Here is a 51,119-nt window from a genome sequence, read left to right as displayed (position 1 = left end):
ACTCCTTGTTTCTGAAAAGTCAGTGAGGTGTTAACCTCTGACTTACCCCTGAGTTCCCAGACTCAACATTTGTTGCAACTTGTCTGAACCACTTCACTACATCACACACCTGATTGCTGCATTGTGGAATAGTCTAAGCTACAACCCTTTGGCTCTGTTTTCTAAGACAGTGTGTTGTCTTAGTAAATTCATTGTCATACTGACATTCGTTGCACTCAGTTTGCTAAAACTCAAGAGCAAACTTAGAAATCTCCTCCTCAAACCTACAAGTCACCATACATATCTTGGCTTATCACACCAACAACAGAAGCAATACTACTCAACGATTGCTGCAAACTCTTCTACTACATCTGTTTATGCTACATACATCACGGCATATCATTTGGACACTCATTGAACAAGTTATTAAGAAAATCTTCTCCTTAAGGGGGTGGGCCAATACTACCACATGGCATATCTCTACCGACTAGAGGCCTAGGAACATGAACGATAGCTCTAGAAGCTTCTACAACCCTCTATGATTCATTACACGTCATCGCTCCTTAGTTACCCACAAGATTGGTTAAGTTATGACATAATTTATCTATAGGTACTCTGACCTTGGACCTCCTTTTCACTTCCTATAGGCTAGGAACCCAAGAGATGGTTCTATGGGATTCTCTTACGTTCACTACATGATTAGCAAGCTAGTTGTGGGTCGCACTTGATTTCTAATACATTTACCAAGCCTGGTTAGTCATGGAAAGTCATGGAAAATGAGAGAACTACACTCCTTTGGCATAAATAGGATTGCCCTTTCCTTAAGAAAGGGCAAGCAGACAATACAGTAAATCGATTATCACATACTTCCACGTCTTTTACAAGCTTCCAAGCATTCATCTTGTTACTCCTTGTTTCTGAAAAGTCAGTGAGGTGTTAACCTCTGACTTACCCCTGAGTTCCCAGACTCAACATTTGTTGCAACTTGTCTGAACCACTTCACTACATCACACACCTGATTGCTGCGTTGTGGAATAGTCTAAGCTACAACCCTTTGGCTCTGTTTCCTAAGACAGTGTGTTGTCTTAGTAAAATCATCCCTTCCTTGGGTGGCTAGATTCTCACATCTGGTGCACCCACCATTACACTAAAGAGAGAAGAAGAAGAAGAAGGAAGGAAGGTGAGGCTATTCCTCATAACATACAGTTGTCTGCTTAGCGGTTGTAACCTTGGTGGCTAAGGCTACACCCATAATCCCCATAACAACTGTAATAACCGTAATAACCGTAATAACCGTAACAACCATAACAACCGTAACAAGCTGTGAGCTGTAATCGTAACACTACCCCCCCCCTAGTAAGATTGATCTCCTGATCAAGAGTAAGATCATTGTGGCTTCTGTGGGTATTTTCGGTGGAAAGCTTGTGTGAGTTCAGGTGCATTGTTGAAGTTTGTAGCAGAATACCAAGTGTTGTCTAGTGGGTGGTTCTTTCATGCTGCCATATAGAACAGCTTCTTCAATAGGAGTTTAGAATCTAGGATTTCTTCAACTTCCCATTCAAGTTCATCTTCTATAATGATTGGCAGGGGTGTTTCATGGTGCTGGCCTTGTAAAGCATCATCTGAGTCAAGTCATAAGAGGTTGCTATGAAACACAGGGTGTATCTTCATGCTTGGTGGTAGCTGGAGTCGGTATGCCCAATTCGCTCAAGGATTTGAAACGGACCAACTTGCTTATGGTCAAGTTTCTTTGAGGGTCGTTGGGTTTTGATATTCCGAGTAGAAAGCCAGACTCGGTCTCCTATCTTATATCTTGGTGCTGGCTTCCTGTTTTGATTTGCAAAGTGCTCCATTCGGGTTTGTGAGAGGGCGATCTGGTCTTGTAGGAATTCCCAAATATCTTTCATGTTTTGAGCTATGTCCTTATGTTCTTGAAGGGCAGTTTGTAACGTGCTATCTTCTATATCAAAGCTCATTCTTGGATCGAAACCCTTGTTTGCAAAAAATGGGCTAACTTTTGTTGAGTCTGATGGAAGGGCATTTGCTGTGAATTCAGCCACGCAAAGATATTCAACCAAGTTGTCTTGGAGATAGTTGACATGAGCCTGTAAATATCGCTCGAGTTCTGCATTAAACCTCTCAGTTTGCCCGTCCGTTTCTGGGTGGAAGGCTGTAGACAATTTGATTGTAACTTTCCAAACTTTGCAGAGGATTTTCCACACTACAGCTACAAACTGGGGCCCTCTGTCTGAGATGATGAAATTTGGTAAACCATGGTGTTTCCATACATGCTGGAGTAGTAGCCTCGCTGTAGCTTCTGCTGTAGTGCCTTCTTTACCTGCAAAGCATGGGATAAAATGGCGCTCTTTTGTAAGTCGGCATGCTACTACAAGGATAGAATTGTTTCCTTCACATAATGGTAATCCTGTAATAAAATCGAGTGATATGTCCTTCCATGGTTGGCTTCCAATTGGGATTGGTTGTAGGAGTCCATTGTATGCGTCCCGGGTTGGTTTTGATCTCTTGCAGGTATGGCAATTCCTCACATATTGAGTGATAGTCTTGTCCATCCGGGGCCAGTAGTACTGTCTCTTAATGATTCGAATCAGCTTCCCAATTCCAGGGTGTCCCATTGCTGGCTGGTCGTGAACCTCATGAGCAGTTTAACTCGGATGTCTTCTGGGATCCAAACTCGATTTTGGTAGAGTAGGAGTCCATTTCTCTCTTCGCAATGTGCTAAGGCTATATTTGGGCTATCTCGCTCGTTGTTCTGTAGTCTTCAGATTGTATCCTTGCATAATTCATCCTGGAGCTGCACAGCTTGAATCTGGTCATGGATGCTTTGATCTTGTGGTAGGATTGGTGCAAGTTGAGCATCTTGTGCCTGCCCTTGACTTTTGAGTTCTAGCTGCTGTGCGAGATCCAGATGGAGTCTCTCAAGGGGTAATAGGGTTTTAAGCTGTTGTTTTTGACGGTCATCTTCTTCATTCCCTTCTGGTCTATCTCCTGGTCTTCGAGTTAACGCATTTGCTTTTCCGTTCTGCTTGCCAGGTCAATATATGATTTGGAAATTGTATCGAGAGAGGAATTCTGCCCATCGAGCTTGCCGCCTAGTAAGCTTTTTTGTGCTCATGAAATATTCAAGACTCTTGTGGTCTGACAAAACTTGTACTGGCATTGCTGTGCCCTCAACTTCTGGTCTCCATGCTTTGAAGCATCTAATGATGGCCAGTAGCTCCTTGTCATAGATCTCTTAATTGCACTCAGCAGGTGTCATTTTCTTTGAGAAGAAGGCAATGGGGTGTAGTACTCCTTGGCCGTCCTTCTGTGATAGAACTCCCGAGGATATATAGTCTGAGGCGTCTGCTTCCACATACGCTGTTTTGTCCCAGTCAAAGTGTTGTAGCACGGGTGCTTCTGTAACAGTCTTCTTAATCAACTCAAAGGCTGCCTGGCAGGCTTGGTTCCATTCGAATATTTGACCTTTCTTTGTGAGATTTACCAGTTTCATAATAGTAGAGTAGCTTCTTATAAACCGCCGGTAGAACACTCAGAACCCAATGAAGGCTTGTGTATCTAGGAGCGATCTTGGTACTTTCCATTCAAGTATAGTTTGGACTTTTGCAGGGTCCATTCTCATGCCGTAGATTCCAATGATAAGCCCTAGGAATTTTGTTTCTTGGACATAGAATTCACATTTTGCAATGTCTGCTTGTAGTCCAGCTTCGCGGAGCTTCTGTAAAACCATTTTCACGTGCTGGGTATGCTCAGATCGATGCGCACTTATTACGGCTACAGTAACGTGACATCATGGTTACAGGACCAGGGCCTAGTAACGTGATGTGTGAGTCACAGGGGGCAAGCGGGGTAGGCTGCCATGTGACGGGGCTAATGGATAGTTGCAGAAACTAGTGGATATTGGATAGTTGAGCTATCCACGAACTATCCTGAGTATCTAGCTATCCGCCAACTATCCAGATTACCCATGAGGCACGACGCCACTATATAAGTAGATAGTATTTCCTTAGATAGGAGCTTCGTGCTCAACTCAATATAGTATTCTTTACAATACTGTAACATGTTACTTGGAAAGCCTTTGTGTCTAATCCCCTGCCTCCTCTGTCAAGTCAACCTTACGCAAGAAACCTCTGTGTCTTCTATCATTTAGAAGTCAGCGTTACAATATTACTCTCAGAAACTGGCTATTCTAATAGCCAGCTTGCTCTATGGTGGTTACAGCACTTCATACAGCTTACTGCTCCACACGACGCGGAAAATCCTAAGGTTCTGTTACGATTATAGCTTACAGCTTGTTACAGTTGTTACAGTTGTTATGGTTGTTATGGTTGTTTACGGTTGTTACAGTTGTTACAGGTGCAGCCTTACCACCAAGGCTACAACCGCTAAGCGGACAACTGTATATTACGAGGAATAGCCTCACCTTCCTTCCTTCTTCTTCTTCTTCTCTCTTTAGATTCAATCTAGCTTATTATTCTCCAGACTGGCTTCTTGACCTCCATGACCATCGTAACAGGTTCTACTGCTTGATTCTCATGTGAGCCATACAAGCCCTGAGTTTATCATTACAGCAGCAAAGAATCACATTATCTTATACACGTTTCCCAGCCACCTTACACACGTTTTATAGCCATTAGACGTGGGAATATTCCAGCCTTACAAGCATTGGCATAGTGTTACGACGGAACAAGAAGGCTGGCCAACTACAGGACAGGAAGGAGGGAGGTCGCATGAGACCGGCCCTGGTACCTGGAGGGGCAGCGGGGAATAGTAGTTCCGAAAGTATCACGTGACGGACTCGCAGGATGATGAGAAGAGTCCTAAGAGTCCAGGACTCCGAGGACTCGAGTGAGTTCCCAGGAGTCCACTAGGCACGTGATGGACTCGCAGGATGATGAGAAGAGTCCTAAGAGTCCAGGACTCCGAGGACTCGAGTGAGTTCCCAAGAGTCCACTAGGCACGACGCCACTATATAAGTAGATAGTATTTCCTTAGATAGGAGCTTCGTGCTCAACTCAATACAGTATTTGTTATATACTAGTAACGTGTTACTTGAAGCCTTTGTGTCTGATCCCCTGCCTCCTCTGATAAGTAAACCTTTACGCAAGAGAACCTCTGTGCCTTCTATCGTTTAGAAGTCAGCGTTACACTTTGAGCACCACTTCTACGAGGTACCGGCTTACACACAAAGCAACATGTCTGTCGTCAGTTCGAAGGGGAAAACCCCCACCACGCCAACTTCGTCTCAGAGGTCTAAGCCTGAGAATGAAGAAATGCCCGATGCACCCACCGTCAACGAACTCAAGGAAACTCTACGCGTCAAGTTGCCCGACACTTACTCCGGCAACCGAAAGGAACTTGAGGTGTTTTTGCTACAGGTCGAACTGTACCAGCACTTCAATGACGAGAAGTTTCCCACCCAGGAGAGCTATGCCCTGTGGACTGCATCCTACCTTAGGGGGGAAGCCCTGCGATGGATCGAACCATTCCTCAAGGACTATTTCAAATATGAAAGTACCAATGGAAGCATGACAACTACGCAGACTATGTTTGGCAGCTGGAATGGATTCTGTAAGGAAATCCGACGCATGTTCGGAGACATCGATGAGATTAAGACCGCAGAAGACCATCTGTTTGCACTTAAGCAGACTGGCAGCGCCCTCACATACTCCACAGAATTCCAGAGATACGGCAATCAGACAGGATGGGACGCCAGCGCACTCATCAGCCACTACCGACGTGGGCTGAAGAGCCATATACGTATGGAACTTGCCCGTTTGGAACAACAACCAACGGACATGGTAGCGCTAATCGAACATACGGTCCGAATCGACAATCGACTATACGAATTCCAGAAGGAACGTCGGACCTATGACAAGCCCAAGAAAAGTTACCCCTACCGGGGAAACGAGGGCAGACGACGGGATCAACACCCGCGAGACAACCGTTGGTCGGACCCAATGGAACTCGATGCCACGTTCAAACCTGGACGACCCCGTGACCCTAAGAAAGACAGACAATTCAAGGAACGACTCTGTTTTAACTGCGACAAGCCAGGCCACATGGCCCGAGACTGCAGACAGCCAAAGAAAGGGAACGGCGGACGCAAAGTCGGCAAACAACTCAATGCCACCTGGACAGGACAGTTGAACGCAACGTTTGTGAGCAAACAGGACTGGGGAATAAACGGCGAAAGCACCCCAGAAGACGAGAGCTCAGATGAAGGGTCGGAGGCGGAATCGTTCACCGTCTCGGAACAGGAGACCTTCGATGAACTCGCACCTACGGAACCAATGAGTCCACGGTGCAAGAGCGTAGTAAGACGCATGGCAAAACACGCCCACGCGAAGATTAGGGCCGAACGAGACAAGCCCAATGGCCAGAGGAGAATCCCCATGCTTAAAGACCTCTACGGGAACCTGTTACAGGAACTTCCGTTAAAGTGCAAGGTGGACGACTGCAAGGATGACCTCTGGAGATACTACGACCAACTAACGAATACCCGCAGGCTGCTTGGCACGTCCCAAGATGTAGCTAAGTTGGAAGCCCAAGAAGCGGAAGAACTGGAGAAGGATGTCGAGCATATGGCTAAACTGAAGTATATGAAAAGCGTCGAACTTTACTACCAGGACCGCAGGAGAGCCCTGAAGAAGTACGACGAGAAAGCCAGAGATATGCTCCGACGGGAAAATGCGAGACCCACTCCACGCATCGAAAGGAGAGCCATGGAGCAACTAGACACGTTCTCCACGCCTCCGAGGGAAGATAGTGCATGGGTGAGAGGACAGCGGGAACTATCAACGACAGACGCAACAGAGACTGATCATCCCTGGCACACGTATGTCTACTGGGAGTATTGCAGCGAAGATGATTGCAAGCTCCACTGGAAAAAGAAACACCAGAATCAGTTGTTTCCCCGATCCTCGCCCAGGATACACTTCAGAGACGCAGAGCAAGTTCACGCCCTCAGGCGAAGCCAGTCTGAAGGAGACTTGCCTATCAAAAGCGAACAGGTATACAAGAAATACCCACATCTGCTAGACGAAGCAGAAGAGCGAGGGAAACGATCTCCCCAAGGACCACCATTGGAAGCGGATGAATACTATCCTTCCTCGGACGAGTCAAAAAACTAGGAGTCCTCGACGGTAGGCCACCGGCGAGCGACACGAAGAGGCCTAGTACAGACCAGCTATGCGCCACGACGGGCAGCATGCAACTATATGTGGTCGCTAAGATACAACAGCGACACCTCCGAGCAATGATTGACTCAGGAGCGACGGGCAACTTTATGACAAAGAAAGTAGCAGACACGCAAGGTTTCAAGACGCAATTGAAAACCGAACCATACCCGTTAATGGTCGTAGATGGAGAGCCCATCTCGACTAATGAAGGAATGGTGACCCACGAAACGGTCCCATTGGAAATGGTCATGCTACACGGGCACAAGGAAACGATTCAGTTTGACATCGTGCACATGGACAACCATGCGTGCATCCTTGGTGTGCCATGGCTCAAGAAACACAACCCCCAGATCGACTGGTGGAACGAGAAAGTTGTGATGAGCCAGTGCGCGTGTGAACAACGGACGGACACGCGACAACGGGAGAAACCCTCCCAGGGCCGGAAGGAGTTATGTGCAACCTCCGAGCTCGATGACCTAGCCCAGGCATCCTCACCGACGAGTATACCGGTGGAGTACAAGGAATACGAGCGATTATTCCAGGAAGGCCCTAAGAACGAGGCGCTTCCTAAGCACCAACCATGGGATCACGAGATACCTTTGGAGAAAGACAAGAGTCCACCGTTCGGACCAATATATCAGCTATCGGAAAAGGAGCTGAAGGTACTTAAGGAGTACATCGATGATAACCTAGCGAAAGGATTCATCAGACCATCCACATCACCAGCAGGAAGTCCGGTGCTTTTCGTACCAAAGAAAGATGGCTCCCTACGGTTATGTGTGGACTATCGAGCGTTGAACAACATCACAATCAAGGACAGGTATGCCCTGCCGTTAATCAACGAACTACACGATAGATTTCAAGGAGCAAAGATCTTCAGTAAGCTAGATCTGCGAGGAGCATACAACCTGATCCGAATCAAGGCTGGGGAAGAGTGGAAAACAGCATTCCGCACCCGCTATGGCCTATTCGAGTATCAAGTCATGCCCTTTGGGCTAACAAACGCACCCGCATCTATGCAACGACTGATGAATGATGCTTTGCACGAATACTTAGACATCTTTACCATTGTCTACCTAGACAATGTCCTGGTGTATTCAGCAACCAAGGAGGAGCATGTCAAGCATGTCAAACTCGTCCTGAAGAAACTAAAGGAGTACAGCTTACTCCTCAAACCAGAGAAGTGCGAGTTCCATAAAAACCAAGTCGAATTCTTGGGTTACATTATTGGAACGCACGGCATCAAGATGGACCAAGCAAAAGTAACGGCAGTGTTGGAATGGCCAACACCGACCACGGTCAAGGAAGTGCAAGCCTTCCTAGGCTTCGCCAACTTCTACCGGAGATTCATCTCGGGATATTCCAAGGTAGCTCAACCACTCACGGAGCTTACCAGAAAGGATCTCGAATTCAAATGGACGGACAAGGCAGAGGCTGCTTTCCAGGAACTTAAGACGAAGTTCACGGAAGCACCTATCCTTGCTACATTTGACCCTGCAAAGAAGATCATCCTCGAAACGGACTCTTCTGACTTCGCCATTGGAGCATGTCTGAATCAACCAGACGAGAACGGTAAGTTCAAACCAATCGCGTACTACTCTAGGAAACTGTCACCCGCGGAACTCAATTACGACATCCACGACAAGGAGCTACTGGCTATTGTCGTTGCCTTTGAGCAGTGGCGAGTATATCTTGAGGGATCCACCTACCCTGTGCAGGTATGGACGGATCACAAGAACCTCATATATTTCACCACGACCAAGGTTTTAAACCGCAGACAAGTCCGCTGGGCAGAAACCCTCGCAGCCTACAACTTCACGATAACCTATCGCAAGGGCTCCGAGAATGCAAGAGCAGACGCTCTCAGCAGACGGACCGACTACGCCGGCCCAAAGGAAGAAAGACCTAGAGCAATTCTGAAGAAAACAGATGCAGGAATACAGTACAACGAGTTACTAGCGACGATCTCAGTCATCGAAGATACAGAACTCGAGGAAAGACTCAAGAAAGCTTACGCAACAGACGAATGCGCCAAGCGAGTCTTGTCCAAAGTCGAAGGCGACTTCACCATCGACGAACAAGGATTGATTCGATACAAAGGGTTAGTGTATGTCCCAAGTCAAATGAGACGCCCGCTGGTGCAAGAACAACACTCGTTACCAGCACACGGTCATCAGGGAGTAACACGAACCTTCGAACGAATCACCCGACACTACTACTTCCCAGGTATGAGGAAGCAGGTAGAGACAGTGGTAAGAGAGTGCGACATTTGCAGCAAGTCAAAATCCAATAGGCATCTGCCATACGGACAACTCAAGTCGACACCAGTACCAAAAGGAGCGTGGAAATCAATAGCTTTGGACTTCATCGTCAAGCTTCCACCCTCCAAGGACCCGTTAACAGGAATAGAATACGACTCTATCCTCGTCATCACGGAAAGACTCACGAAATATGGGAAGTTTATACCATATCTAGAAGCTAGCGACGCCGAGGCGCTCGCATATACCTTCATTCGAGTCATATTAGCCGATCATGGGATGCCAGAAGAAATCATCTCAGATAGAGACAAGCTCTTTACTTCGAAATTCTGGAAATCATTGATGGCGCTACTGGGAACAAATCATAAGCTATCAACAGCTTTTCATCCCCAGACAGACGGCCAAACAGAAAGATTAAATCAGACCCTTGAACAGTACCTGCGAAGCTATGTCAATCATCAACAGGATAACTGGGTTCAGATCTTACCCATCGCACAGTTTGCATATAACAGCGCGATGACAGAAGCAACGAAAGTCTCACCGTTCTTTGCCAATTACGGCTACCAGCCAGAAGCATATAGGCAACCAAGACCGGATGAATCACGAGCTGAACAAGCCCTGATCGTGGTGGAACAACTGAAATCGTTCCACGAACAACTTGCGACGGACATCCAATTCTTAAATGAACGATCCGCCGCATACGCAAACAAGAAGCGCAGTATGGAACCTGCCTTCAAGGAGGGGGATAAAGTATACCTACTCCGGAAACATATCAAAACGAAACGACCAAGCACAAAGTTGGACTTCAAGAAATTGGGACCATTCAAAATATTGAACAAAGTCAGCTCTGTTAATTACAGACTGCAGCTACCCAGGAAGTCTAGACTACACCCGGTATTTCATGTCTCACTACTGGAACCAGCAAGAGGAAATACCCCAATTGCGACCGACACTGAACTCCAACCCGAGAATGAGATAATCGAATATGAGGTCGAAGCGATCCTAGACAGAAGGTTAGTAGGACGTCGAGAAGAGTTTTTGATAAAATGGGAAAATTACGAACCTACGGATAATTCGTGGGAACCAACAAGGAACATCAGCAAAGAACTGCTGGAGGAATATCGACGCCGCCATCCGCCAGCCATTGATCCCAAGATGCAGGGGAGTAGGCCAGTAGATCGGAGGAAGCGGGGGTCCCGGTCACAGACGAGGAGGCAGCGCTAACTGCCTGTTCCTCGGCCTCAACAGCATCACGCTTCTCAGCAGCCACACGTTCGGCCTCCTCTGCCGCATCAAGCTCGTCGAGGGTTTTCAAACCTCGCCGGAGCATATCTTTACCACGGGTTCGGATGAGGCGTTTCTGCTTCCGCAGACGAAGTAACTTCGAAAGGGTTTCTTCCTCTTCGCGATCCAGGCGATCCTCCTCCCGTTCGAGCTTCACCCAGTCGGGATGCTCAGGACCCATACAGTCACATTTTTCTTTCAAGTTGCGACGAACGCACTCGGCGCACCGCCGTGAATCATTTGGAGACGACACGCAAGTAATGTTTCGCCTCACGCAGTTCGAGCAAGAATCCATTTCGGGTAGTTCGTATCCGTGGTTCTTTATTCGACGGACAAGATCGTTGCGTTCCTGGAGTTTGCGGGCAGTGTCAGTAGGCATGTTGCATGTTGAAGGACTCGCTGAGGAGCAGCAGAGTCCCGGGGACATGGACGTACTTATAGGATTCGAGACGAATGCCCAGGGGAAGGGAGCGAGTGTTACGACGGAACAAGAAGGCTGGCCAACTACAGGACAGGAAGGAGGGAGGTCGCATGAGACCGGCCCTGGTACCTGGAGGGGCAGCGGGGAATAGTAGTTCCGAAAGTATCACGTGACGGACTCGCAGGATGATGAGAAGAGTCCTAAGAGTCCAGGACTCCGAGGACTCGAGTGAGTTCCCAGGAGTCCACTAGGCACGTGATGGACTCGCAGGATGATGAGAAGAGTCCTAAGAGTCCAGGACTCCGAGGACTCGAGTGAGTTCCCAAGAGTCCACTAGGCACGACGCCACTATATAAGTAGATAGTATTTCCTTAGATAGGAGCTTCGTGCTCAACTCAATACAGTATTTGTTATATACTAGTAACGTGTTACTTGAAGCCTTTGTGTCTGATCCCCTGCCTCCTCTGATAAGTAAACCTTTACGCAAGAGAACCTCTGTGCCTTCTATCGTTTAGAAGTCAGTGTTACACATAGGCAGGCTGTGCTCTGTGCTATACAGGAAGTGGACATTTCCTACAATCTACCCCTATTTATGAGGGATCTCCCATGAATGCGGGAGCTTACCTTTAAGGAGTCTACCATACAATCAGTGTTCCGGAAAGCTGGTATGTGGCCTATAAGCTGTGATATAGCTATTGAGAAGCTACGTACGTACTCAGAGCCTATGCCTACAGGGCCTATAGAGCCTATAGAGCCTACAACACCTACCCTGCCACAGCCTATTACGCCTATTCCGTCTACTACAAGGCCTACAGCGGTGGAAGAAGCGGGTTCCAGAGGCCTTTAGTAGCCCCTCACGCCAGAGCTACAGTAACTGGCTTACTGGGGCAGCCCGGGTTCTGGCCACCGGCCAGCTCCAGGAGCTCGACCTACAGGCTGTTCGGCAGCAGGTCAAGAACTCCAAGAAGAAGCGGGGGGGCCGGGCCCAACTCCAGCGTGGAGGTGAGCTCCGGGCTTCTGAAGCCTATGATCTTTAGGCCCAGAAAGCTGAGCTTGAGGCCCAGAAGCTCGCTGCTAAAGAAGCCCGGAGGCAGAGCCAGGCTACAAACCGAGCCCGGAAGCAGCTCAAACGAGCGGAAATTGAAGCCCGAAAACAGGAGCGCCTCCGGAAGAAGAGCTTGGCTCAGCTTACTCAATCAGACCTCCCAATTCCTCCGGAGCTAGAAGACCCAATTACTGACCCAGAAGCTGATTCTAGGTCAGAATATGAGAGTGCGAGTGAGGGTGGGCATGGGAGTGCGTGGGAGTGGGAATGAAAAAGTGATAATTTCATAGAATTGAATTTTTAAGTACTTTTACATACAAATTACTATGTGGGGGTACTTATGGTCGCAATTTTGAGTGGTCGCACATTGCTTCCTCTTGCTTCGAGTGGTCGCACTTTGCTTCCACCCACGATTACACGTATATTCCTTTATTTTAAGCTTTAAAGCAATTAACGTGCATGTATAACGAAAGTGCCAAACAAGCGAAAGTGCCAAAATCATGCGGTGACCAACCCCCCCAACTAAATGTTAAATTCCTCCACAACAAAACATGCGCCATAAAAATGATGAAAGCAAATTAGTGCTAGCTATCCAAGCTATGCAAAGCGACCCAAATTTGCGCCTTCGAGTTGCAGCTAGGATCTATTCCGTAGACCACCGCAAGCTACGTCACCGTTTACAAGGCGTACCTTCACGACGCGATATCCAAGCCAACTTACGGAAATTAAGTAACCTAGAGGAATCAGTTCTTGTTCAGTATATACTTGACTTAGCTGCTAAAGGGTTCCCTCCTCAGTTGTCTATTGTTGAAGATATGGCAAATCGACTACTTGCAACACGCGACGCGCCACGCGTCGGGTCACGTTGGGCTTCAAACTTTGTTAAGTGCCATGTAGAGCTCCGGACACGCTTCCAGCGAAAATACGACTACCAGAGGGCTAAGTGCAAAGATCCAGAAGTCATTCGTGGCTGGTTTGAGCTTGTATGGAACACAATTCTAAAGTATGGCATCAACAATGCAGATATCTACAACTTTGATGAGACTGGGTTTATGATGGGCGTCATCTCAAGCGCAACGGTAGTAACGAGCTCAGATGGGCGGGCAAAGGCAAAAAAGGTGCAGCCTGGCAATCGGGAATGGGTGTAACGCTGACTTCTAAATGATAGAAGACACAGAGGTTCTCTTGCGTAAAGGTTTACTTATCAGAGGAGGCAGGGGATCAGACACAAAGGCTTCAAGTAACACGTTACTAGTATATAACAAATACTGTATTGAGTTGAGCACGAAGCTCCTATCTAAGGAAATACTATCTACTTATATAGTGGCGTCGTGCCTAGTGGACTCCTGGGAACTCACTCGAGTCCTCGGAGTCCTGGACTCTTAGGATTCTCCTCATCATCCTGCGAGTCCGTCACGTGATACTTTCGGAACTACTATTCCCCGCTGCCCCTCCAGGTACCAGGGCCGGTCTCATGCGACCTCCCTCCTTCCTGTCCTGTAGTTGGCCAGCCTTCTTGTTCCGTCGTAACAATGGGTTACAGTAATCCAAGGCGTTAGTTCTCAAGGTTGGGCAGTGCCGCCATTTGTCATTGTGGCAGGTAAAAACCACCTTGCATCTTGGTATGAGAATAGCGGATTTCCAGCAGATTGGGTAATCACTGTTACTGCAAATGGCTGGACTACAAACGAGAGAGGTATGGATTGGATTCAGCATTTTGAGAAGCACACAAGGCCCCGGAGTGTTGGTGGTTATCGCTTGTTAGACCTTGATGGTCATGAGAGCCACCACTCAGACAAGTTTGAGGAGTACTGCAAAGAACACAACATTATTACGCTTTGTATGCCTGCTCACTCTTCCCATATACTCCAACCACTTGATGTTGGCTGTTTTGGCCCATTAAAGAGAGCTTACGGTCGGCAAATTGAAGATATGATGCGGGCTCATATTATTCACATTACTAAGGATGACTTCTTTCCTGCCTTCCACGCTGCATTTAACATTGCAATGACAGAAAGCAATATTCAGGGAGGGTTCCGAGGTGCTGGGCTTCTTCCATTTAGCCCTGAGAGTGTAATATCTACACTTGACCTTAGATTTAAGACGCCAACACCTCCAACCTCTCGCCCAAACACCGCTCAACCATGGGTTTCTCAGACACCAAATAACCCAACTGAAGCTGTATCACAGTCTACTTTCATTAAAAACTGAATTGCGCATCATCAAAATAGCTCTCCAACCTAAATCTATGCAGCTGTTGACCAGTTTACAAAGGGTGCATCGCAAATAATGCATCAATTAGCATTGTTAAAAGCAGAGAACCAAAACCTGCGACAGGCAAATGAAGTGCTAAGCAAGTGCTGGAGAGCTAAAAAAACACGACTACAGCAAGGAGGATCACTTAGTCAACAGGTAGCACAGGAGCTACAGGACGAGAGGGACGTTGTGCACAAGTAGAGCAAGAAATAAGGGCAAGTAGTGGTCGGAAGCCAAGGGAAGAAACCCATGCACGTCGCTGTGGCAAGTGTGGTGAGACTGGACACAATGCGTGCACCTGTCAGATTGTAATAGACAGGTCTGAGGAAGAGGACTCCGAGTAGTTTTAATTAATTTATATTGTTGTGGTGGATTTATCGCAATTCTTATGGGGTAGTCGCGATATTTTGGCACTTTCGCTTGTTTGGCACTTTCGTTATACATTGCACGTTAATATTTTGTATAAAAAACACCGAAATATAAATATTTACGGAACTATTATTCTTATTGCGGCGGATATTATAACTTCAATTTTTCTCATTTTAAGTACCTTTACATACATAGTTCGGTGCAGAGTGACATTTTTGCGTTACGTCACCCTTTGCGTTACGCCACGACTTCCGTTAACGGTGGGCTCTAAATACCCCGAAGGCTGTGAACCTTTCGTGACTCGGGTCCGAATGATGAGGATGGCGGGGAAAAGGATTGGCAGAATCATGAAGTGCAACGAAGAGCCCGTAATATTATCAATTAAAGGATTCTTGTTGGAGAGATGAAATAGTTAGATTGGGATTTATACTGTATATGTATAGTTCCCCATGATAGTTCTCATCAATTAATTCCCATCCGCTTCAAAACGTCGAGTCCACCATACCGTCTTTGGACTAGCCTGGATTCAACAAGTCCACCATCCCCCAACGAACGGATAATTCAAATCAGGTATGGCGGACGAAGGCGGAGAGCGATTTCTGACCCTTTGATTGGTTGACGCGGGTGCATCCTCTACGTATTTCGAACAGTGGGACATTTTGCCCGCGCCCCATGCCTTTTTGGTCCAGCTCCCTCCCCGAATAAACCGCAAAGGCCTCCTCCCTTCATATCTCCAGCGTCCACCATTCTCACAAGAAACATCATCTTCGCTCTCATCACCCTAAAGCTCTGCTCTCTCTTCACCCCGCAGATCCTCCTTCTTCTTTTGATATTCGATTGTTATTTCTATACGAATTCTTAATACCCCGAAGCCCCGCAAGACCGCTCTTCTATCTTCTCCATCCAATTTCCACGCCCAAACCTTTTATTATCCCTAAAGAGCCCGAAAAAACATCCCTACGGTTCTCCCTCAACCGTATACCAATACACGACGATAGCATCGAACAAATTGGCAGCCGCAACAGACTAAGCTCGTGTAAATAAGCCGGTTCGATATAATGTCCGTCCAGGCAAAGGCGGCTGACACTGTCGCCAACGGCGTCAAGGCCCACACCAATGGCACTGTGCCGCTTGTCAACTGCTCGACACCGTCCTACGCATCGAGACACAAGCTTGCAGACCACTTCATTGGCGGTAACAAGCTGGAGAATGCGGCGCCCGGCGCAGTGAAAGACTTTGTGGCGGCTTGTGACGGCCACACCGTGATCACGAACGTACGTGTCAACAAACCGCCAGAAAGGGAGATGGAGCCAAGCTAACTTTACTGTGCAGGTACTGATTGCGAACAATGGAATTGCAGCCGTCAAGGAGATCAGATCCGTCCGGAAATGGGCGTACGAGACCTTCGGCGACGAGAGGGCGATTCAGTTCACTGTCATGGCGACACCCGAAGATTTGCAGGCCAACGCAGACTACATCCGAATGGCAGATCAATATGTGGAGGTGCCAGGAGGCACAAATAATAACAACTATGCCAACGTAGAGTTGATTGTCGACGTGGCCGAGAGAATGAATGTTCATGCCGTATGGGCTGGATGGTAAGAATAACCAGATAGGGAGAACATTGAAGGACATTAGCTAAACTGAAATAGGGGACATGCATCCGAGAACCCCAAACTGCCCGAGTCGCTGGCCGCATCGCCCAAAAAGATCGTGTTCATTGGCCCACCCGGATCCGCGATGCGATCGCTCGGTGACAAGATCTCCTCGACGATCGTAGCACAGCACGCAAAGGTGCCTTGTATTCCGTGGTCAGGAACTGGAGTGGACACAGTCGCCGTTGACGAGGGAGGCCTGGTGACTGTTGAAGATCACATCTACATGAAGGGATGCGTCGAGTCATGGCAAGAAGGTCTAGAGAAGGCTCAGCAAATCGGTTTCCCAGTCATGATTAAGGCATCCGAAGGTGGTGGTGGAAAGGGAATTCGCAAAGCAGACTCCGAGGTTGGATTCGAAGCATTGTACAAGGCTGCTGCAAGCGAAATCCCTGGATCGCCTATCTTCATCATGAAGCTGGCCGGAAACGCGAGGCATTTGGAGGTTCAATTGCTGGCAGATGAATACGGAAACAATATCTCACTTTTTGGAAGAGATTGCTCTGTCCAGAGACGCCACCAAAAGATTATCGAGGAAGCGCCAGTTACTATCGCCAAATCTGCAACTTTCCAGGCTATGGAGAAGGCCGCAGTGCGTCTTGGGCGATTGGTCGGCTACGTCTCAGCTGGAACAGTCGAGTACTTGTACTCGCACTCGGATGACAAGTTTTACTTCCTCGAGCTGAACCCTAGATTGCAGGTTGAGCATCCAACAACGGAGATGGTTTCTGGTGTCAACCTGCCAGCTGCACAGCTTCAAATTGCTATGGGTTTGCCATTGCACCGCATTCGCGACATTCGTCTCCTATACGGCGTGGACCCTGCTGGGTCGAACGAGATCGACTTTGATTTCTCGAAAGAGGACAGCTCCCTCACCCAACGCCGACCATCGCCAAAGGGCCACACTACCGCTTGCCGTATCACCTCTGAAGATCCCGGAGAAGGCTTCAAGCCGTCCAACGGTGTTATGCACGAACTGAACTTCAGGAGTAGTTCGAATGTCTGGGGTTACTTCTCCGTCGGCACAGCTGGTGGAATTCACAGTTTCTCTGACTCTCAGTTTGGTCACATTTTCGCCTATGGCGAGAACAGATCCGCGTCAAGAAAGCACATGGTTGTGGCTCTGAAAGAGCTGAGCATCCGTGGTGACTTCAGGACAACAGTTGAATATCTGATCAAGCTGTTGGAGACCCCCGCTTTCGAGGACAACACCATCACCACCGGCTGGCTCGATGAACTGATCTCGAACAAATTGACTGCCGAGCGCCCAGACTCAATGCTTGCTGTCGTTTGTGGTGCAGTATGCAAGGCCCACATTGCTAGTGAGGGTGCCATGTCAGAATATAGAACCAGCTTAGAGAAGGGTCAAGTGCCCGCCAAAGAGGTTCTGAAGACTGTCTTCCAGATCGATTTCATCTACGACGGCCACAGATACAAATTCACAGCAACGAGATCGAGTCTTGATAGCTACCATCTGTTCATCAATGGCTCTAAGTGCTCAGTTGGCGCGAGAGCTCTCAGCGACGGCGGCCTGCTTGTTCTTCTCAGTGGACGTTCTCACAACGTTTACTGGAAGGAGGAAGTTGGAGCGACCAGATTGAGCGTTGACAGCATGACTTGCCTCCTTGAGCAAGAAAACGACCCCACCCAACTGAGGACTCCATCTCCAGGAAAGCTCGTCAAGTTCACCGTTGAGAACGGCGAGCACGTCAAGGCTGGCCAGGCGTACGCCGAGGTTGAGGTCATGAAGATGTACATGCCCCTTCTCGCTGGAGAAGACGGTATTGTGCAGCTTATCAAGCAGCCAGGAGCTACCCTCGAGGCTGGTGATATCATTGGTATACTCGCCCTGGATGACCCATCGAGAGTGAAGCACGCACAGCCCTTCCTCAGCCAACTACCTGACCTCGGTCGCCCACAAGTCGTCGGAACCAAGCCCGCCCAAAGATTTGTTCTCCTTCACAATATCCTCCGCAACATCCTCCAAGGGTTCGACAACCAGTTCATCATGAACGAGACACTTAAGGACTTGATTGAGGTGCTCAGAGATCCTGAGTTGCCATATTCGGAGTGGAATGCCCAGTTTTCTGCGCTGCACGCCAGAATGCCCCAGAAGCTTGACAGCCTTTTCGGTCAGATTGTCGACCGTGCTAAGGCCCGCAAGGCAGAGTTCCCTGCCAAGAACCTGCAAAAGGCCCTCCAGAAGTTCCTCGACGAGAATGTTGATCCTAATGACACTGACATCCTCAAGTCCACCCTGGTACCGCTTACCGAGGTGCTTGAAAAATACGTGGATGGTCACAAAGTCAACGAGTTTAATGTATTCTCTGGCTTGCTTGAACAGTACGCTGAAGTCGAGAAGCTCTTCTCTAGAAGGACTTCGAGAGATGAGGAAGTCATCCTCAAGCTTAGGGAGGATAATAAGGACGACATCCCCAAGGTTGTCCAGACTGTACTTTCGCACAGCAGAGTAGGCGCAAAGAATAACCTCATCCTTGCCATTCTCGACGAGTACAGGCCAAACAGGCCTAACTCTGGTAACATCGCCAAGTACTTCCGCCCAGCACTGAAGGGGCTCACTGAGCTTGAGTCGAGACAAACTGCCAAGGTCTCTCTTAAGGCTCGCGAGGTTCTGATCCAGTGCGCACTTCCGTCTCTCGAGGAGCGCGCTGCCCAGATGGAGCACATTCTTCGCTCTTCCGTTGTCGAGTCGAGGTATGGTGAGACTGGATGGGACCACAGAGAGCCCAGCCTTGAGATCCTGAAAGAAGTCGTTGACTCGAAGTACACCGTCTTCGATGTCCTCCCCATCTTCTTTGGTCACCAAGACGCATGGGTCTCACTTGCTGCCCTTGAAGTTTATATCCGCCGTGCGTACCGTGCATACTCATTGAAGAAGATTGAGTACCACAGCGAGTCTAGCGACCCACCGTTTATTGTATCGTGGGACTTTGTCCTCCGTAAGGTCGGACAGTCAGCGCTTGGACTGCCCGTCCAGTCCTCTCCTTCAACCCCAGCGACTCCAGTCGTGGAGAGCAGAGATCCATTCAAGCGTATCAGCTCCATTAGCGACATGTCATACCTTGTCAACCAGTCTGATACGGAGACCACAAGAAAGGGTGTCATTGTTCCTGTCCAGTATATTGACGAGGCCGAGGAGTACCTTGCTAGAGCCCTCGAAGTCTTCCCATTGGCTGGCGCCAAGGTGAAGAAGCCCTCACCGAACACCCTTATGCCTGACCTTGGCGGCAAGCGCAAGATTCCGCAGGCAATTCCATTAACCCACAACGATGAGCTTACAGCCGTCTGCAATGTTGCCATCCGCGATTCCGAGTCTGCCGATGATGCCGAGTTACTAGTTAGGATCAAGGCTATTGTCAGCACCTACAAGGATGAGCTCCTTGCGCGCCGTGTTCGACGCCTTACATTCATCTGCGGACACAGAGATGGTTCTTACCCCGGCTACTTCACTTTCCGTGGCCCGCACTACGAAGAAGATGACAGGATCAGGCACACCGAGCCAGCTCTGGCCTATCAGCTTGAGCTTGAGAGGTTGTCCAAGTTCAACATCAAGCCCGTCTTCACGGCGAACAGGAACATCCACGTTTACCAGGCTGTTGGCAAGGATGTGGAGAGTGACAAGCGCTACTTCACACGTGCCGTGGTTCGTCCTGGACGTCTGCGTGATGAGATTCCTACCGCTGAATATCTCATCTCGGAGGCTGACAGACTGATGAACGATATTCTCGATGCTCTAGAGATTGTAGGCAACAATAACTCTGATCTTAACCACATCTTCATCAATTTCTCACCAGTCTTCCCGCTCATCCCACAAGAGGTCGAGCAGGCCCTTGCTGGTTTCTTGGAGCGATTTGGTCGCAGGTCATGGCGCCTCCGCGTCACTGGCGCTGAGATCCGCATCATCTGCACTGACCCCGTCACTGGCATGCCTTATCCTCTTCGTGTTGTTATTACCAACACTTCTGGATACGTCATCCAGGTCGAAATGTACCTTGAGCGCAAGTCTGAAAAGGGCAGCGAGTGGGTGTTCCAGAGCATTGGCGGCACGACCAAAATTGGCTCCATGCACTTGCGTCCAGTTTCTACGCCGTACCCTACCAAGGAGTGGCTCCAGCCCAAGAGATACAAGGCCCATTTGATGGGTACTCAGTACGTCTACGATTTCCCGGAGCTTTTCAGACAGGCTATCCAGAACAACTGGGCCAAGGCTGTCGGCGAGCACTCCTTGCTGGCGGAAAAGCAGCCTCAAGTTGGTGATTGCATTGACTACAGCGAGTTGGTTCTTGATGACCATGACGATCTCGCTGAGGTTTCCCGCGAGCCGGGCACTAACACCCATGGTATGGTTGGATGGATCGTGACCGCACGAACTCCCGAGTACCCCAAGGGCCGCAGATTCATCATCATCGCCAACGATATAACCTTCAGAATCGGATCCTTTGGCCCAAAGGAAGATCACTTCTTCAACAAGTGCACTGAGCTCGCACGTAAGCTTGGAATTCCCCGCATCTACCTTTCTGCCAACTCTGGTGCTCGCATCGGTATGGCCGACGAGCTTATCCCGCATTTCAACGTTGCGTGGAAGGACGCCGACAGGCCAGAGGCGGGCTTCAAGTACCTGTACTTGAATTCTGAGGCTAAGGCCAGATTTGAGGATGGCAAGTCGAAGGATGTTATCACCGAGGAGATCGTCGAGGATGGCGAGACGAGACACAAGATCACCACCATCATCGGTGCCGAAGATGGCCTTGGAGTTGAGTGCTTGAAGGGCTCTGGTTTGATTGCCGGTGCTACAAGCAGAGCCTATGATGATATCTTCACCATCACCTTGGTTACCTGCCGCTCTGTTGGTATCGGTGCTTACCTTGTTCGCCTCGGTCAGCGTGCTATCCAGATCGAGGGCCAGCCAATCATTCTCACTGGTGCACCTGCTATCAACAAACTCCTCGGTCGCGAAGTTTATACCTCCAACTTGCAACTTGGTGGCACCCAGATCATGTACAAGAACGGTGTGTCCCACATGACCGCCAACGATGATTTCGAGGGTGTATCCAAGATTGTCGAGTGGATGTCGTTCGTTCCAGACAAGAAGAACAACCCCGTGCCAGTCAGCCCAGCTGTTGATAGCTGGGACAGAGAGATCTCGTACATGCCTCCTGACAAGCAAGCGTTTGACGTCAGATGGCTCATCGCCGGTAAGGAAGACGAGGAGGGTTTCCTTTCCGGTCTCTTCGACAAGAACTCTTTCATTGAGACTCTTGGCGGATGGGCTCGCACTGTTGTTGTCGGCCGTGCTCGCCTCGGCGGTATCCCAATGGGTGTCATCGCCGTCGAGTCTCGTTCCGTCGAGAACATCACTCCAGCTGACCCTGCCAACCCCGATTCCATGGAGCAGATCTCCAATGAGGCTGGTGGTGTCTGGTACCCCAACTCCGCTTTCAAGACCGCACAGGCCATCAAGGATTTCAACAATGGTGAGCAATTGCCATTGATGATCTTGGCGAACTGGAGAGGATTCTCGGGTGGACAGCGTGATATGTTCAACGAGGTCCTTAAGTATGGTTCATACATTGTCGATGCATTGGTCAAGTACGAGCAGCCAATCTTCGTCTACATTCCGCCGTTTGGCGAGCTCCGTGGTGGATCATGGGTATGTATCCTTCTCCTCTTCATCCTATTAATATACTAACAACACCAGGTTGTCGTTGACCCAACCATCAACCCCGATTGCATGGAGATGTACGCCGACGAAGACTCCCGCGGTGGTATCCTCGAGCCCGAGGGTATCGTCAACATCAAGTTCCGCCGCGAGAAGCAGCTTGAGACCATGGCCCGCCTGGACCCCATCTACGGCGCCCTCAAGAAGCAGCTCTCCGACTCTTCTCTCAGCCCGGAGCAGCTCGCCGAAGTCGCCGACCAGATGCAGGCCCGCGAGCGCCTCCTGCTGCCCGTCTACGCGCAGGTCTCCCTCCAGTTCGCGGACCTCCACGATCGCGCTGGCCGCATGAAGGCCAAGGGCGTCATCCGCGACTCGCTGAAGTGGCGCAACGCGCGTCGCTTCTTCTACTGGCGTGTTCGCCGCCGCTTAAACGAGGAGTACATCGTCAAGCGCATGGCGATTGCTGCGCCAGCGCAGCCCGGCGCCACTGGGACGCGCGCGCGCTCTCTGCAGTTGTTGGAGGCGTGGAGTGGGATTGTCAACTTCGGGACGGCGGATCGCGAGGTGGCGTTGTGGTATGAGGAGAATAGGAAGCAGGTCCATGATAAGGTTGAGGCGATGAAGGGGGAGTCGACGGCGGGAGAGATTGCGAGGTTGTTGAGGGAGGGTGGAAAAGTTGGGTTGAGGGGTGTGAAGTTGGTGCTGGGCATGTTGCCGGCGGGCGAGAGGGAGGAGGCTCTGAAGTTCTTGAGCCAGGCATAGAAGAGGCGTGATGGGTGAATATAGAATTGTATGATAATGGAGGCTGAGCTGCGGAGACGCAGGTGTCGGTATTGCTGTATGGGCTTGTTTTGGGCTATGAAGCGCATGTGCAAGAATTTTTTAGATGTTTGAAATGGAGTTTGTTCTGTTAGGATTATTTATTTGATGATATTTACATTTGGTTGTAACTCAACTGGCCTACAACGTAGGAACTTCCACAGTGAGGCAAATGATCACGTCGAACGGGAGTGAGTATCAATGTGCAATTCGGCTTTGAAGTGAGGCTATTCGAGTACAGTCCCCAAATCGGATAGTATTTGCCTACTACAATCCAACTTCAACATCTTGCTAATACATAACCCCCCCTCAACTTCAACATCCTACTAATACATAACCCCCCCCCCCAACTTCACCGTATCAGCGCCCACCCGCCATTCCATCAGCCTGTCTTCGCCGAGTGAATCTTTTCCCAGATTCAAAGCATTCATCTTGTTACTCCTTGTTTCTGAAAAGTCAGTATTTGGTTTGAGTTCTCATTCCGAGAATGGCCATGGCATCCACATTGGCACGCTCGAGAAGAACAGCCTTTTGCTTCGATAGTGCGTCCGACCTGCCTCGTTTTGTTTTTTAAACGCATCATTATGCTTTAACAGAGCATCGTTCTGCTTCCGAAACGCGACGTTTTGCTCTAGTCCCGTGTTGACTTGCTTCAGCACCGAATTTAACATGTCGTCCTGTCTTTTGTCGAACTTGTTGCTGAGCTTCTCGATTTCGAGACAGAGCTGGCTGTGATCCGTGCCGTCTCCTGCGTCTCTTCGCCCCTGGTTGCACGGTGATGCTGTCAATCTGGAGATCATCATTAGACTCCTGTGGAGCAGTGCGCTCCCCCATGCCATCAATAACCACTATATAAACCACACACGCCTTTTAATCAATTGTTGCGCATACTGAAAAAATATCTCATGATAATAATAAGGAGAATATCAAGGTGTTAGACTTGTGCACGATTTCATCAGACTCACACTGTGAGCTAATGACTTATACAACCCTTTGTGCATAAAATTATAAAAGTATGCCTTGCGCGGTGAGACAACACAGCCAAAACAAATACGGGTCGTGTCAACTGTACCACTACTTGCCACGCCGCTAACCGCGACATAACCGACATAACCGACATACCGTAACCGCAGCAAGCCTCGGGTGGACCAGACCAGTCACACCGGCCGGCAGTGGCAGTGGGCAAAGAGCATCAAGAGAGGGAAATAGGGAAATCTGGACCAAAATAGTATAAATAGTAGTAGCTCAGCCTCGCTTGGCACTAGTTATTGCTAGTGATGATGACTGATGGGGACTAGCGGCTCCTGTCTAGTTGCGCTCTAGCATCTGTCTAATTATCACTAGCTCCAATTTAGTAGTGTCTAACCTTATTTGTGCCTATCTGAGCTATCTGAGCCACTCAGACCCCTGTCACACTCCTGTCACACCCCCGTCACACCCCCGTCACACCCACAGTCGCGCATTAACTGTCAAATAAGCTCGGGGTGTTACCTGCCCGACGCTCCACACCTATTCCTCCTCCACCTCCAAACGTCCAAGGGACTAAAATGACTGGAAAGGCCCTCCATGTCCTGAAAACTTTCGCCTCCCGTTCTCTTCCTTCGACGCGACGAAGAGTAAATTTCGTCGACATCACCAAAGCAACCCCCCCCGCCAATAATATCATAATACCGCGTCGCAGCAATGGCACCAAGAAGATCTGGAGGATACAGTAGTGGGGGTGGTTCATCCTGCGCTCACTGCCTTGATACCTTCACCTTAACTGGATACGGCTGGCAGGTAAGGAAATATAAACTGAAGCCTGTCGTTACGAGTGTTTGCTAACAAACGAACCAGTACCCGACTGTTACCGCGTTGTTTGCCACGTCTATCATACTTTTGATCATCCTCATCGTGTGCATGTTTCTCACCAGGCGCTTCAAATGGATCCGCGAGAGGGGAACCGACAAGCTGCGAAACAAAGGCTACATCTGTGCTACGTCCTTCATGTTCTGGTAAGAGATGCACCATTCTAACGCTCCTTGAATCCAACCGACTGACTTTCCAACCTAGCAACATCCTCTTGTCGGTTATCTTCATGGCCCTGGGGGAATCCTACGTCACGGTAACTGCCCTGATCTACATCGGCTACATTATCCAGGATTTTTTCGCCCGAGTTGCCAATGTCTTGATCGTAGCAATCATCGCCCGCACCATCACCGATGACATTGGCACGGTCTCTCAAAAGATTGCCAGCTACGCTGTTGGATTACTGTGGACAATTACCACAGTCAGCTTTGGGTTTACGATCGCCGTTTACGCTGAGGTGATGTCTTTGGGATATGTCGAAAGCATCGCGTCTGACGGCCAGCTGTATACGTCCATTCTCGAGGCGTCATATATGTTCGCTTTTGCTCTCTTCCTCACCGTCCTCGCCATTTTCGCCGTATTGAAGAGGAGTTCTATGGTATGTTCTCCCCCCCCACAGAAGAAAAGAACCCACATTCTAACACCACGCCAGGGAACACTCCTCATGCTCACCATCGTGATGCCCGCCCTCTGCCTCATGACCCTCCTCGAACTCGTCAAACAAGCCGTCTACAACTTCGCCAGCGACCCCTACGCGAGACAAAGTTACACCCTCTCCTACGCCAGCGCCTTCGTCACCGTCTTCGCCCTCATGGCCATCTTCCTCACCGTCGCCCTAATTGGCGGCCTCCGCCAACGCCACTCCGACGCCAGCGGCCTCACCCAAGAGCAGAAACTCGCCCAACCCGGCCCCCACTACGTCGCAGTCGGTCCCTACGCACCTCCCCCCGCCCCATACAACCCGCACGGCACCCAACTCGCCGACGGCCAGTACGACCAGCAGACCCAGTACGGCACTCCTGGCCAACAGGGACAAGCACAGCCATTCCAGTACACGCCACCGCAGCACGGACAGCAGCAGATGCAGTACGCGCAGTACCCCGCCCCGGGCCAGTTCGCGCAACAGCCGCAGCATGCCGAGATGTCGAACACACCTGCGATGGGATCTGCTAGCGTAACAACGGCTGCGTCTCCGGTACAGTACGCGGCCCCGGTTGCGGTGTCGCCAGCGTCGGTGTCGCCGCCGCCGCAGCATGATCCATATCAGATGCATATGCAGCAGAAGACGTATCAGTGAGGGGGGGTAGTTGTATGAGAGAATAGGGGGAGATTGGTTGTAGCGAAAGAGAGCATTTAGGAGTTATACCCGGTTTTGGCGCGATGGATGGGGGTGTGTTTTTGGCCTACTGATAACATGATGGGGTTGATAATGAGATTGGTACTATATTAATGTATATAGAATTACTTTTTAAATGCATTGTCGTTTATCTATGTACACGGTGAGACATGTAACTCCGTGAGCGCTATTTCGAAAAGTCTCAATTCCTACAAAACCGGCAGGATGGTTGGTTGAGTGCGTGGTCCCTGTTACTTGGCATATGTGATGGCGTTACAGTGCATTATCACATTGCACAAGATGCGATGCGCCAACTGCCAGAATCGAAAGTTTGTTTCAACATCTGGTGGTGCCTGGTTTTATCCCCAAACACTCATATTATTACTTCTACAGGAACCAGCCAGTGTAACTATCTCTCATTACTCTACCCCTCTCCAACTGATATTATTATTCTCTCTGAGTGGTATCAGAGTACCCACTTGCATCACATTCCAAATGGCACCCCAACCACTCCCCGAAGAACTGCTTGGACGGATATGCATTTACCTCTGTCCCCACCGCCAAAACCCCAACGACTTGCCCAACCCCGATGAGCCATGTGTCCGCGCAAGTAAGGCCACACTAGCCCGCCTCTGCCGCGTCTCAAAACGCATGCTCGCCATCGCCCAGCCCATCCTCTACCACTACTACGCAACCGGCAACATCATAGGCCCCCTCAACCCCATGGTCTCCGACTACCCCACCGCCGACGACAAGCTCCCCTCCTTCCTCCGCACCATAATCCACCAGCCCATCCTGGCGATCCACATCCGCACCCTCCAGCTCCAATCCAAGAGGTGCAAAGTCCCAATCTCCCCGCCTTCCCGCCTGAGCCCCCCCCCCTCTTCAACAGCACCAGCAAAACCACGACATTAAACCCCCACCTTCGCAATGGGTCATCGACGCCACCCTCCCGCGCCCAAAAGACCCGCATCGCCATCCACCCCTGGCTCCGCGAACTCGCCATCATCCTCACCCCCCGCACCTCTCATCTGATGTTAGGCCACAGCCCCCTACTACCGCGCACCTATATTGAGCCCTCTTCCCGACTCCTGCCAGCTTGCACGTCCCTCTCGTTCCGCAGCGGTGTGAAGGGGTATAACCTGGCCATGATGCCGCCGCTGCTCAGGATGGCGCCGAACTTGACATCGCTGCAGGCGACTGACATCCTGGGGTGGCACAGCGAGGGGTTGGTGGATAATGCGCCTCTGTCATTGCAAAAGGTGCGGAGGCTGGTGGCGGAGGAGCTGAGAATGAACGAGTTTAGCGTCATGGTGAGGTGGTGTGGGGGGTTAAGGGATGTAGAGTATTATTACCACACCGCGTTCTGTGTGGTGGAGATGTTAGGGGCTTTGGCGCCGCTTAGGGGCGTTCTGAGGAGGTTTTGCATGATGTTCATATCTGAGGCTTACGTCGTACAGTGATGTTAGTTCACACTACGAGTACTTGATGCCGAAGAGTCAGCATCAGACTATACAATCGCTGCAGGAGTTTTACCAGCTGGAAGAGTTGGTGATGGACCAGTGGGCGTTTCTTTACCATGACAATGGCTCGAGAGGTACGAAGGGGCTCGTGACGCTACTACCGGCGTCGATTCAGATCGTGCATTTAAGGTACGTTTATAACAGCATGCGAGGCGAACTACAGCAGCTCGCGCTCGCGGTACCGAATAAGTTTCCCAAGCTACGGCGCTTGAAGATCGATATAGCGGATAACTGCAAGCCGGAATATGACAGCGACTGGAGCAGATGCGGTCCATGGAGGCAGAATTTGCAAAGGTGGGCGTGCAGGTGGAATGGGGCGTGGATTGGGGCGTGGATTGGGGCTACCCGTATCCCGACATGGCAATGCCGCGACACACAGTGTTCCTAGTGTCGGCCCCTGTTGCCAGTCCTTCTACCGAATCCTCCTCCTCCATCAAGACGGGAAACCCAAATACCCGACGTGCTGGCGCAGAGTGGTACCGAGGTTACGTGAGAGAATTTCATCTTTTCCGTTCCAACCATCTACCCGGCTGAGGTACGACTATTTCATCCCAGCCCCTTATATGGAGTTAAACCATAGGTACCTATCCCGAGAGCGGCTTGCGTCCATAGATGGTGTAACTGCCACTTTTAGCACTCCTCTCTACATCCAACAAAGTACGGGGAAACTCACAAAGGCCAATAAGCATGGATACTACGATCCCGAATCTCCTTACTAACGCCCACCAAAAACACTGAACCTCCTCCGGCGTCCAACCCAACGCCTTCTGGAACACCCGCATCGTCATGCCCTCCAGATTGCCCAGCAGGTTCTCCATCTCCCACGCCCCGACCACCTTCATCCGCGGATCCTTGGGCCACGTGTTACACGGAGCTTGACCACCTTAACCACCTTAACCGTCATCCACAAACCCGCGGTCCTCGAACCAGCCCTTCCAGCGCAGCGGGTCATCGATCGGCGTCCTGAATATCTTGGCCGAGCGGTTCGGGTTGTCGGCGAATTTCTGAAAGCTGCCATCGAGAGGGAGCGTGTTGTCGTCGCAGCCGATGCATGCTGTTACGGTCTGGAACTCGATGTATCCGCCTGGTTTCGCGTGACTGCGGAGGTTAGTTGTCGGGGTGGATAGTTGTGCAGAGGGGAAGGGGACTGACGTGTAGCACTGGTCGATTAGCTTGGGAAGTCGCGGATGGCGAGGAGGTCGCGGCAGAAGATGAAGTCGAAGCTGTTCTCTTTCCACATCCAGGGGCGCTCCACGTCGTCAAGCTCGAAGCGGCAGTTCGGGGGGACCCTGGGAGTTGTTGGGCTGGCAGTTCGGGTTGGAGATGCACATATGTGGTGTGAAAATTACCAGTCAGGCTGTGTGGGTGCAATGTCACTCCGATGACCTGTGAAGTAAGGAAGGTGCCACGTGCTGGCAGAACCTCAGCTGATGGATATTCATTGGCCACGTCTATGCACCAGATTCCTAGACCGAGAGGGATTAGGACGGGCCGTATGCACACGTTGAGCTCCCTTACCTGTGCCGCACCCGAGATCCAAGATCTTCTGAGGATTGCTTTCGATCGGGGCGAAGAAGCGCTTTTTCTCAAGCATTGCGTAGTACTTTGCGTGGCACTTGTCCATGGGGAGGCCATATTCTACCACTGTGTGAGACCTTGTACTCGAAGAAAGGGTGTCTCGGGGACGGTTTACCTTCTTTCTCGTAGACGTATGTCCTGCCGCCCTCCCCTATCTCGCCTCGGAGGATGGATGAGGTGATGGATGTGTACGAACTACCGCCTACGCTTCCCACATCATTCGCCTGTGGGATCCCGTGTCAGATTTTCGTAGTCCATGTGCCAGACTTGGTGCAACATGGCGCCTACCCCGTCTTCAAGGTCATCCATCGTATGGTGTCTGTGAGAAATGTTAGTATTACTGTGCTATTAACCTCCCTCCATTCTATCCTAGGCACTGCCGTGACCAGCATGTGGGGCAACATTTCCAAATAAGAAGCACGAGTTCAATGCTACACCACATCTCGTACGACAAAAGGGATTGTGGACCATCGTGCCTCCTTACCTCGTCGGCCTGGATATGATCTTCCTCCACTAAAGTCGGCACCACGTTAGTTTCGCTCATGGTAGGCAAAACTAAAATATGGAAACGAAAAGCGTGATTTTTATCACGGGTGTGATGTCAGATGGAGAGGTGGCGTACGGGGAAAGAAGTAGTTGAGAAGAGCAAAATCGGCTGAAGGCAGGATGGCGGCGGGGTAGTGTCCACCACCCTGTGCCAGATGTTGGTCGCTCCAGACTCCCGGGCCGACGCGCATCATTGGACTTTCCGCACCTCTAGCCTCGTTCGAATGCAATACACCGCCATGCAGGACTGTTGAACCCCTATCGAGTGTAGTTGGTTGTGGTGGCGCTCACTGGCCCGAGCGTGGGTAGGACTCTGGCTGGCAGGGACGTGTTAGGGGTTCATGCGTCTGGGACGCAGGGATACGGGTGGCCTGACACGCGGCAGATATGCTGGATTCCTCAGACGACATCGCGACGGCGTGGAAGTCAGTCAACGGAATAGGCTTAAAAGGGTGCGCCATGTCGTAACCTGGCAAGGGCGAGACGGGCAAGTGCTTCGTGCTGGCGCTTCTTACATCGATTTGTCAAAAGGATTCGGTTGCACGTGGCCACCTCTTCCTTACCAGAGTCCTGCCGGAGTTCCTTGTGCTGATGGCGGTAGCGGGGAGGGGTGACAAAAGAGGGGCATCTGGAGTATCTTCTAAAGCAGATAACCACGGCCCCCCACAGCCCACTCTCCTCCTTCTTAGCCTGCTTAAAGCGGGGAATCCGCCACATCAGCAAAAGCAAGTGCCGCCAACTCCATCTCCACCCCAGAACACTGTGTCGGTAATCCAACAAAGACCCTGCTCTCATAAAAACCGTTGTCAATGTCGTCCGCCGACGTCAGTGCCGCCATTGCGGCGACCGAGAAGCTCCTCGAATCTCTCAAGGCCTATGATGGGTCTTCCACCGCGCACATCTTGCTTCTAAACCAGACGGACAAGGTGCGCGCCGAGCTCGAACAGCCATACGATGTCGTTACCCGGATGTTTGAGAACCTCACTGTGTGTGGATCTCTGAACATGCTCATCCGTATTGGCGCGATGCACAAGCTGCCGAGCGACGGAACTTCGATCAAGGCGGCGGATCTCGCGGCTGCGGTCAATGTCGATATCACGGCTATCCACCGCGCGATGCGTGTCATTCTCGTGCAGGGCATTGCCACCGAGACGGGGTCGAACGAGTATACGCATAACCAGCTGTCGCTGGCACTGCTTCCGGAAGGGGCGGGCGCATTCTTCCTTCTGTGCATGGATCTAAGCAAGGCGATGGGGATGCTACCGGAATACTTGAAGACGCACGCACCCGAGGACTTATACGATCTCAAGAAATCGCCGTGTGCGTTCTCGGTGGGTAAGGAGGGATGCTCGTACTACGAAGTGCTGAATGACGATGTGGAGCAGCGCAATATGTGGAATGCAGCGATGCAAATGTCTGAGAAGAATATGCCCGTGCGCGGCATGTTCCCATTCGAGTCGCTGAAGGAGCAGGTCGAGAAGGAGCCCGAGAGGGCGTTCGTCGTCGATATTGGCGGTGGGAGGGGTCAAGCGCTTCTGGCTATCCAGGAGGACTGCCCTGGCGGGTTTGGGGGGAAGATGATCCTGCAGGACCTACCGATTGTCATTGACTCGCTGAAGCCAGAGGAGATCCCTAATATCGAAGCTACGGTCCACGACTTATTCACGCCACAGCCGGTCAAGAGTAAGTCCTATCTTTTGCCCTGACTGCCACGTCAGTACTAACATAACTCCAGATGCACATGTTTACTTCTACCGCCGTCTGCTCCACGACTTCTACAACCCTGTCTGCGTTGAGATCCTCAAGCAGACCGTCTCTGCTATGGGCCCTGACTCGCGCCTCATCGTATGCGATATGTTGGTGCCCAGCCGCGTGACTGTCGGAGTCCCGATGCAGCTTTACTGGCTTGACATGAGCCTCATGCTCATCAGTGGAAAGGAGAAGACGATCGAGGAGTTCCATGAGATTTTCGACGCCGTCGGCCTTGAGCTTGTGAAGGTTTATCCGTCGAACGTGGGGGAGACAGTTATGTTGGAGACGCGCCTAAAGAGGACGGAGTAAGGCGGAGGTAAGGGCTACCATCAGCAAGACTTCTCATTATTTTTAACTTCTTCGCTGGCTGGCAGGCACAGTACAGTAGCGGCATGGGAGGCCGCCACGTCGAATTCGTCCGTTGATTTTTCTGAGATTTAACTTGATTTAGAATCAGAATATACACGCCCATCGCGTTATGGACACAATATAAATATCTATTATAAGGACATATAGTGTGGCCATATTCCGAGGTGTTCTCTTATGTTGTATATTCTGAATCGTGCGCTCTGGAATCTGCAGGACGTTTGACGGGGTCTCAAATGACGTCGGCTGCAGGTGAGACATCAATTCACAGTGCATGCTGTAACCACAAATCCCAACGCAAGGGATGAGATGAAGGGGTGTAACACCGCATAATGTGCACTATGAAGCCTTGAGATGTGCCATAATGCAGACTGGTATATACCAACCAACATGTATCGTCAGTACAACTCGTTATTGGACCGTACATTCAAAACCGTTTGTGTGTACCTTACCTCTCTACAGCCACAGGGACACCCACTGGCACATCTTACTTTACCATAATCTCCGAGTTTGGTGATAAGTTGACAGGGGATCACGTGAAATAAGAAACGCTCCAAGCCTTGAGACAGGTGTTGGAGGCGTGATCAAGCTTTATCACGATCGAGCGTCACCGGCGTTGGTGAGCCCGATCGTCGTCGTCATCTCCCCACGAAAGCGATCGATACGTGCCCAGTGCGCCAGGGATGCTATGGCTGGACCCTCCCCGCGTGGAGATACCAAGCCCCGGCCGTTTGCCCCGCCGGCTGGACCCTCGCTCTTGCCATGGCAAAGCTTGTTTGGACCGCGAGTGGCCGTGGCAGGTACCACCGGTGAATCAAGAGGGCTATCTTAGGTAGATGGGCAGGGGCGATACTGCTCTTGATTCACAACATCGCCGGCATGGTGATATAAGTTAGTTCACTAGCTCTCAAACATCTCTGTCTCTCTATCTCTCTCTCAAATCGCATCCCGTATTCTATATTTCCTACCCTGTATCTTATTATCGCTCGAGACAAGAACTGTATTCATTACCACTCCTACATACCATTCTTATTTGAACTATTATCATTTCCATTCTCCGGCATGTCTACCCAGGACTTCTCCAAGATTAAGGTCGTCCCCAACAGCAACTATCAACACTCTGGCCTCAAGTCCTACGTTTATCTCCTTCAGAAATGGGGCTTCCGGCCCACCCTCCCTGGTCCATATGTACACGTCGACAAGGTTCTCCGGCAAGGATTCGGTTTTGGCTTCTTGAAGAAGATTATTGGGAAGACACGCACTGATAGTGCCTTGGCCAAGAAGGAGGGACCAGAGGAAGCTGCGGCGAAGGCAGAGGCCCGCGAAGTCCCTACGCAGGATATACAGTATGATTCAATATACCTCTCCGAGGTTTATATTGGCACACCTCCCCAGAGATTGTTGCTCGACTTTGACACCGGTTCTGCTGATACTTGGGTAAGCTATTCGACCACCCATATGAAGTTTTATGCTTATTCTGGCTAGGTCTGGTCCACCGAACTTCCCTCCAATATCCAGAAAACCGCCGGCCACTCCGTCTTCGACCCCAAAAAGTCTTCTACATTCAAGCCCATGAAGAATTCGACTTGGCGAATCTCATATGGCGATAACTCCTCTGCGTCTGGAATTGTCGGCATCGATAATGTGACGATGGGCGGTCTGACTGTTAAAAACCAAGCCGTCCAGCTTGCGAATAGAATGTCGAGCGAGTTTGTCACGATAACCGGCGACGGCCTTCTCGGTCTCGCATGGGGCCACATCAACACCGTCACCCCGAAGCAAGTGGCTACACCTGTCGCGAACATGATTGCGCAGGCCAACATCCCAAAATCTGCCGAGCTCTTCACGGTATATCTCGGCAGCTGGCGCGATGTAGATGACGAAGATAAAGGCGAAAGCTTCTACACCTTCGGGTACATTGACGAAAATACCGTCAAGAAGTCTGGTGAGGAGATCTACTGGACTCCTGTTGACAACTCGCAGGGCTTCTGGATGTTCGACTCCCCCTCTGCGACTGTCAACGGCAGGACTGTTCAGCGGAGGGGCAACACGGCCATTGCCGACACTGGGACTACGCTCGCTCTGGTCTCTGATGAAACGTGCAGGGCCATCTACGACGCTATCCCAGGCGCGACCTATGACTACTTTAACCAGGGCTACGTGTATCCGGCTGATACAACGGAGGATCAACTGCCTACCGTCACCCTCGCCGTTGGTGGCAAGCAGTTTGCTATCCAGAAAGAGGATCTCGGCTTTGCTGATGCCGGGAATGGGATGGTATATGGCGGAATCCAGTCTCGTGGGACGATGCCGTTCGATATCCTTGGGGATACGTTCCTGAAGGGGATCTATGCTGTAAGTTTGCCCATATTGACTGCTTTGTGGTTCCACGGAGGGTTTTTGAGTATGAAATGGTTGCTAACGGAAAGGCAGATCTTTGACCAGGGGAACAAGCGCTTTGGGGCTGTGAAGAGGATTGATACTACTACGAACTTGGCTGTCCCGAGATTCTAAATGAGTTGAGTTTGTTATGACGGTTTGACAACTTTTGGCGGGAAATTGCAATGGCTACCAGTTCGATGCTCTTCTGGCCAGACTTTGTACCAATGAGAATGTAGCATTATTGGATTTATATGCTGCTCCTGTTGGTGAATGTGAGACCTATGGGCTTTCCATAGAATAATTCCCGTGTTGTTCCAATCACGCTATAAAAACTAGCTTTTAGGCAACCACATACCCAGTGTTTCTAGTATTGCCCGTATACGGAGGCTCTCGTATTGCCCGTATACGGGCCCGTATTATACTTAAGTATTCATACGACCCGTATCATAACACCTCTCCGCCGCTAGTATTATACTTAAGTATTGCTAGCCATACTTCAGTATTATACTGGCAATACTTAAGTATTCCACGTGATCCTTTCACAACTTTCAGGTCGTCGTGAAAACTCTGAATTCTATCCTTACGTCTTATGATTCAGCCTACATCATGGCTTCTGAACCTTCTGATGTTGTATACTATCGAAAGTGAACAATTTAATCAGTTTGAACAGGATACTACAACCTCATCAACTATTGGCTGCTCTATTCCGTCCCAATCTACCTCCCGTACTACGTCAAAGGTAGCTAAGCTACGCACATCACCGATATGTTTACAAAAGTAGGATGTTATAAAATAACCTTCAATATCTACAGCACTATTACTGGCCAAACATGGACAAAACAATAATTCGATATGTCAAAAACTGCCATAGTTGTCAAAGATCGAAACCATCTCGAGATGCCTACAATGGGCTTCTACAACCAATCCCTATTGACAGTCGACCATGGATGGATATATCAATGGATTTTGTGACAGGATTACCACTCTGTGGAGTGAACAATGCTATCTTGGTTCTTGCATGCCGGTTGACGAAAGAAAGACATTTCATTCCATGTTTCGCTAGGCAAGAAGGGACTACTGCAGAAGCTACAGCACAGCTCTTACTTCGACATGTATGGAAGCACCACGGTCTACCGAACTCGATAATATTAGGCAGAGGTCCTCAGTTCATTGCAGAAGCCTGGAGTTTGCTCTGCAAAATTTGGAAAATTTCAGCCAAACTTTCAACTGCCTTCCACCCAGAAACAGATGGACAGACTGAGCGATTCAATGCAGAGCTCGAACGCTACTTGCGAGCTCATGTGAACTATCTTCAAGACAATTGGGTTTCATACTTGTGCATGGCGGAGTTTGCTGCCAACAGTTTGCCATCAGATGCAACTAAGACAAGTGCGTTTTTTGCGAACAAGGGCTATGAACTAAGAATGAGCTTCGATACAGAGCAGCAAGCATATCACGAAGCCAAACAAGAGTACAAGAACATAGCTCAGACCATGGCAAAGGTTTGGGAGTTTCTGCAGGATGAAATCGCGCTCTCGCAAGCAAAAATGGAACATTTCGCAAACAAGAAAAGGAAACCTGCACCGCGCTATCAAGTGGAAGACAGAGTATGGCTTTCAACTCGAAATATAAAGACACAGAGGCCATCAAAGAAGCTAGACCACAAGCAAGTGGAACCTTTTGAAATTCTAGAGCGAATTGGGCAAGTTGCATATCGGCTCAAACTTCCAAACAGCATGAAGATTCATCTAGTCTTTCATGCTAATCTATTAAGACTCGACTCAAATGATGCAATGGAAGGGCAGCAACAGGAGCCAGAGCCTCCAGTCATTGTCAATGGCGAAGAGGAGTGGGAAGTTGTAATGGTGGGTGCACCAGATGTGAGAATCTAGCCACCCAAGGAAGGGATGATTTTACTAAGACAACACACTGTCTTAGGAAACAGAGCCAAAGGGTTGTAGCTTAGACTATTCCACAACGCAGCAATCAGGTGTGTGATGTAGTGAAGTGGTTCAGACAAGTTGCAACAAATGTTGAGTCTGGGAACTCAGGGGTAAGTCAGAGGTTAACACCTCACTGACTTTTCAGAAACAAGGAGTAACAAGATGAATGCTTGGAAGCTTGTAAAAGACGTGGAAGTATGTGATAATCGATTTACTGTATTGTCTGCTTGCCCTTTCTTAAGGAAAGGGCAATCCTATTTATGCCAAAGGAGTGTAGTTCTCTCATTTTCCATGACTTTCCATGACTAACCAGGCTTGGTAAATGTATTAGAAATCAAGTGCGACCCACAACTAGCTTGCTAATCATGTAGTGAACGTAAGAGAATCCCATAGAACCATCTCTTGGGTTCCTAGCCTATAGGAAGTGAAAAGGAGGTCCAAGGTCAGAGTACCTATAGATAAATTATGTCATAACTTAACCAATCTTGTGGGTAACTAAGGAGCGATGACGTGTAATGAATCATAGAGGGTTGTAGAAGCTTCTAGAGCTATCGTTCATGTTCCTAGGCCTCTAGTCGGTAGAGATATGCCATGTGGTAGTATTGGCCCACCCCCTTAAGGAGGAGATTTTCTTAATAACTTGTTCAATGAGTGTCCAAATGATATGCCGTGATGTATGTAGCATAAACAGATGTAGTAGAAGAGTTTGCAGCAATCGTTGAGTAGTATTGCTTCTGTTGTTGGTGTGATAAGCCAAGATATGTATGGTGACTTGTAGGTTTGAGGAGGAGATTTCTAAGTTTGCTCTTGAGTTTGATAGCAAACTGAGTGCAACGAATGTCAGTATGACAGAAGTGGACGAAATCTGTAAGGATGCCTCCTTACCTAGATACTCGAAGGACCCGCCTCAGAGCTGTTACGGTCACCACGGGCATGAAAACCGACTCAATGCTGTTTCGTACCAGTTAAGGAGCACATAGCGAGTTACACTATAGTGGGGAACAGTAAGGTTGTAAGGTTCGGGATTGATGTGGACCTGTTGCGGTGGAAGGTTTAGGGCTAGGGTTGGATTAACCGACTTGGACCCATTTCAGGTATGTAAGGAAACAAACTCAACGGGGTCCCCCCCTTCATCTTTTTTGTATCCTTTGTAGTAGACCTATAGGATAGCATCTGTTTAGCCTCCGACTCGCACTCTCATATGCTATTACTGTGAGCTGGGTGCCCTGTGTCCTTACAAAATCCTTGACTCCAAAATTATTCGAAAGAAGCTTTTCTACAAGGCAGCTTGGAAGAACTTGAAAATGGGATTTCTTGATCAGGAGATCAACTCTGGAGTAAGGGGGGGGTAGTATTACGATATCAAGTGTGCCTTGCAGCTCGAGTGGGGGTTCAGGGGTTGTGGGAAGCTTTCTGGGATTAGAGCGATGTTTTCAGTTGTGGAGTTAATTCTCAGAACTGGTCTCGCTAAAGAGAATTCACTCCACAACAACATAGCTGTATATAGATCGAGCCACTGCTCGAGTGCTCCTCTTCTTTTTCCTTTCTTCTCTAGATTGAGTTTAATTCATAATACCCAACTGGCTCCCTATGCCTTGGTGAACTGTGACATATACAGCTTTCTTACCTCTAAAGATTATACAAGCTGATAACAGGAAGGAGTTTAAAGGAGCCTTACTTATCCTACTACGTAAGTATGGAATTCAAGTAGTAAATAGAGCGCTACGGTCACTACAAACACAAGGCCTAGTTAAGCAGGCAAATGGAGTCATTAAGAATAAGCTATGAGCAAATAGATCATAGGTCTACAGAGTGGAAGGATAGGCTACTTAAGGTTACACTTGCAATAACACCCAAATCCACTCTACTATTAGGTGTGCACCAGCTGAGCTGCTATTCCAAGACAGGAGTTCTCATATTAACTGGCTTAATAGCCAGGCCTAGAAGGATATTGCAATTAGAGTTGAGCAGGAAGCTATAGGCTCGAGCTAGAACAGCTTAGAATTGAGCTCTCTAGCTTAGGGCTCAATTCTGAGCCTAGCTCTAGCCCTAAGCTTAGGCTCAAAATAGAGCTAGAGCGAGAGCTCAATTCCAGACTCTAGGCTTAAGCTGGAACTTGAGCAGGAGCTAGGCTCTGAACTCAAGCTCAAGCTCAAGCTCAAGCTAGAGCTTAGGATATAGCCTAGCTCAAGAGCTCAATTCTAAGCTCTGGCGTGGGACCTAGGCTCAAGTGCCAGCTTAGCCTAGGACTAAGCTTCGGGTGTTACGACGGAACAAGAAGGCTGGCCAACTACAGGACAGGAAGGAGGGAGGTCGCATGAGACCGGCCCTGGTACCTGGAGGGGCAGCGGGGAATAGTAGTTCCGAAAGTATCACGTGATGGACTCGCAGGATGATGAGAAGAATCCTAAGAGTCCAGGACTCCGAGGACTCGAGTGAGTTCCCAGGAGTCCACTAGGCACGACGCCACTATATAAGTAGATAGTATTTCCTTAGATAGGAGCTTCGTGCTCAACTCAATACAGTATTTGTTATATACTAGTAACGTGTTACTTGAAGCCTTTGTGTCCGATCCCCTGCCTCCTCTGATAAGTAAACCTTTACGCAAGAGAACCTCTGTGTCTTCTATCGTTTAGAAGTCAGCGTTACATCGGGCTACACCCGACCCTGTAATTAAGAGAGCTATAGCAGCTACTTAAAGAGCGACGGCTTCTATGATATGTAAGTATACAAAGAAGCATGATATCTAACACTTTGATATTAGAGCTATAGTCTCTATAAAGGTGCCTTGAGAGGATAGAACCTCAACTGATAATAAGAGGCTCTTTGCACACATTCTAGAAGAGCCTTACCCTCATAGATACCGGATTCTTACACACTCTGGTATTATACAACGCCTTATATCTACAAACTCACTTGGAGTTGTAGACTAGTTGCTTTGTAGAAGTAGGAATTTGGATCTCAGACCATATCCAAATTCCTACTTCTACAAAGCAACTAACGCTAGGGCTTGCAGCTAGAGAGGCTTCTACAAGCGCACAGGTTGGGGTATCATGCCAATGTAAGGGTCAATGTAGTACAAAGAGGTGCTGTTGTTATAAGGAAGTAAAGGAGTGTAGCGTGCACTGCCATAATGATGACCATAACTGTGGCAATTTATCAAGTCTAGCTACTCGTATAGAAATAACTTTAGTTGAGGGGCCTCGTCGGAAACGAGCACTGGCAGACACTGCTGGAAATGTAGTATAGAGCATCTATTTACTATTCTATTATACTACTTTATAGTTGGGCCGGCCACTTAGCCAATGGGCCGGCCCATTCGCAAAGTGAAAACTTGGCGGCAGACACAACCACCAAAAGACAAATTCTCACTATCAAATGATCACCGAAGCCAGCCCAAAAATCCAAACTCTCCAAACCTACAGCCACGATCAAAACCTCAACACACCCCACTACAACTGCTTCGAACGATGACACCGCCACCTGCCCCACACCCAACCGCCTCCGCGGGAAAATCATCCCCCACTTCCCGTCCCATTCTATCCCTGCTACGATCGCCTTCTACACCTCCATCCTTGGCTTCACTCTAGGAGGCACACGTCCATGATGACCACCCCCTTGCCGGAGCGGGGGAGCCGACGTTTGCGTCACTGATTGGGACAAGGCTGCGGCGAATATTTATTTCTTCTTGACGGTGGATGGGCAGGATCGGGGGAGGGTGATGGGAGAAGGGGTCTGGAGAGAAGGAGGGGGGGGACTGGGGGATCGTGGATGAGATTGGGGACAGGTAGTGGGGTTATAGGGATTTTTCGGGTAAAGGATGGGGATGGAAATCTGCTGAGCTTCTTCTGCTTTCTGGAGGATGGGGAGGATGAGGAGGAGGAGAAGGCGGCGCAGGATGCATAAGCTCGTATTCATAGTTTGATTCTTCGGGATTCTTGGTATGCACTGTTGTGGTGGCACAGGCCTAGAATTCTATAACGACACAAGATGGGCGAGCATCGCCGACACGAAAGGGTTCATCGTTGTCTATCCCAACACCCCCAACCTTAAAGACCACTACTGGGATATAGCATGCAAGCAAACTCTCACACACGATGGCGGTGGTGACTCTCAGTCCATCTCAAACATGGTGAAGTACATCATTGCCAAGTATAACGCCGACAAGTCCAAAGTCTTCATGACCGGCAGGTCATCGGGGTCAATGATGACCAACGTGATGGCGGCCGCATATCCCGAGATCTTCGTCGCTGGGTCCGCATACGCTGGTGTTTCCGCTCCACCTCTGGGCCTGCCCAGAGGTGGACTACTGGAATGCCGATAGTGCGCAAGGGAAGATCATTAAGACCGGAGCTGAGTGGGCTGCCATTGCTAGGGACATGTATCCCGGCTACACCGGAGCGTATCCAAGAATGCAATTTTGGCACGGGACTGTCCACGGTATCCTCAACTACCAAAATTTACATCAAGAGGTAAAGCAGTGGACGACTGTCTGGGGTGTTGCGGATGTGCAGCCGGTGACATCGACTGATTCGCCCGAGGCTGGATATACGAGGGTGAACTATGGTGATAAAGTAGAGAGCGTCAGTGCTGATAATATTGGCCATGATATACCGGTAAATGAGGAGGAGTCGCTGAAGCGGTTCGGGATCTAAGCTGGGGATATGTGGTCCCTGTGTTGCTTAAAAGTTCGGAGGGCGGGTCTTGATAGATATGAATTGATACCTGTAAATTAATGACAATCCAAAATATCTCCTTAGATCAATTTACGGGCAATTAAGTTATCAAACTTATCAAATGCCGTTTAAATGATCTAAGTTTCAGTTATTTCATATACAGTAAACACCAATTGATTTGATCCAGGGGCAGTTGCGAGAACGGGAACTAATCGCTAGTGTCAATCATCAACTAGTTAAATCGAAGCCGAGGTATATCCCCACCCTTCAAAACCGGCGGCTTTTGACGGTAGTAGCACGTGTCAGGCAGTCCTGGATCTCAGGGCAAGGTTGGAGAACAGCTTCTTTCAAACTTTTCAAACCTATTAGACCTCCTTGCTACCATCATGTCGTTTAATATCTCGGACTCAATCCCGGTTCTTCCTCCATATGCGGCCGTGTATCTCCTCTTGGTTGCCCTCCCTGTGCTGGTAATCTCCGAAACCACATCCTCCCTCGCCGGCCATGCAGTTTTCAAGATCATCTGTTCCACAGCATTTGCTAGTGGGCCACTCTTATTAAAAGAATGGTCGCCCTACGACACTCTCATAATATATGGCCTCGTCCTATCTTTCATCGGCGACATATGCTTAATTCCCTCTGGGAATGAATACTACGACTCCAGCTCCAAATCGGTGGAGTCCTCCAAGGCCGCCAGGAAAGGCAACACCTCGCGTGATGCACCAAAAGAAGTAGAAATATCTACTTCATTCAAGCTGGGCATCCTCGCATTCGCCGGCGCGCATATAGCCTATATCCTTGCCTTCCTTCGCAATGCCGACGAAGTTTCCCAGTCGACGCTTGTAATCACGTTCGTGGCATCGATGGCGGCCGGGAAATGGCTCGGTGCCATCTACCCAGGGCCGACATCCACGAAATCGAGCAACGTTCTCAACCTCTCCATTGCTGCCGAAATGCGGCCCCTGGTTTCCGTGTATGCAACTATCATCAGCTCGATGCTGGCCGTAGCGGCCGCTACTGCCGCCCCAGCTTCCTCCAACTGGCCGCGCCAACGGCTTCTAGGAGCCATCATGTTTGTCCTCAGCGATCTTTTCGTTGCGGCGGATGCGTTTGGGGACTCGGGCGTAGCAAGGAGAGTCAAGAAGGCGACCATTAGGCGGAATTCCGTCATAAAAATTGCTGTGGGATGGGGTCTTTATTTTTGGGCACAGATGATTTTGGCTGGGACGCTTTACGTATGAGCCAAGAGGCTTCCGCGGCACTTCTGAGAGCTTTGCTATCCTTTCATATGCTATGAAGCCGGAACGCTAGGGTTGGCGTTATTCCATTGAGTCAGTTGTGGTCCCTGTTACCTTCTCATAGTTGTTTTCCACAGCGGCTCTCATTTGGGCTCGCGGTGCCCTCCTTCCAGTCATAAGCTCAAACTGTGCAAATCCTTGCGCCGGTATGAACTCTAAACCATCAACCATAACCCAAGCCCGCCCCGTCTTCTGACGAAAGCGTCGTATCACAAGAGGCGTATTCAGTGGCTTATATGCCAACTATCAAATGTACCTGTTATTATCTAGTTTATTGAATACAAAGGAGCTTTGAAGGGGCCTGAAAAGATAAAATATAGTCCTCCTGACGGGCTCCCTAGCCACTGTTCTGGAACCTCAAAATCTGTTGGGCTATAGATCTCTACCTCGTAGGCAGGTACACAGGAAACCCAAGAAAGTAGGCTGCCGGTACTCGGCAGGCCAAGGTTCGTTTCTTGTTCGCAAAACAGTAACGACCCTTTCATTCGCTGATAAGGCTCCAGCCCAAGAGTTGAAATGATCTGCAACCGTTTCCGCATTCTTAGGCGTTCGATTGTAAATAAATATATTCCGACATCCTAGCAGGATCATAGCATATATTGAAGCTCGTGCCATCCCTCCTGCACCTATAACAAGTCCGGTTGTCTTTGACGGTTGCACGACGTTTCTCGGAGTGGCGTTCCGCCGAAGACATGCTAATATGCCTAGAAAATCAGTGTTGTCGGCGAACCAAGCACATACACGACCAGCGTGGCCCCGTCTATTGGCTTGATTGAGTAAAAAATCGTCGGACCCATCTGGGAGAGCACACAATCACACCTTAGAGGCACCAATTGCTTTTGCGTGGCGGGTGAGTGCTACACAGCGCGACATGATTTCGACTTTGAAAGGCTGGCTAATCCCAGCACCTCCAAAATGGGGGTCCTGTGATAATGCAGCTAGCTCGTCGAGTGATGAACCAGTGTACCTATAGTACTGTCCTTTCATCCCAAGGTGTGCATAAGCGGTCTCATGCATCATTGGCGACAGAGAGTAGTTGACATGGCGGCCGAAAGTGACAAATTTCAGGCCATCAAGTACACCCGTTTCGTACAGATTCTCCATTGCTTCCTGTGCGGTGATCAAAAAGTTCTCGGGTCGGCTATCTTTTTGTCTAATCGCAGGGTTAGTAACAGGGCTAAATATTGTGTTTGCAATCACAGAGGCCTTCCCCAAAGGCCCAAGATTGTACACAATAAGTAGTGTGCGTTATGGGTAACCGACCCCACCGGGTAACCTAACCCAGACCGGCCCATGGGTCGGTCTGGGTGGAAAACTTCCACCCAGACCATGGGCCGGTCTGAAGCCAATAACCCACGGGTACCCACCGGTCTGCCAAGAAACCAGTCACGGGACATTTACACTTGCTATCACGTGTACTTTATATATGTGAGTGTAGTTTGTATAGGACGTATAATTTACAAGCAATTACTATATTTATTACTATAGATCTATGTTACGCCATGACTCCTGAATTTCCCGACCAGACCGAGACTTATTACGGACCTGGCTTAACTCAACTGTTTCAACTACTGCCTTCTGGGGCAACTGGGCCCCATTATCCTTCCGTGATTTCTTTGCAATAGGAAGTGAAGGTAGTAAATAATCACCCTCACTCTGGCTAGGGGGTACCCCCTCAAAATCGTCTACCTCATGGTCAATAAAGTCAAAAGTTGAGAGACCAACTTGACTTTGGTAACGAACTTGGCTTTGCTGGCCTTGTGACCGCTGTACCCTTGGCAAGCTATGGAGACCTCGTCGTGATTGAACAAATTCAAACCGGTCTTTGTTCCGCCTTGTCCGGTCATAGGTATTTGGCTGCCTTGGGCTTCGGTCTGGAATGTACTGTAGTGCCATCTTCTCCTGGATATTATCAATTAGAGCATTATACTCAAATGATAGTTCCTCATCATTCATATAGGTTGAATCAATAATATCCGTAACTGAGTAGTGTTCAAAGAGCTGTTCCCGTTCGATTTTCTGTCGGTAGAAGACAAGCATAATACCCCTTATTGTCTCAGGGGCCATCTGGTTGTGCCTATAATTGCAGACAGCACGGGCAGTACTAAAGACCCGCTCAACGAGGGCTTCAGATGCAGGAATACAAAGTATATCCCGGGCCATAGCAGCAAGCCCAGGGAATAATCGCTCGTTATCTTTCCACCATAATAATGGTGGTTGGTGGGAGGGTGCTAGTAAAAGTTAGTAATTATTACTATAATTATTACTATAGACTTACGGAGAGCAAGGTACCGCTCAATCTCTCCTCCCTGGTCAGTGGCCTGACTTAAGGAGTTATAGCTTCGCTTCCGATTTAACATTAAAGCCATTGGGTCCTTGTCTAGTTCTGTATACTGTGACTGGTGCTGCTTTGACCTTTCTTGGTTGGCGTAATGTTGAGTATATAGTGCCCGGAATTGCTTCTCAAAATGCCTCTGCCAGTTTGTTTCAGGATTTAACCAACAATAGTCAGGGTTAAACACTTACATCTTTAACTGGGGAGATAGAATAGCTCCAAAGGCATAGAAGCTTCCAGTACCTGTACAAGATCTTGTATAATACTTGTCAAGCTTTTGAATAGCTTTATCAATAGCTATAAGAAGCTTTTTGATCCATGGGTCTTGTAGTGGCTTTAGCCGACGGGTACACTCCTCAAGCCCTTCAAATAGCTCGTCATATGCTGGTAAAACAAAGCCTAGTCGAGCACCACTTGCTATACCCATGTTTGAGGTCCAGAAGCTAAACTGGCGAGTAACATCAATAAGGTAGGTGATGTGTTTCCACTCTGGGGGACTAATATGAAATATATTAGCTGCAGTAAACTCAGTTGTAAACTTATTCACTTGGAGTAAGACTGCTCATAGCATCATATGTAGGGTTGAGTCCCATCGCGTTAACACATCTTGGATAAGTCGTAAGACCTTTGCTCCATCTTTAATACACTGTCTTTGGATTCCCATAAATCTCTCTCTTCGCTGTGAACTTGAATTCACAAAGACAGCTAGCTTCCGAAGCTAGTTTTATATTAGTGGCAATTACTATAAAAATTACTATAAACATACCTTGGCAAGGGTCCATGGAAGGCCCCTCTCTTTACTTAGATCTCTAATCTCATTGGCTGAATTTTCATCCCAGTCAGTCTGTAGCTCTGAGTTTGTTGGGTTTAATCGGATTGACCCAAGGAGAGCCTTTTGTGCAAACTGGACAATATGTGCGAAGCATGGTATATGGTGAATGACTCCATCATGGTATCTTGTTGGCTCTGATGATAGCTCTTTTACCATGTCGTTAATAACCCCCATCATTGAAGTATTATTACTTGCATTATCAGTTGTAATACAATGAACTCTACCATCGAGGTGATATTGGGATATAACATGCTGGACAATGGTTGCAAGATCTTTCCCTGTATGGGCTCCATCAAGATACTCAAACCCAATTAAAGCCTCACGGTATTCCCATTTATCAGTAATGAATGTTGCCATAATACCCATAAAGGAGTGCCTTGTTCCAGGGCTAGACCAATTGTCAAGAGATAATGCACACCTTGCCCCAGTACAAGACCATGAAGGGCAATCTGCTGTGCATTACTAACCATAACATCAAGGCGCCGCCGTAAGGTTGTTGGTGAAGGAAGTGGATATTTCTGATTCTGCCATAATGCCATCTCTCCCCAAATAGGATTCTCAACAGATCGGAATGATATGTTAAGAGATACTACAGTCTCAAGAACGTAACTGTAGAATGCTCCTTTGGGTCGTCTTCTGGTTGTAGCCGCATACTCTAAATAATAGTTAGGTATGTTTATAGTAATAAGTATAGTAATATGTAATATTGCTTACTGGAGAGGATTGCGAGAGGCGGAGCTGGCTCTGATGTAATGTAGAATGGTTTGATGACTTCCTTATACACCCAGCTGATCGAAGGTGAGTGCTCATTGTGCTTGTCCCTGAGCCTTTAATACTTGGGTGGATGAGTATTTTCAAACACCTCTGGCAAACAATTACTGGTTCCCCAGTTGATTTTCGAGCTCCTTGGTCAAAGTGTCTCCATGATAATGAGGTCCGGGTTGTTGACCCCCAGTTGATTTGCTTATCAGTGCTTAAAAACATATTTGGCTGCTCTTTATACCAGGACTGGTAATGCCACCAGTCGTTGAATAGGTCTGCCTTTGAAGGCGTCCACTTTAGCACATTTAGACCTTGGATCTTTTCTAGCCCATCCCATTGGTTGTTAAGTTGTTGGGAGGACTCAATCTCAGGTGTTCTATTACTAGATAAAGGCTCATCAAGAGAGAATACATCGCTATAAGGTTGTGCTGGCGAACTTAAAGATTGGTTATAAGACATAATATTTTAAAATATTCAATATTATATTATTATAAGGAAAATAAAACAGTCAACCTGAATATTTATTAAGGTCTACATCTATTCTATACGTACTTCTCTATTTCGCTTAAATTCACCTCTTTAAAATATTTTAGATTACTTGTGGAGTATATGGTAGTAGCGTGTTTTGGTATTATGGGCCTATAGCCTTATAAGCCAATTATAGTAATATTTATAGTAAACTAAGAAGTGGTAGCGTCAACAGTAGTGTATTGATCTACCTAGACTATTGTAGAAGAAGAAACTAATCTACATTTCGTAGAACTGGCTGAGAAACTCCTCTGATTCTTTTGTTGGAGGCAACAGTACCAATGTATCATCGGATGGCAAGACCCACTTGAAATTGGTAGGCTCGGTTTCTTCAGCCAACATCTCCCAAGCTTCATATGCTCTGCCAGCATCAAGATCAACATGGAAACCATGCTGAGTAGTATCGTAATTATCAGGGTACCACTCAGCTGGCCCAGGAAGATATGCAATGTCACCATCAAGATTCCATGAGGTGAAGTTTCTCCAAACAGCCATTTCCGTCTTTGAGAAGTATAGATGTGGCGGAACCTTGTTGTAGTAGATCCTAGAGATGTTAGCTAGTTACTATAATTATTACTACGGAGGTGTTGTTCATAAGTTTTGTGAGTGGGTCAGGCTAGGGCCCCCTGCGTAGGCTGGCTTGGCAATTATGGCCTGGCCAAAGTACCGATTCTCACGCGTCATGAACACTTGAGTGTGAGAGCAATCAATTCTGTAGAATAATGACAATCAATTCTGTAGAATAATGAGTAGAGTAGATATCTACCCTATATAAAACTATACTATAAGCCTAGTACTCTGTGTGCATACCATTTGCAGCAATTACTGCTGCCATACGTGTAGGCATACTATTAAGGAGAGCATTAAGCTCAGCTTCTCCAACTTGCTCCCACGCTTCCTTAACAGCTACACGGAGCTGGTCGTAGGACATATGTTCTGGATGATTATCTTGTAGATAATTCTTCATAATATGCCACACCCATTCAATTGGGTTGAGATCTGGTGAATACGGGGGCCATTCTATAGGGCAAATACCACGGGATCTCAACTCTTCATATGTTGCACCTGCTCTATGACCTGGAGCTCCATCTTGCATCAATGTAAGGCCTGGGTGTAGGCGTAGCCAGCCGTGGATTAGAGGGACAGTATGAGCCATATAGGACTCAGCTCCTATTTTCCCATATTCCTTCTCCCAAAATAGTATAGGACCCTTTCCAAGACCACCTGAGAAGCAGCCCCAGAACATCCAACCTCTAGGGATTGTTAGTAAATCCTATAGTAAATAGGAGTCTCTTACCTTCTCCGTTGTACTCTATCTACAACACATGTCTCATCCCACATTTCCCCTGCTTTTCGAGTAACCCACGTACGAGTATGGCAGCCTCCCGTTACCCACGTCTCGTCAGTCCAAAGTATCCTATTCCAATCATTCCGTACCCAATCCTTATGTTCAATAGCCCATGAAAGTCGCTTTTGTCGATTTGTCTCTGAGATAATAGGCTTCCGCATAGCAACCCCTTAATAATTATTAGTCTATATAGTAGTAAAGTAGAGAGGGATACTCACATCGATTATAGCCTCTCACAGACAGAGCGCAGGTTAGGACAAGCCGTGAGCATGGAATATTAAGAATGCGTATTATATTTGTATATGGCATATGCCTATTCATGCGAGATGAGGCTATAAACTCAATAACCTCTTGAACTTACTCATCGGATAGAATAAGTGGCCTACCCGAACGCTTCTTCAGAGTTGGAGGGCCCTGGCAAGCATACCAAGCCTGCCGTTCCGTGCAGCCAATATAGGCTGCAATTTTTTGGAACTCCCAATCTAGGGAGCGTAGTAGTGCGCAACGAAGCCACTCATTGCGAGTAAGATGAGGCATTGTAGTTATTGAAAGAGTATGAATTTCCTACATATAAAATACAATAGTAGGAATTTTGACACGTTAAAAAGGTACAAACAAGCCTACGCGTACCCATGCTCCAACCCATGCCCAACCCCCGGTCATCTCACGACCCACTCACAAAACTTATGAACAACACCTCCGTATAGTTACTTACCCTGTAGTTGGATCAATTGCAGGGGGGCAATTTCTCAAGGAAGTCTGGGTCTGTGTTGACCTTCTTCATTAGTCGTAACGTTGATTGGTATGCAACCCTCCACTTTCGGCGCCAGAGGGAGAATCCCAACTGATCCACCTTCTATATTATATTAGTAAAGTTCAAATGTAATGGGTAATGGGTTCTCATCCATACCTTGGTTGTAGCGACAGATTGTGCCACCATTTCTCTCTGGATCTTCTGAATTCCAACATCATCAACGCCATTGGCCTTCTCATCTTCCCTCCACATAGCCTCTTGCACTACCTCATCATCCTCATCCTCGGTTTCCCAAGCAATGTTTCTGTCGTCCCAAAGAGAATATGCCCCCCCTCCCTCACCAATCCCAAGACGTTGCTGAACAACAGTTGCATGCTTTCCATCACGTACACTGTTTCTATGTTACTATACTTATTACTATAACAGTGGATAGGAATAGATCTTACCGCTTGAGAGCTACCTCGGTCTTTTTGGCTTCTACTCGACGTTCTTGAGCTTGGCTGTCGAGGTTCTTGAACTCAGAAGTTGCCCGGAGATTTCGCAAGGCATATGAAACAGCAGCTGTATCTGCCCTCTTGGCATTGTCGATTGTGCGTTCAACTTCACTCATGTTGTTGCGGCGTTTTGTGACCTGCTGGGTATTCTTGTTCTTTGACTTCTCGTCGTCGTTCTTCATTTTCCAACCATCGTGGCTGTCTTACTATAACAATTACTATAAAGTAAGTAGAAAGGATTGAGTAGATTTACCTCCTTGATCTTAGAAGTGTCGGTGGTGTTGGGGGTGTTGGGGGTTGAAGAAGAAGGTTGAAGAAGAAGGTTGAAGAAGAAGGTTGAAGAAGAAGGTTGAAGAAGAAGGTTGAAGAAGAAGGTTGAAGAAGAAGGTTGAAGAAGAAGGTTGTTGTTGTTAAACACGTCAATAAGGTCGCTTACTATTGTTGTCCTTACTATTGTTGTGGGAGAATTCACCTTTATCGCCTACTACCGTACAAAAAGTGAAGCTGAAGACATTTTACTAAGCGAGCTAACTCACAACCCCAACCCCAACAACCTCACCCTACCTTTATTTTTCCTACACAACACCCCCCCGACCTTCAGATCAACATGGCTATGTGAATTGCTACTGGCTGGCAAACTGGTAAGTAAAGCACCCAAATCTTATAGTAATACTTATAGTAACCCTCTTTTAGTGTCATGGATCTGGATGCTGCCTACGATGCCCCTGATCCAGTCACAAGCTCCGAATCTGAAACTGAGCCCGATGGAAAAAAAGCCCCACTCAAACAATCCCACAAATTCATGCAACTGACCAACTATTCACTTTGGTCACGACAACCACAAGTACAACCAGCACTTGAGCCAAACACTCCAACTTGCCAGAGTGCACGCCTTCAACTCCAGACCCCTCCAGCAACACAACACAAGGTTCGGAAAGGTCCAATTCCAACGTTTGCGCCTGGTCAAAAGTTCAGCAAGAAGATGCCGGCCCAAAAGACTGCTGGAAAGGCTCCAAGAAAGACCTCAGGGATCAGCGGAAAGAAGATTGTGAAGAAGGCCGCGAAGAAAAGCCGTCGTTATAAGCCTGGTAGTAAGTTGATTACTATAACTATTACTATAAATCCTTTCTGATCAAAAACAGCCGTTGCTCTCCGACAAATCAAACAGTACCAAAAATCGACAGAACCTCTCCTTCCCCGTGCGATTCACGCGACTTATCCGTGAGATCATCAGCGACTTGCGCCCTCGCGAGGACTTTCGGCTTCAGTCTTCTGCAATTTCTGCTCTCCAGGAAGCTGCAGAAACTACACTCGTCAAGGAGTTTGAAAGTAAGTGAGTCTACACGTTTATAGTAATCATTATAGTAATTGTTATAGTGACCCAGCTGGCTGCTATCCACGCAAAGAGAGTCACAATTCAACAGAAGGACATGAAGCTTGTCCAGCAGGTGCACTTACACATGACAGGGTTTTCATTTTCAGGCCAACTAAAATAGGAGAGATGGAAGATACCAGGAATAGGGCAAATGAGTAGCAGGATACAGATAGTAGAAATCCAATGAAACGTTTCTACTATATTGGTCTATTGTAACTGTATAGTAATAACTATAGTAACGATTGTATTTGTGGCAACCCATCATGTGTGGCAACCCATCACGTGTGACAATTTATCAAACGTGATGGGTTGCCAAGGAACCGCTGGGTGCCCACGTCGGTCTGGGTGGTTTCTTCAGTATTTCCAACCCAGACCGTGGTCTGGGTTGGAAAATCTTCAGACCGGCGGTTTGCAACCACCGGTTACCCATGACGCACACTAACAATATGCTTCGGTTGGCGAGTCGAAATTGTGGCAA

The 51,119-nt window shown here is 48.7% G+C and overlaps 11 protein-coding genes across 11 annotated transcripts; 8 read left to right on the top strand and 3 right to left on the bottom strand.

Annotated features, from left to right (window-relative positions):
• Window positions 1-15,526: 15,526 nt before the first annotated feature.
• Window positions 15,527-23,107, top strand: ACC1 (acetyl-coenzyme-A carboxylase). The gene is made up of 4 exons (XM_024469426.1): window positions 15,527-16,085; window positions 16,144-16,409; window positions 16,464-22,137; window positions 22,186-23,107. The coding sequence occupies exons 1-4, from the start codon at window positions 15,870-15,872 to the stop codon at window positions 22,906-22,908; spliced, it is 6,879 nt and encodes a 2,292-aa protein (XP_024322370.1). The 5' UTR covers window positions 15,527-15,869; the 3' UTR covers window positions 22,909-23,107.
• Window positions 23,108-23,376: 269 nt separating this feature from the next.
• VC83_05811 (uncharacterized protein) lies at window positions 23,377-23,993 on the bottom strand. The gene has a single exon (XM_024469425.1). It carries the CDS (start codon window positions 23,802-23,804, stop codon window positions 23,442-23,444), a length of 363 nt encoding a protein of 120 aa, XP_024322416.1. The 5' UTR covers window positions 23,805-23,993; the 3' UTR covers window positions 23,377-23,441.
• A 449-nt stretch (window positions 23,994-24,442) lies between these two features.
• VC83_05810 (uncharacterized protein) lies at window positions 24,443-26,290 on the top strand. Its single transcript, XM_024469424.1, has 4 exons — window positions 24,443-24,744; window positions 24,802-24,959; window positions 25,018-25,411; window positions 25,466-26,290. Exons 1-4 carry the CDS (start codon window positions 24,649-24,651, stop codon window positions 26,108-26,110), a joined length of 1,293 nt encoding a protein of 430 aa, XP_024322417.1. The 5' UTR covers window positions 24,443-24,648; the 3' UTR covers window positions 26,111-26,290.
• Window positions 26,291-26,644: 354 nt separating this feature from the next.
• VC83_05809 (uncharacterized protein) lies at window positions 26,645-28,206 on the top strand (the record flags this gene model as incomplete). The annotated part of the gene is made up of 4 exons (XM_024469423.1): window positions 26,645-26,985; window positions 27,042-27,470; window positions 27,610-27,850; window positions 27,925-28,206. 4 exons carry the CDS (start codon window positions 26,645-26,647, stop codon window positions 28,204-28,206), a joined length of 1,293 nt encoding a protein of 430 aa, XP_024322263.1.
• A 414-nt stretch (window positions 28,207-28,620) lies between these two features.
• Window positions 28,621-30,119, bottom strand: VC83_05808 (uncharacterized protein; the record flags this gene model as incomplete). Its single annotated transcript, XM_024469422.1, has 6 exons — window positions 29,735-30,119; window positions 29,539-29,569; window positions 29,366-29,474; window positions 29,191-29,310; window positions 28,825-29,138; window positions 28,621-28,770 (listed from the first exon to the last, which is right to left on the bottom strand). The coding sequence occupies exons 2-6, from the start codon at window positions 29,557-29,559 to the stop codon at window positions 28,621-28,623; spliced, it is 714 nt and encodes a 237-aa protein (XP_024322262.1). The 5' UTR covers window positions 29,560-29,569; window positions 29,735-30,119.
• VC83_05807 (uncharacterized protein) lies at window positions 30,120-32,373 on the top strand. The gene is made up of 2 exons (XM_024469421.1): window positions 30,120-31,479; window positions 31,532-32,373. The coding sequence occupies exons 1-2, from the start codon at window positions 30,606-30,608 to the stop codon at window positions 31,855-31,857; spliced, it is 1,200 nt and encodes a 399-aa protein (XP_024322265.1). The 5' UTR covers window positions 30,120-30,605; the 3' UTR covers window positions 31,858-32,373.
• Window positions 32,374-32,827: 454 nt separating this feature from the next.
• On the top strand, window positions 32,828-34,573 carry VC83_05806 (uncharacterized protein). The gene is made up of 3 exons (XM_024469420.1): window positions 32,828-33,351; window positions 33,400-34,269; window positions 34,348-34,573. Exons 1-3 carry the CDS (start codon window positions 32,977-32,979, stop codon window positions 34,426-34,428), a joined length of 1,326 nt encoding a protein of 441 aa, XP_024322264.1. The 5' UTR covers window positions 32,828-32,976; the 3' UTR covers window positions 34,429-34,573.
• A 5,795-nt stretch (window positions 34,574-40,368) lies between these two features.
• Window positions 40,369-40,894, top strand: VC83_05805 (uncharacterized protein; the record flags this gene model as incomplete). Its single annotated transcript, XM_024469419.1, has 2 exons — window positions 40,369-40,493; window positions 40,564-40,894. The coding sequence occupies 2 exons, from the start codon at window positions 40,369-40,371 to the stop codon at window positions 40,892-40,894; spliced, it is 456 nt and encodes a 151-aa protein (XP_024322267.1).
• A 328-nt stretch (window positions 40,895-41,222) lies between these two features.
• VC83_05804 (uncharacterized protein) lies at window positions 41,223-42,515 on the top strand. Its single transcript, XM_024469418.1, has one exon. The coding sequence runs from the start codon at window positions 41,302-41,304 to the stop codon at window positions 42,154-42,156; it is 855 nt and encodes a 284-aa protein (XP_024322266.1). The 5' UTR covers window positions 41,223-41,301; the 3' UTR covers window positions 42,157-42,515.
• Window positions 42,516-46,889: 4,374 nt separating this feature from the next.
• VC83_05803 (uncharacterized protein) lies at window positions 46,890-47,601 on the bottom strand (the record flags this gene model as incomplete). The annotated part of the gene is made up of 3 exons (XM_024469417.1): window positions 46,890-47,214; window positions 47,338-47,359; window positions 47,481-47,601. The coding sequence occupies 3 exons, from the start codon at window positions 47,599-47,601 to the stop codon at window positions 46,890-46,892; spliced, it is 468 nt and encodes a 155-aa protein (XP_024322269.1).
• Window positions 47,602-49,963: 2,362 nt separating this feature from the next.
• Window positions 49,964-50,762, top strand: VC83_05802 (uncharacterized protein; the record flags this gene model as incomplete). Its single annotated transcript, XM_024469416.1, has 4 exons — window positions 49,964-50,357; window positions 50,409-50,433; window positions 50,501-50,595; window positions 50,644-50,762. The coding sequence occupies 4 exons, from the start codon at window positions 49,964-49,966 to the stop codon at window positions 50,760-50,762; spliced, it is 633 nt and encodes a 210-aa protein (XP_024322268.1).
• Window positions 50,763-51,119: the final 357 nt, after the last annotated feature.

The sequence above is a fragment of the Pseudogymnoascus destructans genome, assembly GCF_001641265.1.
Source record: "Pseudogymnoascus destructans isolate 20631-21 unplaced genomic scaffold scaffold_16, whole genome shotgun sequence".
NCBI lineage: Eukaryota > Fungi > Ascomycota > Leotiomycetes > Thelebolales > Thelebolaceae > Pseudogymnoascus > Pseudogymnoascus destructans.
Note: the sequence above shows the minus strand (reverse complement) of the source record. Positions and strands in the feature narration are given on the sequence as shown.

What these genes read in the sequence shown, in the direction of transcription:
- ACC1 (XM_024469426.1), top strand. Translation starts at nt 15,870, where the DNA reads ATGTCCGTCCAGGCAAAGGCGGCTGACACTGTCGCCAACGGCGTCAAG. An exon ending in CATGCCGTATGGGCTGGATG is followed by an intron (nt 16,410 to 16,463) that starts GTAAGAATAACC and finishes AAACTGAAATAG; the next exon opens with GGGACATGCATCCGAGAACC. An exon ending in AGCTCCGTGGTGGATCATGG is followed by an intron (nt 22,138 to 22,185) that starts GTATGTATCCTT and finishes TAACAACACCAG; the next exon opens with GTTGTCGTTGACCCAACCAT.
- VC83_05811 (XM_024469425.1), bottom strand. Translation starts at nt 23,804, where the DNA reads ATGGCATGGGGGAGCGCACTGCTCCACAGGAGTCTAATGATGATCTCC.
- VC83_05810 (XM_024469424.1), top strand. Translation starts at nt 24,649, where the DNA reads ATGGCACCAAGAAGATCTGGAGGATACAGTAGTGGGGGTGGTTCATCC. An exon ending in TAACTGGATACGGCTGGCAG is followed by an intron (nt 24,745 to 24,801) that starts GTAAGGAAATAT and finishes CAAACGAACCAG; the next exon opens with TACCCGACTGTTACCGCGTT. An exon ending in TATTGAAGAGGAGTTCTATG is followed by an intron (nt 25,412 to 25,465) that starts GTATGTTCTCCC and finishes ACACCACGCCAG; the next exon opens with GGAACACTCCTCATGCTCAC.
- VC83_05807 (XM_024469421.1), top strand. Translation starts at nt 30,606, where the DNA reads ATGTCGTCCGCCGACGTCAGTGCCGCCATTGCGGCGACCGAGAAGCTC. An exon ending in CACGCCACAGCCGGTCAAGA is followed by an intron (nt 31,480 to 31,531) that starts GTAAGTCCTATC and finishes ACATAACTCCAG; the next exon opens with ATGCACATGTTTACTTCTAC.
- VC83_05806 (XM_024469420.1), top strand. Translation starts at nt 32,977, where the DNA reads ATGTCTACCCAGGACTTCTCCAAGATTAAGGTCGTCCCCAACAGCAAC. An exon ending in CCGGTTCTGCTGATACTTGG is followed by an intron (nt 33,352 to 33,399) that starts GTAAGCTATTCG and finishes TATTCTGGCTAG; the next exon opens with GTCTGGTCCACCGAACTTCC. An exon ending in TCCTGAAGGGGATCTATGCT is followed by an intron (nt 34,270 to 34,347) that starts GTAAGTTTGCCC and finishes ACGGAAAGGCAG; the next exon opens with ATCTTTGACCAGGGGAACAA.
- VC83_05804 (XM_024469418.1), top strand. Translation starts at nt 41,302, where the DNA reads ATGTCGTTTAATATCTCGGACTCAATCCCGGTTCTTCCTCCATATGCG.